This window comes from Triticum aestivum, chromosome 2B, assembly GCF_018294505.1.
Source record: "Triticum aestivum cultivar Chinese Spring chromosome 2B, IWGSC CS RefSeq v2.1, whole genome shotgun sequence".
Classification (NCBI taxonomy): Eukaryota; Viridiplantae; Streptophyta; class Magnoliopsida; order Poales; family Poaceae; genus Triticum; species Triticum aestivum.
In genome coordinates, this window is record NC_057798.1 from 108,260,932 (window position 1) to 108,333,020 (window position 72,089).

The window sequence follows — 72,089 nt, forward strand, 5'->3', positions numbered from 1 at the left end:
AAACGGTCGGTTTGCATAGAAGGGCACGAATGGCATTTGCCCGTGTGAAAGTGCATTGGGGGAACACTACTAGGGAAAAGCCTATACACAAAAAGTTACTAGTAGCAAGGGTTAAAACCCTCGCTACTACTACTTACCAGTAGCGCAGGTTTTTAAACCTCGCTACTACTAAGTTGATAGCAGCAACGCGGGTTTTTAACCCTCGCTACTCCTAAGCGGTCTCTACCGTGCCCCCGAGACATGCCATAGTAGTAGCGCGGGTTTTTAAAACCTCGCTACTACTAAGTTTGATAGCAGTAGCGTTGGTTTTTAGCCCTCGCTACTCCTAAGTGGTGCCATAGCAGCAGCGTGGGGGTAAAAAACCGCGCTGCTACTAAAGGTCCCATTTTCAAACTCTACCCCCCCTGTGGATCGCCTTTTTAGTTTTTAAAAAAATAAATGAAAATGATGAAAATGTCAAAAAAATAAGTTTCCCGTGTGATATGTGATCTCGTAGTTGGGAAAATTTGCAAATATGAATTTCGACTTTATTTGCAAAATCTCTCAAGAATTTGTAAAAATGGGCATAACTTTTGCATACTAACTCGGATGAAAAAGTTTTTTATATGAAAAATCATCTACTCGAAAAGTTACAACCAAATTTAACGGGGGGAACCCCGTTAAACATTTTCAAAATCCTCAAAAACCTAACAGAAAAAAAGTTACGGGGCTTTTAAGATCTAGAGTGGAAAAAAACGAAAAAATTTCAAACTGTGTGGTCAAACTGTGGTCAAACAGTGGTCAAACTAATTATTCTAGAATATTAGTGTTACTAAATAATTATTTTAGTTTTTTTGAATTTTGGTCAAATCTGGTCAAACTATGGCCAAACTGCGGTCAAACTATTGTCAAACTGTGGTCAAACTAATTATTCAAGAAATATTAGTGTTACTAATTTTTTAGAACAATAGTTTCAAACTCAAATAGTGAAATGTGTGACTTCATGCTCAAGCTAAATTCCTGAGGTTAATAGGATTGACTTCTTACTATTGTCAGGAAAACAACAAGCGCAGACTTGGAAACGAGGGAGAATAGAACCCGAAAGTTAAGCGTGCTCAGGCTGGAGTAGTGAGAGGATGGGTGACCGTCCGGGAAGATAGATGATTTGGAATGATGAGGGGTGATTAGAGATTAAATTGAGCAGCGATGAGGGGTGATTAGAGATTTGAGGTTAAAATATTTCAAAATTTTGAAAAATAGGGAAAAAATCGAAATATTTTTTCGAAAAAATTCAAAAAAAAACCGCGCTGGTAGTAGTAGCGCGGGTTTTTACCCACGCTACTACTAAAGGACGTAGTAGTAGCGCGGGTGGCACCCGCGCTACTGCTATAAGTTAGCTGTAGCGCCTTATTAGGAGCGCCGCCCCCTGCGCTGCTAATAGGCCCAAAACCCGCGCTGCTGCTAGGCTTTTCCCTAGTAGTGGAAGCTTGATGCTGTATTTAAGTAATACGTCTATGCATATGAGTATGGTACATGTTATAAAAGAGAGGCATGACGGCATAACCTGTTGCGTTCGGGCAGTGGTTGGCTGTGCGCGAGTCCGGAGGAATATCTGAATTGTATTCAGGTGGGTTGGAGATTCCCCCTGTGTGCGTCCGAGCTGATTCCAAGTCGCCGGTCCACTTATGCGTGAGGGCGAACCTGCAAATAATGCTTAAAAGGAGTGTGTGAGCAGTGGTTGAGCCGTGGATGTGACCCGTCCAGCTTGTGCTGAAGGATCTGTATGAGCTATGATCAGGCTGGGGTATCATGAAGTAGTTCGAACTCCTTTGTCGGTGTCCGGGAGTTCGGCTATCGAATCTAAGTTCGATTGAAAAAACCGTGACTCGCTGCTTTTGTTAATAAAGTAGCCGAATACTCTTCGGCGCCGAGGAGAAGCTCGGTCTTGCCCGCAATTGTGACTACATCACGTGGGTCTTGGGTGATAATGCGTCGAGTCGCAGTGCATCCTGGCGGTGCTGAATAGCTACTGCCTCGAGGTGTAAGACCGAAAGTTGGTATGGTGATTTTTGGCGATCCAAGACCATCTCCAGGGTAGCAGGGCCCAGCTGGCCTTCACGTCTATTTGCGACACTTTAAAATGAGTTTTTTGGTGGGTCTGATCCTCGAGTGGTTGATCCCTAGACTTGATAATCTGGGCTTCTTGCCCTGGGACCTCTTCATGCTCCTTCCGGCATCGGCCTGCCGATTTGTTTAAAGACCCAACATTCTCTATTGGTATGATTGGCTGCCGCTCCTAGGGTACCAAGAATTTGACATGGGCGGTCAAGTATGCGGTTCAGGCTGGAGGGGCCCGAATTAAGATGTTGAAGTCTCTTCTCCCGCTCAGAGGGTTGAGGACTATGGGCTCCTGTGTTGATTGCCGTTTCTTGGGCGCCATTCTTTTTATTGGGACGCTTATATTTGTTGCACCAAGGTTTGCGGACTCTGTTTTTGTCCGTTGACGTGCCCGGGTTGTTTGCTATGTTTCTGTTTGGTATGTAATGCTGGTCTTGAGCGCAGCCCCTTGCCACAGTGTGCTGTCGGCGGGATGTAGGCATGCGTTTGATTTTTAGTGCCTCCTCCTTGAATTGAGGTAGTAGCCCGTGCTTTGGGTAGTATTTCGTTCAGCGCTTGAGTCTGTATTTCTCGGCTGCCCGGGCCTTAGTCCGTCTGTCTGTGAGCAGATTTTAATCAGCTTGAAGCTGCTGCTCTTTCTTTTTCAGGCTTCTTGCAGTGGCTATAAGCCGGGACTTGAAGTGCTCCTGCTCTATGGGATCCTATGGTACGCCGAATTCGTCGTCACCGGGGCTCACCTCGTCTTTGGAGGGAGGCATATAGTTGTTATCCTACACGTATCCGTCCGTCGCCTGTTCGTCTATGCTGGCCTGCCCGTGTTCCTGTTCGGTCTACTCGAAGGTGGGCTGATCAGGATTGTATTCCTCTTCCGCACCATCTGGATTTTCTTCTCCAGTGCCGGTGTTGCTGTGGAGGGGCTTGGAGCGGCGCCGATGCCGCCCATGCTTTGATTTCTTCCCTGAGGGGTTATCTCCTGTTGCCTCATCACCATTAGTTTCTTTGGGAGTATCCACCATATATATATATATATATATATATATATATATATATATATATATATCATATGAAGAGGTGGCAGTCCAGCACCCTGTGGGCGGTGGTTCCTGTTCTCCTCCCGCATCGTCGTCCACACCGTCGATGTCTTCGGAGTCGAAGTTAAGCACGTTGGTCAAATTATCGACTGTGGCTATTAAGTGGGTGGTGGGTGGGTAACAAATTTCTTCATCACCAGCTTCCCATTCAAGCCGGACATAGTTCGGCTAGGAGTCTCCTGGCAGAGAGAGAGATTTTAATGAATCTACCACGTCTCCGAAGGGTGAGTGCTGAAAGATATCCACGGTGGTGAACTCCATAACTGGAGCCTAGTTAGACTCGATGGGCATGGATGCGCGCGGTCCGGAACGTATGGCCGGAGACAAGTCCGGGGGTCCGGAGATGCAGATTTCCTCAGGAGAGGAGTCTGTGTCCGGCTCCAACACCGATGAGTGTGCGGCCTTCGGGGTGGGGTCCAACCACCCGTCCTTGGAGGGCATGACCTGCTTTGGAATGAAGTCCAGAGCTATAGCAGGTGCGATGTTCCGAATACTGTCCGACTGCAGATCTAGGTCATGCACGTCGTGATCGTTCGGCGCTCCAGACACGGGCCCGAATCCGTCGAAGATCAAGTCTCCGTGGATGCCGGCAGTGTAGTTTAGGTTTCCAAACCTGACCTGATGGCCAGGGGCGTAGCTATTGATCTGCTCCAGATGGCCAAGCGAGTTGGCCCGCAGTGCGAAGCCGCCGAACACGAAGATCTGTCTGGGAAGAAAAGTCTCACCCAGGACGGTGTTGTTGACGGTTGGAGAAGCCATCAAGCCTTACAGCGACCACACAGAGGAGCTCTCAATGAAAGCACCATTGTTGGTGTCAAAACCGGCGGATCTCGGGTAGGGGGTCCCGAACTGTGCATCTAAGGCTAATGGTAACTGTAGGCTGGGGACACGATGTTTACCCAGGTTCGGGCCCTCTCGATGGAGGTAATACCCTACTTCCTGCTTGATTGAACTTGATGATATGAGTATTACAAGAGTTGATCTACCACGAGATCAGAGAGTCTAAACCCTAGAAGCTAGCCTATGGTATGATTGTTGTTGTGTCCTACGGACTAACCCGTTCGGTTTATATAGACACCGGAGGGGGCTAGGGTTACACAGAGTCGGTTTACAGAGAAGGAGATCCGCATCCGAATCGCCAAGCTTGCCTTCCATGCCAAGGAGAGTCCCATCCGGAAACATGACGAAGTCTTCTATCTTGTATCTTCATAGTCCAATAGTTCAGCCAAAGCATATAGTCCGGCTGTCCGGATACCCCCTTATCTAGGACTCCCTCACCGGCTTCAAGGTAGCTGCTCCATGGGGGTGCGAGATGGAGCACCGTCGACGCCGGGAGGTCGAGTTAAGGAGAAGGTGCAATGCGATGAGTGTACAACCTCTTTGGTAGCGCCAAGTAGGCCTCGGCTTGGCTCGAGGAGTTGGTGAGGATGTTGTGGTTCCAGTGGTGTTGTGGTGGGTGCACGGCAGATCCCAAGGGATGGCTAAAGAGAGGAGGAGGCTCGAGGTCGCTGGTGGGCTCTAGAGGCGAGGTTGGCATGCGCGGGCACGGGATGCCGGACATACCTAGGTTCAGGGCTCTCCGAAGAGATAACACCCCTAGTCCTGCCGAGTTTGGTTGGATGATTGATAGTACAATGTTGCTCCTGGAGCTGTGTGGAGGAGGAAGGAAGCTGGCTAGGGCTTGGGCTGCTCCTTCTCTCCGATATTGCTGTTGGGTGGCTAGTCCTATTCTTGCTTGTGCTTCTGTTTCTTACTTTCCTTCTCTGCCTGCCCTTGTAGGCGTTGGTTCCTGGGGGGTTTTATAGATCAACCCACCCAGGGCTACAATGGTAATATGCCGAGTCGGTGGGTCCGTATTATCGATGTCCGGGACACCAGGCTGGGTCCTGCTTGTGGGCTTGTGGTTCGCGGGTTCCCCTAGGTATGGGCCCCGCGTGCCTAGGCGGACTGTGCACCGTCTTGTCGATCGTCAAGGCGTGGCCGAGTCGAGTCATGTACAGTGCTCTCCGTCAGGCTGCCGCTTGCTATCATCAGCGGTGAGTGCGGGAGCACTGTTGCCACGCTAGCCTTGGTCAGCGGGTAGGTGAGGGGCACTGTTGCCACGCCTCGGCTGACCACAAGCATGGGTGGAAACACTGTTGTCTTGGTCATCGGTGGTTGAGGTCTCGTCCCATCGTACGGCCTAGATGGGACGGGAGCTGACCCGTGGCTGGGTTGCCGTGGACACCACGGGTGGGGCTGTCTTGCTGGGGAAGCCTTGGTTGCGCCGGGTTGAGTTGTCTTGCTCCAGTTGTTGTGGCCGGGTTGATGTACCTTGCCTGGTCGGAATGTTTGGCCGGGTTGCGTGCCCTGCCGGGTCGAGAGACCCAGCCAGGCGCGTGCCGGTTTGCGGGGCAATGCGGGCCCCGCTGTTTTTGAAAAGGATCCGGGTTCCGTTGCCTGCCCAGGGTTCATCCCCCCGATAGTAATCCCCGAAGCTGTGAAGGTCCGCCATCTTCTGATGAGCGGGCCTTCGCAGTTTCCCCCTTGAGCAAGACGGATTCTGCGAGCGCCGGTTCCGGCAACACCCACTGTGTGCTAGTTTTCTCGGAAACCGGATCGCGACATCCTGGCCGTGGCGAGAAACGAGGAGTTCGTCGAATCTTGAGGCGATCCCTTGGGCTTCGTGCAGGCGCCACGTGGCACCCGGAAGTCGGAGGCGCCTCACAGGCCACGCGCGTGACGGGACCGGGCAACGGGGCCACTGTTGGATCTCGGGTTCCAGCAGACCCTTCAGGTTCGAACTCTAGGGTGCGCGTGAAGATCTCTTCCCTACTGACTCACGTCTCGACGCCTCGCTTGGAATCTAGGCTACACGATGAACAACACAAGGGATGCAAGGTTTATACTAGTTCGGGCCACCGTTGTGGTGTAATACCCTACTCTAGTTTGTGGTGTGGTGGATTGCCTCAGGGGCTGATGATGAACCATACAAGAGAAGAACAGCCTCGTGAGGGATGTTCTTGCGGTGGTGTTGTCCCTTTGGAGAGGTTGATTCCAGATGCCTGTATACTATGGTGGCTAGCCCTATATATAGAGTGAGCGGCCCTGGTCCTCTTCCCAAATATTGATCGGGAAGGGCGCCAACAATTGGCCATTTTGAAGGGGAACATCTAGTACACTTATCCTGACTAAAGTTGGTCTTCGATTGCCAAAGACTCTGACGATGACGCTGTCTTGGGCTCCACGGTGACCTCCATCCTGCCGCCCTGCTGGTCTTGGTCTTGTTGCACCGAAATGGTAGCCTTTGCCTAATGCCTTGGCATGTGCTTGCTCCCTTTGCACCAAAGGGGAAACAAGGACACTGCGCAGGCCGGCGCCCGCCTGGCGCCCGCTTCGCCTCGATCGTCATGGCTTGCGTCATGGGCACCTCGTGAGGTACCCCTGCCTTGATCTCTCTGCCTCCTCGCGAGCCTGCCTGACGAGGCTGTTCCTGAGGAAGCTTCTTGTCGCCCACCCCATGAGGCTTGGCCCCTCGCGAGGGTCTTGAGCTTGAGTTGATGAAGGTGGGCCGCAGTGGGCCACGGCTCGAGCCACGCCGCACGCCGCAGGCATGCAAGTCTGGGGACCCCCATTCCTAGAACGCCGAGAGTAGCCCCTGGGCCCAAGGCGCGTCCGGACTTGGCTTAGCAGAGAAGCGAAGGGGCAAGTGCAAAGCACCACAGGCCCCAATAGCCTGCGGCATTGGGTGCCGCATGGCGGTTGATTGGGCGTGGGCGCCTCCTCTTCCCCACGATGCCTCGACAACCGTCCGACAAGACAAGTCCCTACATGCAAAACGGGTCATGATTACCTGTGCTCGTGGAGGCCGATGGTTGACCTCCTCTGGCTATAAGTACGGATGGCGCGAGCCCTTCCAGCCCGTCTCTCCTTGCACTGCTTCTTCTTCTTCACTCCTCCTCCAACTCGACGACAATGGCGCCGATCTTCCAGTTCTCGGACGAAGAGAAAGGGAAGGCTCCCCGAGAGGGGCCCGTCCCACTCCCGCTGAAGAAGCGGTGGGTCCCCTGCCACCGAGATGAGGGTGCTCGGCAGGAGGCGTCGAGGACTTGGTACGAGCGGCCTCCTCCCTGATTTCATTTACCCTTGTATACCTAGGCCGAGGGCCTTGGGGAGGAGGCCGCCGAGCAGCGCCGCCCGCGCCGCCGGCGTCGCCGACGGACCACGGCGACTCGCGTCATCCCCCCTGGAGTCCACGCTACGAACTCCTCCCGTGAGCTCCTGCTTCACGCCGCCATGTCTCCGAGCTCCTGGATCTGCCTTCCTGCCTCGTTCGCCTTTGAGATACCGCCGAGGGGGCCTTGGGAGCTTTGGCTGCAGCACGCCGACTGCCGCACCCCCGCGACCGAAGCGGAGGTCGAAGTTGTCGCCCCTGGCAAGGTCTTCATGACCCGAGGTGGGGGCGAGCTTTCCAGGGTCTGCCGAATGGGGGGAGCCTTCGTGATCCATCTGGAGGACAATGGCGTTTCCCTGATGTTCTTCAAGGTCTTCGATGAGGAAGGATGCCGGCTGGAGTGCTGCCCCAGAGACAGCGGCAGGAGCCCTGGAGCGGCGAGGACTAGGCCTGCCACTCGCCTTTCCGGCAGCACCTCTGGTAGCAGCGGGCGTGCCGGAGGGTCCAGCGATTCCCCCGAACTCCTTCTGACTTCAGAGATGAGCGACGACAGCTATGAGCCCCCGAGCTCACGTCGCGCTCGGAGCAGAGCCGGTGCGCCTGGCGGTCGGCGCGGCTAATATGGATGGGGTGGGCGCTGACCCCACGCGGCCCACTGTTGATGATGGCGTCTGCTGCTGCGGCTCCTATAGTTAGGGTCTTTAGGATTTGCCTCTTTTGTTTCCTGCGGGGGATCAAGGAAGTACCCCGTTGGGGTATGTAAAGCGTCTGTAATCCCTTTTGTTAATATGATCCTTATCGCAATGCAATGTGAGATACTAGTCCTGTCCCGGCTCGGTTCCTCCTTTCCAACCCCACGAGGACCTGGTGCTCTGCACTGACAGGTCCCGGTCCCCAGGCAAGCTTCAACCATTGCTGGTATGCCAGGTCGCGATGCCGTGGTCAAGGCCAGGAGGTGAGTGGCCCGAGTTCCAGTAAGAGCCCCCGAGGCGCTATGCTCAGGAGGTCCCCCTTGGCGCTCAAGCAGCCATCATTCGGTGAGAAAGGAGCACAACGTCACCATTACATGGCCGCATTAGGTGTATAGTCGGTGTTGCGTTAGCTAGCAATTCCGTAGGGGGCCACTTATCTCAGGAGTTTGAAGCCATTTCTAGGCGCGGCGCCAAGCCCGCGCATCCGTAGCTAGGGGGGTTGCCCGGTGAGGTCCTCGCAAGCTTCCTCCTTCTCCCCCGCACTCTCCTTCATGCTCTACGTCCTCGGGTCCCGGCCCTCAAGCAAGCTCAGCCGTCGCTGGTATGCTAGGTCGCGATGCCGTGTACAAGGCCAGGAGGTGAGGGCTAGAGAGCCAGTAAGAGCCCGTGAGTCGCGATGCTCAGGTGCCCCCCCTTTAACACACAAGCGGATCGTGCGGGTGAGAGAGGAAGAGAGGCCGCAGAGGCCTCGCCCAACGCTGTCCCTCAGAGAGACCCTGTAAACTCATCATGAGAAAAACGAGAATTCCCATCACAATTGCCGGCCAGCCACTGGTTGCTCTGGGGGAGTAGTGAGGGCACTGAGGGCCTAGTGAGGTGGCGCCTTGTAGGGCTGCCGCAGCCAGAGCTCTGCCACCCATATGTGTCAGCGTTGCAGGGACGGACCCATGCACAAGCGTAGTGCCAGGGGAGCAGCTCCACAGGTTCGCGTCAATTGATCGAGCGATTAAGTCAAGCAGGTTAAGCATGGAATAGTAAACCAACTCACACAAATGCGAGAGGGATACATGCCACTGGGTCAGGCACGAGCGGCTTGGGGATAACGCAGCTCGAGGGGCGCCCCCAACAAAGTAACCTAAGACATGAACAAAAGAGATACATGCCACAGGGACGGACCCACGCGGCCTGGGAATGATGCAGCCCTGGGGCGCTCCCAGCTAAAATGGAACTGGAAAGATGTCACCTGATATAGTTGGAGATGAAGGAATGCTGAAGTAGCGGACGACATGCGGTGAGGAAGCCGATCCTCACGATCCCCTAGGACCCAGAGCCTCGGGAGGCTCGGGCGGCGCAGGCGGCTCCTCGAGAACCATCTCCATCTCCGCCAGGACTGCGCAATGCCTGACCTCCTTAGCCTCCAGAATGCTCCTCAGGAGGCGCTGATGAGCAGACACCGTGTTCGGCAGGCCGAGAGGCATGAGAACGTAGCTGTGGGGTGGACCCTCACACCGTCCCACGCGCGAGGGCCAGAGCGCAACTGGGACGCGGCTCGGTTGAGCCCTGGCATGTTGACGCAGACGCGCAGCCCACCATCCTCGCCTGGATGGGGGGCTACGACGGGTAAGCGGCGGCTGCCACGCATGACTCTTGACTCCTGCAGCTCCTGAGTGTTTCTTGCGATGAACTCCTGAGGGTTTGGCCCTCCTTGCCTCACACCTTCCTGAGGGAAACATGCTTTGAAGCACGCCTCCAAGTGGTGCCCGAGCGCCTCCCTCGTGACCTTGGCAAAGTCGATGACCCTCCAGGAGAGAGCCCCCGAGCCTTGCCCGAGGAGGGCGCCAGGCACGCCTTCCTATGCGAAAGAGGGAGGCGCCCCTTGAACGGGCGCGGATCCTGACGCGACGCCCCTGGAGGTGCTTGCCTCCTGATGGCCCGGACCAGGTGATGTCTTCTTCTTCTTAGGGACTGCCTCGGGAAGGCTCCCGCTCTTGTGATCTGGTCTTCGATTGCTGCGGCCTGGAAGGCACGCTCGAGAGATCACACTGCATCCTTCTCCTCACAGGGGACTATGATGACTTCACCGCTCCCTGGCATCTTGAGGACATTGTAGCCATGGTGAGTCACTGCCATGAACTTGGCCAGGGCCGGATACCCGAGGATGGCGTTCTATTGCGGGCGGATGTGGGCGACATTGAAGTCGATGAGTTAGGTACGGTAGTTTTTGCGCTGTCCAAAGGTTACAGGGAGGCAGACCTGCCCTATCGGGGTGGTAGAACCATCAGGGCCAGTTCTTTTGGGCAATTCTCCCAGAATTGACCCCCTCCCTAGATTCTCCCAGAATTACCACTCCAATTTTTTTTACAATTCCTAGCTAATTAGATCTTAACTAGCTAGGAATTGTAAGAAAAAATGGAGTGGCAATTCTGGGAGAAGCTGGGGAGGGGGTCAATTCTGGGAGAATTGCCCAAAAGAACTGGCCCTCAGTGACTCCTGAGAAAGGCTTGGTTGGCTGAAGCTGATCATACAGTACTTGGAGATTGTTGAATGTCTCGACAGACAGAACGTTGAGCCCTACTCAAACATCGATGAGGGTCCTGGTGACCTGCACGTTGCTGATGACTGGGGAACATAGCATTGGGAGAACACCAGTCATTGCTGCACACTTGAGTTGATCCGCTGAACTGAACGTGATGGCACACGTGGACCACCTAAGAGGGCGCGAGGCCTCGGTCTTTGGGAGGACTGCATTCACCTCACGAGCAAACTGCTTGAAGATGCGTTGAGAGGCTGGGGCTTGAGCTCCGCCTAGGATGCAAGCGACTGCGCGTGGCTCCTGGAAGCCCCCAGCCCCCTCGTCCTGATGCTGGTCTTCATTCCTCCTTAGCGGTGGCGGCAGAGGAGGGAGGCCTGCATTGCCTTGCGGACGATCCTCGCGAGGCTGGTCCCTCCAACCCCCCTCGCGAGGCTGGTCCTCCTCAGCGGATGCCACCTGAGGGAGTCCTGGATTAGGAGGTGTTCGACTGGCCGGACACTGACCTTCGGCCGGACTCCCGAACTATGAAGATACAAGATTGAAGACTCCGTCCCGTGTCCGGATGGGACATTCCTTGGCGTGGAAGGCAAGCTTGGCGATACGATATGAAGATCTCCTCCCATTGTAACCGACTCTGTGTAACCCTTGCCCTCTCCGGCGTCTATATAAACCAGAGAGGTTTGGTCCGTAGGACGAACAACAATCATACCATAGGCTAGATTCTAGGGTTTAGCCACTCCGATCTCGTGGTGGATCTACTCTTGTACTACCATTATCATCAATATTAATCAAGGAGGAGTAGGGTTTTACCTCCATCGAGAGGGCCCGAACCTGGGTAAAAACATCGTGTCCCTTGTCTCCTGTTACCATTCACCTAGACGCACAGTTCGGGACCCCCTACCCGAGATCCGCCGGTTTTGATACCAACATTGGTGCTTTCATTGAGAGTTCCTCTGTGTCGTCGCCTTTAGGCCCGATGGCTTCTTCGCTCGTCAATCGTGACGCGATCCAGGATGAGACTTTTCTCCCCGGACAGATCTTCGTATTTGGCGGCTTCGCACTGCAGGCCGACTCGTTCGGCCACCTGGAGCAGATCGAAAGCTACGCCCCTAGCCATCAGGTCAGGTTTGGAAGCTTGAACTACACGGCCGACATCCGCGGGGACTTGATCTTCGACAAATTCGAGCCAGGACCGGGCACGCCGCACTGTCGCGATGGGCACGATTTAGCTCTGTCATCGGACAACGCCCAGAGCGTCGCTCGGGTGTCCGTTCCGACCATTAGCTCGGAGCTCACTACGTGAGTCAAGGACGGACGGTTGGACGCCGCCCCGGAAACTGGAACCTATACGGCGATAGAGCCGAATACCAACCTAGACCCTCACAAAGCCCGTGACTCCAAGGCGCCCGACTCCGATCCGGACTCCGTAAATCCCGCACCTCTTCCGATTAAGCCCGATTGGGCTCCGGTTATGGAGTCCACCGCCACGGACATCTGTCAGCAGTCGCCTTTCGGCAATATCCTGAATACATTAAAATCTCTCTCTCTCTGTCAGGAGAGACCTGGCCGAACTATGTCCAACACGGTTGGGATGCGGACGACGAAGAAATTCGAATCCCACCCACCACCCACTTCGTAGCCGCTGTCGACGATTTAACCGACATGCTAGACTTTGACTCCGAAGACATTGACGGCATGGAGGCCGATGATGGAGACGATCAAGAACCAGCACCTATAGGGCGCCGGAGAGCCACCTCATCATACGATGTATGCATGGCGGACTCAAACAACAAAAACGACAACAAGGACCAAAAGGGTGCGGCCAGGGATCGCTCCCCCGAAAAATAATCAAAGCGGCGGCGTAAGCGCAAGGCCAAGCCCCACCTCGACAAAGACCCGGCCATAGAGTAGGGCGAATCTACAGAGGACGAAAGTGCTGTCGAGCATCCGTCCAAATAGTGCGGGCAATCCGAACAACCAATCCCCGGGAAAGATAATAGCCCGGACAACCTCACGCTAGACAAATTGCTGGAACATCAAAACCTCCACCAAAGGCTCGTCGCCACTGCACGTAGCCTGAAAAAGCAGAAGCGGAGGCTCAAGACAGCGGAAGATGCACTCCGAATCAGATGGGGCAAAGTACTCAATACATCACATAAGTACGGCAGCAGTCGCCACACAAAGAGCTATCTGAAACGGAAACTACTACCGGAATTTGACGAAGAGGCCATAAAGCCCCCACAGTCAAAAAAGAAGGAAGCCACGAGGTCGGATAGACAACCCTACGATCAATCTCACGCATCAAAGGACGCCGCACTCAATATGGCGCGCGATCCGTCCAAGAATTCGCATCAGAAAACTGGCCCAACCAGATCCATCTACAGGACAAGAAAGCAAGCTCCAGTGAGTGATGCAACGCAAAAAATACCCGAACACTGCGGCACGCCTAAATACAGGGGCGCCGCACACCCCCTATGTTTTACTAATGAGGTGCTGGATCAGGAATTCCCAGCCGGATTCAAGCCAGTGAACATAGAACCATACGACGGAACAACAGACCCTGGAGTCTGGATCGAGGATTACATCCTCCACATACACATGGCCAGAGGAGACGACCTCCACGCCATAATATACTTACCACTTAAGCTCAAAGGGCCAACCCAGCATTGGCTTAAAAGCCTTCCTAAAAGCACCATGGGAACTTGGGGAGTGCTTGAGGACGCTTTCCGGGCAAATTTTCAAGGGACCTATGTCCAGCCCCCGGATGCAGATGATCTGAGTCATATAACTCAACAGCCCGTAGAGTCAGCCCGGAAACTCTGGAATAGATTCCTTATAAAAAAGAATCAGATAGTTGACTATCCGGATGCAGAGGCCCTAGCAGCTTTCAAGCACATTGTCCGAGACGAATGGCTCGCCAGACACCTCGGCCAAGAAAAGCCGCGAACAATGGCTGCATTAACAAGCCTCATGACCCGCTTTTGCGCAGGAGAGGATAACTGGTTGGCAAGAAGCAGCACCAGCGACCCAAATACGTCCGAACCCAGAGATGGGAACGGGGAGCCTCACCGTAACAAAGAACCGCGCCGGATAAAAGACAACAGCCTAATGAGCACGGCAGTAAATGCCGAATTCAAAAGCTCTCGGCAAAATCCGAAAAAGCCGCCCCCCACAGACGATAGGGACGAGCTATCCAACCTCAACAAAATCTTGGGCAAAATATGTCAAATCCAAAGCACTCTGGGGAGACCTGCAAACCAAACCCACAGAGATTGTTGGGTCTTTAAGCAGTCCAGCAAGCTCAACGCCGAACACAAGGGGCTCAACACTCCAAGCGAAGATGACGATGCACCCCACGAGCAGAACACCGGAGACCTAAAGAAATTCTCGCAAGAAGTCAAGATAGTCAATCTACTTCATGTGACACAGGGGAAGAGCAGAACGGCACCTACGACATGCGCCGTACAGCTAGCCCCGGAGGAACAACCCCACTGGTTGTTACAACCAATCACTTTCGATCATCAGGGTTACTCCATAGGAGACCAGAACGCAGGCTGGACGGCCTTGGTTGTAAATCCAATTATCAACGGACTCCAACTTACAAACGCCCTTATGGACGGCGGAAGCGACTTGAACCTGTTATATCAGGACACAGTCCGCAAACTCGGAATAAACCCAGTTCTAATCCACCCCGGCAACACTTCCTTTAAAGGAGTAACACCAGGCCCGGATACCCCAAGTCTGGGTTCCCTTACGTTAGAAGTCATGTTCGGATCACCCGACAACTTCCGAAGCGAGAAGCTAACATTCCACATCGCCCCATTCGTAAGTCGCTATCAAGCGCTACTGGGACGTGAAGCTTTCGCCCGCTTTAACGCAATACCGCATTACGCATCCCTTACACTCAAAATGCCCGGCCCAAAGGGCATCATTTCATTACAGGGGAACATAAATTGACCCCCACAGTACGAGCAGAAGTGCGGCTGCCTAGACAGCCGCCCACAAATCCAGCCTTACTACCCCGGATATGGCTTGACGAGTCCGGCGTCAATAGCCGCACACATTCATGCAAGGGGCTCCGTGTGCTCACGCCCGAAGACAATACGGCCCTTGCTCCAACTATATTTTATTCAATTTCCCGCATGCTTATTTTCTTACTAAGTTCTTTTCTTTCGCAGATGAACACCGTGCCACGCCTGTCCAGGATACGGCACAACGGAGACACAGGCACAGACGTGCAGCAGGGACCCGTTCAGGGATTCTTTTCAGATTAAGACCCTGCGTAAACCTTTTTTACTATCTCTTGTTGATAACATCCCCTGGCTTTCTCTATATCCGAGGAGGAGACTGGCGTATTGGCATGTGGCCACGCCAGAATTTTTGCACGTACCTGGACACTAGGGGCTTTTTTACCAAGGGCTCTATTTCGGCCCGTCCTCATAAAGACCGAACACTTTAGGGAGTGTTCGGCGTCGCGAGTTTGGCCCTATATGCATCAGCTCCGAATCATGTATTTGGTCAAATGTTGGGTTTGCCCGGCTCCTGTGTTTTGCTGCCTTATGTTCCGTTATATCGGCTAACGCGGCACCAGGAGAACTACTGCGATTGTGCCCCGGTTCAGCCAGGTGAGCACCTCAGTAGAGAAAGCCGAAAACTGACTGTCATGATATAGCGAGAGACTGGTCAACCACTCGATGACTTTCGGAATCTCTAGGATTCCCCCGCATTAACGAAGGGCCGCTAACCGGCCAGGCACACTCGTGCCCCGAATTCGGGTGAGCGCGGTGCCCCTAGGGGCTACTCAATAGCCCAACTGTCAATCTCCTATGGCTAAGTGAAAGTGATAAAGCATTATAGTCCAGTTGCCTAGTTCGCCGTGCCACCACCTCCTTTGTAGGACCAAGACGTTGGATTAAGTGTGAAAAAGCGCCCTTTTTGGGAACACCCCCGCATTTTTATTCGTGGGGGCTGAAGCCAACGACTGCCATCTTTCAGGTTATATACAAATATATACATTCAACGGCCGCACAGGAGGCATCATAATTCTTGCAAGCACAAGTATAAAAAGCTCGTTTCATAAAAACAAAATGAATTATAAGCTATTCAAACACAACATCCTTCGAGCACTGTGACTCTATTATACGAGCGCCAGGAAGAACTTCCTCAAAATAGTGCTTGGCAGGTACTCGGCTTTCGTCCGAATCCTGGGACACAACAATACTGGCCTTCATATCTGCCCAGTATGTCTTGACACGGGGCAAGAGCCATCTGTGCGCCCTCTATGCATGCCGACCTCTTCATTGCATCAGCATGCGGCACCGAACCAAGACATTGCTGCACCAAGCCAAAATAGCTCTTCGGCTCCGGCTCCTCTGGCCACAGACGACTTGCAACAAATTCCATGGCGAGTCCGGATAATCTGTTCAGCTCCGCCCAGGCGGCTAAACGGTCAGAGACTGACAGTGGGCGCTCTGGATTGTGGTACTGCGACCCAAAAAGTTCTTCCATTTGTGGTTACCTCGGCTGCGGAAGTGTTCGGTCGCGTCTGCCGCACTTGCGGCCAAATCCAGATAAGCATTGTCCGAAATCCATTGCCGGTCTAATGGAGCATACTTGGGGTCTCCGAACTTCATCCGCAGCATATAAGGCTTTCCAGCCGTGATATCTCCGGCCTGACGCAGCTCCTCCTTCATCGCTCTCATGGCAGAGCGAGTGTCCTTGGCTTCGGCAGTAATCTTTTCAAAGTCCTTCCGGGCCGCCATATCTTCTTTTTCAAGAAATTTACAGCGGTCGGTAGCATCCTTCAATTTTATGGCCATCTCGGCTATTTCCCTCTTACTTTGGCAGTGAGCAGCCTGTTCGGCTTTTAGCTCTTCAGCTGCTTTAATGGCAGCCACATCACTTTTCCTTTCTTGCTCCTTGGCTCGGGAAAGTTTCGCCCGTAGGTTCTCCATGGCAGCAACACCATCTACATAAAGTATATACATATAAGGCCCGAGCATCAAGCTCCTCTTTATGGGTGTCTTTTGAACATACCTTGAGCTTAGTCTAGCCGCTTATTCACAAGCGCGATGTCGTGATCCGCTACGTCAAGTTGCCGCCTTAGTTCGGCCGATTCATCAGTCTGGCTAGCCACTGAACGCTTCACCACGTTCATGGAATAGGTGACATATTATACCTGGGGTTATGATCCTCCGTGCACCGTCACTCATGACGACACACCGAGTCTCAGGGGCTACTATTCATACATGGCACATTTAATATGCGGCTCGACCAAAAGGTACACCTTTTTACGTACCTCAAAGCCTGTTAGTAAACTCATATCAGCTTCGTACAATCCGCTTTCCGCGGATGAAATCCTTCCAATCACCGTATCCATCAATGTACGGTGTTCTTCTGACATGGACACCTTACCAAGCAGATCCTTCAGCCCCTCCGATGGCGCACCAGAGGGTGCCAGACTATTCTGATGACCTTTTTCAGGGTCCGGACTCGGAAAATCCTCCGGGACAACACCTCGGGGTCGCCAGCCTCGCGAGACGGTGCAACAGGGGGAGGCATTTCGCTCTCTATCATCTCTGGACGAAGATCCCCTGAGGACGAGCTCTGCTGAGAAGGGCTGAGATCCGAACTGCAAGATAATGTTTCGGTTATTTTTCCTTAGAAATAAAAGAGGAACGTCATTCATGATGGAACCCCTCCCTTCACTTACCTCTCGGAGGAGAGCGGGTCCCCTTTAGGGGGCGATTTGGCCGGGGTGTTCTCCGGTGCCGAACCCTCTAGCGAAGATGTCTTCCCCCGTTTTGAGATTATCACCTCTGGGTCTTCAGAGGCAGTCCTTTTCTTTCCCTTGTCGGGGGAATTCTCAATTCTTCCCTTCCTAACAGCCTCCTTCGTGGAGGTGGTGGCTCCCTAGTTCCTCCCTTCGCCTTCCACTAAGGGCGCGACCTCCAGCATCCTAGTCAGCATGGGATTCGGCACGGTCTCGGGCAGGGGGGCCGGACACCTGATAAGCTTTGCCTTCGCCATCCACTCTTGTTCATAGGACAACTCTGTTAAAGGGTAATTTTGTGATAAAAATACGGATGGTACGTCCAAATACGGGGCTACCTACTTATCATCCCGGCGATTGCAGCTCAAGCCCGCGTCCTCGGACAAATCCGGACACCTCGCTTGTGATCCTAAGAACAATTTGTACATCTCCATGGGCGTCGTTCCCATAAAATGTTGTAGGACTCGTGGTCCCTCCGGATTGAACTCCCACAGGCGGAGAGGTCGACATTTGCAGGGCAGTGTGCGGCGAATCACCATGACTTGCGCCACTACGGTCAAATCGATATCTCTTTCTAGAAGATCTCGAATACGGCCCTGCAGCAAGGGCATGTCTTTGGACGGCCCCCAGATAAGTCCTTCATTAACCCATGACGCCAGCCGTAGTGGGGGACCCGAGCGGAAAGTAGGTGGTGCCACCAATGTGGTACCTCTAGGGGCTGTGATATAAAACTAGTCCCGTTGCCATAAGCCAAGCTCCTCTTGAAAAGAGCCTTCGGGCTATGGAGCGTCATCTATCTTGCTTATTATAGCTCCTCCGCACTCAGCATGTTGCCCCTCGATTATCTTCGGTTCCACTTTGAAGGTTTTTAGCCACAATCTGAAGTGAGGAGTAATATGGAGGAAAGCCTCGCACACGACGATGAATGATGAGATCTGGAGGATTGACTCTGGAGCTAAGTCGTGGAACTCCAGCCCGTAGTAGAACATAAGCCCCCTCACGAAGGGATCGATCGGGAAGCCTAGCCCCCTAAGGAAGTGAGATGCAAATACCATGCTTTCACCAGGCTGGGGAGCGGGAATAGCTTGCCCTTGAGCAGGCAGTCTATGCGAGATTTCGCCGGTTAGATACCTGGCATCTCTCAGCTTTCGTACGTTTTCTTCCGTGACAGAGGAATGCATCCACCGGCCTTGAGGGTCGGAGCCGGACATCTTTGAAGATCCGAAGCGCCTAAAACTAGAGCTTTGGGTGTTGGAACTCGAGGCGAGGGGCGGATTTGATTGGTTTAAGAAGAAGGGAGCTGGGCCTTGGTTCCTTTATAAAGGAGATGAATACCAAGAGCCCTCCTCGTGACCGTTTGGGACTCGCTTTCAATTAGGGAGTCATACCTAAGTCGCGGTTGGGTTACCCACACCCGTATTGATGGGAATCCCGGAATAAGGGGGCACGATCTCTGCTTTGACAAGACGTGCCAAGGAAACCGCCTCGCTAAACGCGCTGAGGTGGAATAATAAAATAAAGAGCCTGGTCGTGGCATGATGTCACGCCGCGGAATACGTCAGCAGATTTGATTAACGCAAATATTATTCTCTCTACGGTGGAATGTGGGACTTATTTTGTAGAGCCGGACAATATCCTGGTGTTCAACATCTTCTATGAAATATTCGGAGGAGGAACCCGCCTTGCAATGCCGAAGACAACTTGCGCGCCGGACTCGTCTTCATTGAAGCCTGGTTCAGGGGCTACTGAGGGAGTCCTGGATTAGGGGGTGTTTGGCTGGCCGGACACTGACCTTCGGCCGGACTCCCGGACTATGAAGATACAAGATTGAAGACTCCGTCCCGTGTCCGGATGGGACATTCCTTGGCGTGGAAGGCAAGCTTGGCGATATGATATGAAGATCTCCTCCCATTGTAACTGACTCTGTGTAACCCTTGCCCTCTCTGGTGTCTATATAAACCAGAGAGGTTTGGTCCATAGGACGAACAACAATCATACCATAGGCTAGATTCTAGGGTTTAGGCACTCCGATCTCGTGGTAGATCTACTCTTGTACTACCCATATCATCAATATTAATCAAGCAGGAGTAGGGTTTTACCTCCATCGAGAGGGCCCGAACCTGGGTAAAAACATCGTGTCCCTTGTCTCCTGTTACCATCCGCCTAGACGCATAGTTCAGGACCCCCTACCCGAGATCGGTCGGTTTTGACAACGACACCACCCTTGGCGTGGGCCACGGTCTTCCCATCGTCCTCCACCTCTTCCTCCTCCTCGGCCATAGCCCCGATAGTTGCGCTTTGGCCGTCGGCCGATACGTTCATCTCGCACATCCCTGAGCTCCTGGCATTCATTGGTGTTGTGGGTGTGGAGGTCGTGGTACATGCCGTACCGGCTGCCCTTGGATGACTCCGGCTGATCCCTACCTAGCTTGGTATCTGGCTCAGCTGCGAGCACAACTGCTCCTTTGCTCTTCACGTCCTTGACCTTGGGCTTCTTCTCTTCCGGATCAGCAGCGGGAAGCTCAAGGAGGGAGAGGCGTCCTTCCTCAGCCCTGGCGCACTTGGTCGCCCAGTTAAACAGCTCCAGAGAGGTGCACAGATCCTCATGGATCGCTAGCTCTTCCTTCATCTTGATGTCACGAACGCCATCGGAGAAGGCTGAGATGATGGCTTCCTCAGTCACCATGGGGATCTTGAGGCGGGCGTTGTTGAAGTGCTGGATGTACTTTTGCAGAGTCTCTCCGAGCTGTTGTTTGATGCGGCGCAAGTCACTCATGGCCGGGGGCCAGTCACGAGTGCCCTGGAAGTTGGTGATGAAGCGAGTGCGCATCTCGTCCCAAGAGGAGATCGTGCTGGGTAGCAGGTTGAGGAGCCAAGTGTGGGCCCCATCCTTGAGCGCCATGGGAAACCAGTTCGCCATGACCTTTTTGTCCCCATTGTCCGCCTTGATGCCCAGCTCATAGAGATGGAGGAACTCCGTGGGGTTGACAGTGTCGTCATAGCATGGAGGCAGATCTGGCTTGAACATGCCTAGCCAGGCCACACTGCGCAGCTCAGCGGTGAAGGCGCGGTAGCCTGCAGTGGCCACAGGGGGCCTTTGGTGACGAAGGGCTTGATCTTGGAGGTCTCCGCGCGCTGCCGCCAGGAGCAGTGTGGGGTCTTGGCGCACTGGAGCAGGAACGCGGTCATGACGTGCTGCCGCAGGGAGCACGCGAGCGCCTTCTTGAGGGTGAGGGATCTCTTGGCAGCTCATTTCTTGCTGCGCGGGCGCTGGACGCGGCGGGTATCGTCCAGGCCGCGCTCCTTTGGGCCAGAGCGCCTTCTTGAGGAGGAGGCGGCGGAGGCGCCTCCAGGGCCGCGTTGCCCGCACAGGACGGAGGGCGATGGAGCGAGAGGGACGGTGCAGGGGAGCCCCCTGCGGCGCTGACGAGCTCGGTGATGCGAGCAAGCCACTCATCGTAGAGGTCGTCGACGGGGCGGTAGTGCAGGAGCTCACGTGCCAGGAGCAGCGCGGCGTGCGCGTCCGCGGGAGCACGACAAGCGTGCGACGACGATCCTGCTGGAGTCAGCGACAAGGTAGCGGTGTGGCCTTCTTGCTGCACCGAGGGATATAGCAACAACGCCTGCTGCTCAATCCCCACCGAGCCGGTGGCGGCGTGGGCGGCAGGCGACGGGGAACGACGGGGAGGCCCGCCGACGGGGGCCGTCTAGGTGACATGGGCCGCGAGGGCAGCCCGGCGCTCGGCGCGGGCTCGATGAGCGTCACACATGGATGCGACAGACGGCGAAAAACAAGACGGTGGAAGACACGATTCTGGCGCACCCATACCTGGCGCGCCAAATTCGGATTTCGGGTTCCTGTAGACCCTTGAGGTGCGCGCGAAGATCTCTCCCCTACCGACTCACGTCTCGAAGCCTCGCTCAGAATCTAGGCTACACGATGAACTACACAAGGGACACAAGGTTTATAGTAGTTCGGGCCACTGTTGTGGTGTAATATCCTACTCTAGTTTGTGGTGTGGTGGATTGCCTCAGGGGCTGATGATGAACCATACAAGAGAAGAATAGCCTCGCGAGGGATGTTCTTGCGGTGGTGTTGTCCCTTTGGAGAGGTCGATTCCAGATGCCTCTATACTATGGTGGCTAGCCCTATATAAAGAGTGAGAGGCCCTGGTCCTCTTCCCAAATATTGAGCGGGAAGGGCGCCAACAATTTGCCATTTTGAAGGGGAACATCTAGTACACTTATCCTGACTAAAGTTGGTCTTCGACTACCAAAGACTCTGACGATGACGCTGTCTTGGGCTCCACGGTGACCTCCATCCTGCCGCCCTGCTGGTCTTTGTCTTGTTGCACCGAAATGGTAGCCTTTGCCTAATGCCTTGGCATGCGCTTGCTCCCTTTGCACCAAAGGGGAAACAAGGACACTGCGCAGGCAAGCGCCCGCCTGGCGCCCGGTTGGCCTCGATCGTCATGGCTTGATTCATGGGCACCTCGCGAGGTACCCCTGTGCCACGACCAGTTTTTCCGGGTAATAAATTTCTAGAAAAGACCGTCGTGCTCATCAGCCCCAGGATTACTGTTAGCTGATGAGGCTCCAACTGGATACAGAAATTCCAAGCAGAATACAACATATGTAGTACAAGACCATTCTGGCCTGAGAGTACAACAAATGGTTTCTAGTGGTTGATGGCGGAAGCGGTTTGTGAGACATCAGTGTCTATGGGACTCCATTTCCCACGGGAACAGCTGACCAGGTTAACTCCTATCTTCGCGCGGTACTATCTCCATTGTGCGGGTTCCGGGGCTGACATCGCGTCGCTCCTCTCCGAGCAAGAAAATCTGGCCAAGACAATAGCCAGGGACAAGCCAGTGAGTACTTTGAATGTACTTTGAATGTACGTCAGTCACAAATGATAAATGAAACTCTGATGGGTGCAAACAAGTTATTTAATAAAAAGAAATAACATGGTAGTATTAAAATTTATGAAAACAAATAACAAGCAATGCCACAGTCGGGCGTCTGAGCGACACCACATAAAGGGCTTTAAAAGAAATGCCACAGTCGGGCGTCTGAGCGACACCACATAAAGGGCTTTAAAAGAAATGCCACGGTCGGGCGTCTGGGCGACACCACATAAAGGGCTTTAAAAGAAATGCCACCGTCGGGCGTGTGAGCGACACCACATAAAGGGCTTTAAAAGAAATGCCACCGTCGGGCGTCTGAGCGACACCACATAAAGGGCTTTAAAAGAAATGCCACAGTCGGGCGTCTGAGCGACACCACATAAAGGGCTTTAAAAGAAATGCCACGGTCGGGCGTCTGAGCGACACCACATAAAGGGCTTTAAAAGAAATGCCACAATCGGGCGTTTGAGCGACACCACATAAAGGGCTTTAAAAGAAATGCCACGGTCGGGCGTCTAAGCGACACCACATAAAGGGCTTTAAAAGAAATGCCACAGTCGGGCGTCTGAGCGACACCACACAAAGGGCTTTAAAAGAAATGCCACGGTCGGGCGTCTGAGCGACACCACATAAAGGGCTTTAAAAGAAATGCCACCGTCGGGCGTCTGAGCGACACCACATAAAGGGCTTTAAAAGAAATGCCACAGTCGGGCGTCTGAGCGACACTACATAAAGGGCTTTAAAAGAAATGCCACAGTCGGGTGTCTGAGCGACACCACATAAAGGGCTTTAAAAGAAATGCCACGGTCGGGCGTCTGAGCGACACCACATAAAGGGCTTTAAAAGAAATGCCACAGTCGGGCGTCTGAGCGACACCACATAAAGGGCTTTAAAAGAAATGCCACGGTCGGGCGTCTGAGCGACACCACATAAAGGGCTTTAAAAGAAATGCCACAGTCGGGCGTCTGAGCGACATCACAAAAGGGCTTTAAAAGAAATGCCACAGTCAGGCGTCTGAGCGACACCACATAAAGGGCTTTAAAATAAACAATCATAGTGAATATCCCGGAGGTAGAACCATCCCTGAGATATTCGATAAATAACAATAATATCACGGGTTAGTCAACAATAATAATAATCATACTTATCACAAGTCACGAGTAGTAATTCCATTTCTGGTTAACCGTTTCACCTCCGAAGACCGACACTAAGACCGACACCTGACCCATCCCAGACTGTAATCCTTAACCATGGACACGGCTATTCAAATAGATTTAATCTCTGCAGAGGGTGTACTCTTTACCCACGAGTAACGGATTTCTTTAGTCCATCGGGACTAATTCCGTCTATGGTCTTTTTGTTGGAAACACACCTAACTTGCACACACCAGCTTAACTCACACATGTCTGGAATCACCCACGACACCTGTTAAGCAACTCTAAGTGGGGAGGCTACAACCTCGCGTAGCATGGGATCAAATTTATATCGCGCGCTCTAAGGGGTGGCCTCCCCTCTCGGTCCGAATCGGAAATACCCATGCCCCCGGACCAGGTGGCTTGCCTACCAGCTACAACCGGTACCTTCCACCATGGCCTCTCTGTACGGTGTGTGCTAGAAAGAGGTTGACAACTTACTGAACCGTACTCTACTTGCTGTAGAGACGAGTGGTAGCACGAAACAAGTATGGGGGTTACTGGCACAAGACTCGATCTACGGTCGACTCAGGAGGTTTAAGTATTCCCTGCATGATTAATATAACGAATATATTTCAACCAACAGGGTCACTGCTCATATCACTATTCCATGCCATACCAGACATAACCGTCCTGACAGAGACCGGCGACAAACTCATGCCTACCCAAGGCTGAGGTTTTCCCGGGTTCCTGCCGGTATGCATGCAAGGCACATGAGGGTGAATATTATCACAAGTGTGTTCATTTCCAACAGCCTAGAAATCACTAATATGCACTCATGCATATGATCATACCACATGAAATAACGAGTCCTTCGAAATGCGGTGGTGTTATAATGTATCCACGATCACACCAAAAATATTATGCCGGGATTCAGAATGCTTGCCTTCAATGTGTGGAAAGGCAGTGTGCACTCCAAAACTTGAAATATTTCTCCTCCCTTCAAAAATCCTATTTAAAAATATATTTGAATTAACACACATTTCAAAAACAGTACAAAAAAAGTTGTTTAAATTTTTTTTTCAAATAAATCTTAAAATAAACTAGACCAAATTTGAGGAAGGTGGGAAAAAGAATCAACTCATTTGGAGTTATATTTAAAAAGTTATAGCTGGTCAAAGTTGTGGTCAAAATCTGTTATTTAAAATAAAACAGAAAATAAAACGTTTCAGATAGAAATACGCTTTCGGTGCAGAGGAGGCGTACTTGGGGCTTTACGCCTCCACTTAACCACGTGGACAGACACGGGGTCGCTGACAGTGGGTCCAGAGGGCCCACTGGTCAGGTTTGACCAGTCTCCTCCCTCCTCTTTCTCTGTCCCGAGCGGAGGCGGGACTCCGGCGATCGCCGTCGGTGATTGGCGGTTCCGTTCGAGAAACCGAAGTCATCCACGGGTTCAGGGGGTCGAGGCGGTCCCGCCGGTGGGTGTTACGGCCTCGGAAGTGGTGGGGTCGTCGGCGGTGAGCTTCGAGGCGGACGGAGAGCTCTGGGAGCAGAGTGGTTTTGGGGCTACGGTGGTCCTCGATCAAAATCGAGTAGTGGGAATGGTTTACGGGAGGATGAGGGTGCTCTTGGTGGAGAGAATGGAGAGTGGGAGGCCCTGGTGGTGCCGAATTGGCCGGGGCAGTGGTGGCGGCTGCAGTTGCCGGAGGTGGGGAAGAAGACCTCCCCCGGGTCGATTGGCTATCATGGGAGGACTAGGGGTGCATTCTAAGGCTTCCTGTGTGCTCGGGGAGGCTCGGGGGCCTCCTTTTATAGCTCGTCGAGGTCGGTTCCGCGGCAGCCGGATAAGCTCTCCGGCGAACCGCCTCTCTGTAGCTTGCAGGGCAACGTGGCGTGGCTGGGGATGACGGCAGGAGCTAGCGGACGATTGGGCACTGCTCCAGGGGCGAGCTGGCGAGCGGAGGTGGCTTTGGCGGCGCCCACATGGGCAGAGGCTGTCGGGCGGAGGCGGCTGCTAGCTCTTGGCTTGCCGGGCGTGGCGAGGGGCGGCTTGGCGCGTAACGGTGAGAAAGGGAGTGTGTGGCGAGGCTCTGCAGTGTGGGCCAAAACCATGGGGGCCAGCGTGTCGGCTCGTGTGCGCGGCTGCAATATGCGCGCTCTGGGCGTGCCCAGCGCACGCACACCAGATGCTCGTCGAAATGCCATGGCACTCCAGAGCGCTTGGTTGAGGCTGGGAGTTAGCAGATCTAGGTTTGGGCTCGCAAGGGGATCAGTGGACAAGCTGGTTTGGTCAGGAGATCAGGTTTACAGTGCAATGCCAAAACTCATGTCAAAACAGATCATGCCCATAGGGTGTTTGACAAAATGCTAAGGGCATTTAGGCAAGTCTTGGAGTGGTCAAAAACTCCAGATGGAAGTCTCTTCAGATATACAAGAGGGTGGTGTGGTTAGTTGGCCAAAGGCAGAAACTTGCTAGAGTAAGTTTAACAAAACTTCAATTCTGGACAGAAAACAAATGGCATTGTTGCAAGCACTTAGAATCATCCAATGGGTTCACTCTCCTGGACTTAAGGGTTTGGCAAGGGGGACTACCAGTAGGAGAAATAATCAAGGGTTAAAGAGCAAGTAAAATGGTGGTTGCTGTACAAATCATCAAGTTGGTCCAGAATGGAAATGAGGTTGATTCACTCAATATTTTCAAAGAACAACCCTGGATTTTTGCACAAAGTGGAATAATATGCTCCTACTGACCTCCCCTAATTTTGGTAGATGTTTTAAAGAAATATTTAAAAGGGTTGTAGTGCAAAAATGCACTCTGGACCAGAGAAGAAAAATTGAGTGTAGGGCTCAAAATATTTCATGAATGAAATATATTTTTGCATAATAGTGATTTAAAAACATCACATGACATCTCCAAATTTTTGTGGAAATTTTAAGTGAATCTATCAAATGGTTGTAGTTCAAATATGGCCATTTAACCTTGAAATACAATTTTCAAGAAAGTAAAAATCAAGCAATTAAATTATTTAATTAGTTATATTGATAAAAGGAAAGTTTTTCTTGAGAGGTTAAACAAGTCCAATAACACATTTGAAAAGTTTTTCTTTTCTTTGGGAAAAACTCATCAAAACAGGGAAGGAAATGATTTAAAAGAAATCAAAAAGGAGCTCAGATATCCAAAGTTTTAATTCCTGGCAAAATTTTAATTTATTAAAACAAGGCCAAATTTTTGGGGTGTCACAACACTATCCCCCTTAGAAAAAATCTCGTCCTCGAGATTTGCTAAAAGCCGTGTTAAGAAAATAATTATGCAATAAAGATGTGGCTACAGTGAGAGGGCAATAAGTGGTGAAAAACCACAGTGTGAAAACTGGGGCTGTGTGGAAGAGTCTACGGTTCGGGACAAAAACGGGTGATTTCTACGCTGGATAAAAATTTAGAATAACTCCTAAATTTAGATATACGCTGGTCGTACCTGAGAGCAGAGTGCTCCCTCTGGCTGACAGGTGGACCCGGGGTCCACTGTCAGTCTCCTCTTCTCCCTCTGGTTCTTTCTTCTACCTCTTCTCTCCCGCGCGCTTTCTCGCGCTTTCTCCACCGGCGATGCCTAACGCGTAGGGTAGCTAGGCCGTACCGTGGTAGTGCGCGGCGTGCTAGCTGCCGGTGCAGCGTGCACTCACCTCACGGACCAGCGCGCTGTCGGCACTGCTCGCGGGTTCGACTCCGAACACCGGTGATCGGCGACGAGCGGCGTTGGTGGACTTTGCCCACCGTACACCGAGCTCGAACTATAAAACGGCCGGGGTGCCTCTCTCTTCTTCCTCGCACCTGGCCTCACTTCTCCTCCTCCTCCCTCCATTACTGCTTACCAAAGCTCGGGCGAGGCTCTAATGGCGGAGGCGATGCCAGACTGGTTTGTGATCCTGATATGCGGAGGGCTGGCGACACTGCTTGGGCTCTCTGTGCTCCTGTGCGCGATGATCTTCGACGAGTATCACGACGCTGCGGCTCGGGTGTTGGCTCTCCGCGGTGGTGGTGATCATGAGGAGTAGATGGAGGTGTGCCGGGTGCTAACTATTGTTATGGGGGTGATTAGCTGGATGTAACGCCGTTGCAAAGTTTTGCAAACAGTGTATGTGTCCGAATGATTATGGTTGTGAGTCTGCTGCGTGGTGCTGTGTGAAATTAATTAATCCACGTCGTGAGAAGGGGCAGGTGTAGCAACTCAGGGAAAAGAAATCTCACTCCCGAATTTTGCGAGGAAAAACTGTTAATTTAAAAGGAGCATAATCCACAACAAAAACTACAGACATTAGTAGAAGCCAAATAATTGACTCGTCGTACAAACTCAGAGTATCACACACACAAATATAAATGCTTCAAAAAACAAATACAGCAGTGACGTCTAAAATAAAAACGGTAACTGGGTGGGGTCCTGGTAAAATGTCTCTGGTAAAGGGATACACTCTTCTTCTATCGGAGGCAGTGGATTGACCAGTCGATGTATGCGTCTCTCCGGGTCGGGTCTCAGTGGTCTGCCGATGGCAATCTGAGGATTTAAATCTGCGAGGCTCTGAAGATAATCCATCACTCGCTGGTTCAATTGATCTTGAGCAATGATGTACTGGATAAGGTTGGCCAGAACTGGGTCTTTCTCAATACGCCCACCGGGAAAAGATGTTACTTCTCCGGGTGCTGCACGGCTCAGAAAGTAATAATATCCTCGTTCATGGGCATAGGGTACTATGGATCGAAGACGAGCAATCGCTTCTTTTGCAGCAGCTTCTATGGCCAGGTGTGGGGTTGGCATAGATTTCCCCATGAAAGAAACTTCCGTTGGATCTTGGTTGGGGTCTACAGGAGGAATGTGTACTGCTGCCCAATATTCCGAGGTGGATGGGGTGATCCTTGATTTGAACAGCTCGTACTGAGGTGGCTGGGTAGAACCCATGGTACTGCGGGTAAAATCACACAATATTTTGACAAAGCTACCTGGGGTTGCATCTGGGGTTCTCAGATGAATGCTGGGGCTCGGCATGACAAGAAAGGCTGTGAGTGTGGTGCACAAGGTGAGGGTTGCTGGGTAAGGTCACAAGGTGGCCTTTATATAGCAATGGAGCCGGATCGTTTTACCGTGGTGAAAGGTAATAAATTTGCCAGCTTAGCTCCAAAGGTCGGGTCAGTGTCAGAGATACACATATCTCATAAGGAGACGTGTTACTGTGGTTGTCGTCGGGTTGGTTTTGGTAGTTGTGCCCGGAAAATGTGCAACTATGCGCTGACCAAATATGCAAGGCTACTATTAAAACAGAGGCACAACGACAGGCTGCGTTAATATACACTGTCGCATGATTACAAAGCGAGGATTACACTGAAACTCGGTGCTACTCATATGGCTTTGTCTACCTCGTTTATGTCTAAACGGGCGTGCCTGGTGGATGTCGAGGCTTCTCCACGTGTCTCTGTGTCGGGATTAGTCGGAGATGGTGGAGGAACTGCAGGGTCGGGGTAGTGATGATGACCATCGCGGGGATTGTTGGCCACAACCCCGTTGGAGTGTGTTCCCAATATGCGACGAAACACCTCTGGGGTTATCGCAGCACCTTGGCTGATGGCTGGGGCAGATCTCAGGGTCTCGATCGGTTGTCCAAACAGCACGACTGGGTTGTCGGCGTTGGGCTCGTTTTCTCCTCTCGCCGGGGCTCGACGAACCAGCTCTCCACGAGCTGCGATTAGATCAATAGTGATCTGGTCGAATAGTGCCTCTTGTGCACTTACATAGCGCACTAGGTGCAACAATGCGGGGTCTGTCTCGTGATCTCCGTTGGCAACTTGGGGTGGTCTACCATACCCTTCACGTCTGGGGTAGTAGTGGAACGAGCGACAGTTAACTCTGGGCGACAAGTGCCTGAGATGAACTATAGCCTCTCGAGCGGCTAGCTGGATGGCTTGTGGCTCAAAGGAAGTAGTCCTTCCGGTGAACCTGTAGGGGCGCTCGGGTGCTAGACCCCTACCGTAGATGTGCACAGCGGCCCAGAATTGACGGTCTTCACCACTCATGGGTCCTTGATACACAACATACTCTGGTGGCTCCTCTAACGCGTAGGCACGACGGGTGAGGTTTTGCGAGGGTGGTCACAAAACCTCCAAGGTTGGTTGCTGTGGTTTCGCTGTGCACTATAGGTCCAGGCATTGTGGCTCGGTTTGGGGTAGCGGCTGTGCGGTGCTGTGTTGGGACTAGCGTGCCCTTTTTTATAGGGAAAAGTGGGCGGAGTCTTCCTTCACACGCATGCGAGAAAGGACTATTTAGGGGCCGGTCACTGGCGCATGAGTGACAGGTTAGGTTGATAGGTTGGGCACCGACTGCCAAAAGGTGTTGGGTCACTGTGTGGCTATCTTGCACGAGAAGCTTGGCTGGGGTTTGGTTAAGGTCTCATGGGTTGGTTTGCCTAAGTTTTTCGACCTGGCTAAGATAGGATTAGCCAATGGTCAGCCTGGCTCTGATACCAAGTCTGCCACGACCGGTTTTTCTGGGTAATAAATTTCTAGAAAAGACCGTCGTGCTCATCAGCCCCAGGATTACTGTTAGCTGATGAGGCTCCAACTGGATACAGAAATTCCGAGCAGAATACAACATATGTAGCACAAGACCATTCTGGCCTGAGAGTACAACAAATGGTTTCTAGTGGTTGATGGCGGAAGCGGTTTGTGAGACATCAGTGTCTATGGGACACCATTTCCCACGGGAACAACTGACCAGGTTAACTCCTATCTTCGCGAGGTACTATCTCCATTGTGCGGATTCCGGGGCTGACATCGCGTCGCTCCTCTCCGAGCAAGAAAATCTGGCCAATACAATAGCCAGGGACAAGCCAGTGAGTACTTTGAATGTACTCACAAACATTATGAACACAGGTATAATATAACAATGATGTGCTAAAATATTTTATGCTCATGACGTCAGTCACAAACGATAAATGAAACTCTGATGCATGCAAGCAAGTTATTTAATAAAAAGCAATAACATGGTAGTATTAAAATTTATGAAAACAAATAACAAGCAATGCCACAGTCGGGCGTCTGAGCGACACCACATAAAGGGCTTTAAAAGAAATGCCACAGTCGGGCGTCTGAGCGACACCACATAAAGGGCTTTAAAAGAAATGCCACGGTCGGGCGTCTGGGCGACACCACATAAAGGGCTTTAAAAGAAATGCCACCGTCGGGCATGTGACCGACACCACATAAAGGGCTTTAAAAGAAATGCCACTGTCGGGCGTCTGAGCGACACCACATAAAGGGCTTTAAAAGAAATGCCACAGTCGGGCGTCTGAGCGACACCACATAAAGGGCTTTAAAAGAAATGCCACGGTCGGGCGTCTGAGCGACACCACATAAAGGGCTTTAAAAGAAATGCCACAGTCGGGCGTCTGAGCGACACCACATAAAGGGCTTTAAAAGAAATGCCACAGTCGGGCGTCTGAGCGACACCACATAAAGGGCTTTAAAAGAAATGCCACAGTCGGGCGTCTGAGCGACACCACATAAAGGGCTTTAAAAGAAATGCCACAGTCGGGCGTCTGAGCGACACCACATAAAGGGCTTTAAAATAAACAATCATAGTGAATATCCCGGAGGTAGAACGATCCCTGAGATACTCGATAAATAACAATAATATCACGGGTTAGTCAACAATAATAATAATCATAGTTATCACAAGTCACGAGTAGTAATTCCATTTCTGGTTAACCGTTTCACCTCCGAAGACCGACACTAAGACCGACACCTGACCCATCCCAGACTGTAATCCTTAACCATGGACACGGCTATTCGAATAGATTTAATCTCTGCAGAGGGTGTACTCTTTACCCACGAGTAACAGATTTCTTTAGTCCATCGGGACTAATTCCGTCTACGGTCTTTTTGTTGGAAACACACCTAACTTGCACACACCAGCTTAACTTACACGTGTCTGGAATCACCCACGACACCTGTTAAGCAACTCTAAGTGGGGAGGCTACAACCTCGCGTAGCATGGGATCAAATTTATATCGCGCGCTCTAAGGGGTGGCCTCCCCTCTCGGTCCCAACCGGAAACACCCATGCCCCCGGACCAGGTGGCTTGCCTACCAGCTACAACCGGTACCTTCCACCATGGCCTCTCTGTACGGTGTGTGCTAGAAAGAGGTTGACAACTTACTGAACCGTACTCTACTTGCTGTAGAGACGAGTGGTAGCACGAAACAAGTATGGGGGTTACTGGCACAAGACTCGATCTACGGTCGACTCAGGAGGTTTAAGTATTCCCTGCATGATTAGTATAACGAATATATTTCAACCAACAGGGTCACTGCTCATATCACTTACCATGCCATACCAGACATAACCGTCCCGACGGAGACCGGCGACAAACTCATGCCTACCCAAGGCTGAGGTTTTCCCGGGTTCCTGCCGGTATGCATGCAAGGCACATGAGGGTGAATATTATCACAAGTGTGTTCATTTCCAACAGCCTGGAAATCACTAATATGCACTCATGCATATGATCATACCACATGAAATAACGAGTCCTTCGAAATGCGGTGGTGTTATAATGTATCCACGATCACACCAAAAATATTATGCCGGGATTCAGAATGCTTGCCTTCAATGTTGTGGAGGGGTGGGTGCTCTCCAAAACTTTGAAAGTTTCTTCTCTCTCCCCAAAATCCTATTTAAAAATATATTTGAATTAACACACATTTCAAAAACAGTACAAAAAAGTTGTTTGAAAATTTTTCAAATAAATCTTAAAATAAACTAGACCAAATTTGAGGAAGGTGGGAAAAAGAATCAACTCATTTGGAGTTATATTTAAAAAGTTATAGCCAGTCAAAGTTGTGGTCAAAATCTGTTATTTAAAATAAAACAGAAAAGAAAACGTTTCAGATAGAAATACGCTTTCGGTGCAGAGGAGGCGTACTTGGGGCTTTACGCCTCCACTTAACCACGTGGACAGACACGGGGTCGCTGACAGTGGGTCCAGAGGGCCCACTGGTCAGGTTTGACCAGTCTCCTCCCTCCTCTTTCTCTGTCCCGAGCGGAGGCGGGACTCCGGCGATCGCCGCCGGCGATTGGCGGTTCCGTTCGAGAAACCGAAGTCATCCACGGGTTCAGGGGGTCGAGGCGGTCCCGCCGGTGGGTGTTACGGCCTCGGAAGTGGACGGGGTCGTCGGCGGTGAGCTTCGCGGCGGACGGAGAGCTTCGGGAGCAGAGTGGTTTTGGGGCTACGGTGGTCCTCGATCAAAATCGAGTAGTGGGAATGGTTTACGGGAGGATGAGGGTGCTCTTGGTGGAGAGAACGGAGAGTGGGAGGCCCTGGTGGTGCCGAATTGGCCGGGGCAGTGGTGGCGGCTGCAGTTGCCGGAGGTGGGGAAGAAGACCTCCCCCGGGTCGATTGGCTGTCATGGGAGGACTAGGGGTGCATTCTAAGGCTTCCTGTGTGCTCGGGGAGGCTCGGGGGCCTCCTTTTATAGCTCGTCGAGGTCGGTTCCGCGGCGGCCGGATAAGCTCTCCGGCGAACCGCCTCTCTGTAGCTTGCAGGGCAACGTGGCGTGGCTGGGGATGACGGCAGGAGCTAGCGGACGATTGGGCACTGCTCCAGGGGCGAGCTGGCGAGCGGAGGTGGCTTTGGCGGCGCCGACATGGGCAGAGGCTGTCGGGCGGCGACGGCGGCTAGCTCTTGGCTTGCCGGGCGTGGCGAGGGGCGGCTTGGCGCGTAGCGGTGAGAAAGGGAGTGCGTGGCGAGGCTCTGCAGTGTGGGCCAAAACCGTGGGGGGCAGCGTGTCGGCTCGTGTGCGCGGCTGCAATATGTGCGCTCTGGGCGCGCCCAGCACACGCACACCAGATGCTCGGTGAAATGCCATGGCACTCCAGAGCGCTTGGTTGAGGCTGGGAGTTAGCAGGTCTAGGTTTGGGCTCGCAAGGGGATCAGTGGACAAGCTGGTTTGGTCAGGAGATCAGGTTTACAGTGTAATGCCAAAACTCATGTCAAAACAGATCATGCCCGTACGGTGTTTGACAAAATGCTAAGGGCATTTAGGCAAGTCTTGGAGTGGTCAAAAACTCCAGATGGAAGTCTCTTCAGATATACAAGAGGGTGGTGTGGTTAGTTAGCCAAAGGCAGAAACTTGCTAGAGTAAGTTTAACAAAACTTCAATTCTGGACAGAAAACAAATGGCATTGTTGCAAGCACTTAGAATCATCCAATGGGTCCACTCTCCTGGACTTAAGGGTTTGGCAAGGGGGACTACCAGTAGGAGAAATAATCAAGGGTTAAAGAGCAAGTAAAATGGTGGTTGCTGTACAAATCATCAAGTTGGTCCAGAATGGAAATGAGGTTGATTCACTCAATATTTTCAAAGAACAACCCTGGATTTTTGCACAAAGTGGAATAATATGCTCCTACTGACCTCCCCTAATTTTGGTAGAAGTTTTAAAGAAATATTTAAAAGGGTTGTAGTGCAAAAATGCACTCTGGACCAGAGAAGAAAAATTGAGTGTAGGGCTCAAAATATTTCATGAATGAAATATATTTTTGCATAATAGTGATTTAAAAACAGCACATGACATCTCCAAATTTTTGTGGAAATTTTAAGTAAATCTATCAAATGGTTGTAGTTCAAATATGGCCATTTAACCTTGAAATACCATTTTCAAGAAAGTAAAAATCAAGCAATTAAATTAGTTAATTAGTTATATTGATAAAAGGAAAGTTTTTCTTGAGAGGTTAAACAAGTCCAATAACACATTTGAAAAGTTTTTTTTTCTTTGGGAAAAACTCATCAAAACAGGGAAGGAAATGATTTAAAAGAAATCAAAAAGGAGCTCAGATATCCAAAGTTTTAATTCCTGGCAAAATTTTAATTTATTAAAACAAGGCCAAATTTTTGGGGTGTCACACCCTGCCTTGATCTCTCCGCTTCCTCGCGAGCCTGCCTGACAAGGCTCTTCCTGAGGAAGCTTCTTGTCGCCCGCCCCGCGAGGCTTGGCCCCTCGCGAGGGTCTTGAGCTTGAGTTGATGAAGGTTGGACGCACTGGGCCATGGCTCGAGCCACGCCGCAGGCCGCAGGCAGGCAAGTCTGGGGACCCCCATTCCTAGAACGCCGACACCCGCCGCCACACGCCCTTGGGCCACATGCGCGGATTTATTGTGGCGTCTGGGGGGCGGTTGCACTTCCCCGAGTAGTTAGTGCGCGCGTATGTGCGCACTTACTGCGTGGTAGTGGAACAGGCGCGTGCAGACGATCCCACTTTCCCACGTTTGAGCCAGGGGTTATAAATTGAGGGCGGCAAGGGGGCGGCGGACACCATTCTCGCTCACGCCCTCCTGTCCTCCTGCTCCTGTGTAACACCCACGATGCGGCTATATCTCCCACGTGTCGAAGCACGACTTAGAGGCATAACCACATTGTGGTTTTGTCGCAAGAAGGGTCATCTTCACACAATCCCATGTAGTGAACAAGAATGGGATAAAGAGTTGGCTTACAATCGCCACTTCACACAATGAACATATAATAAATCATACATCATTCAGAGTACACACATATAGTCCGACTACGGATGAAGCCAAAAGAAAAGAAGATAACCCAACTGCTAGATCCCCGATCGTCCCAACTAGGCTCCACTACTGATCAACAAGAAACAACACATAGCAACGACTAAGATCTTCATTGAGCTCCCATCTGAGCTCGGTTGCATCATTTGCACTGGTTTCATTAGCACCTGCAACTGTTGTGATAGTATCTGGTGAGTCACGAGGACTCAGCAATCTCAAAACCCACGAGATCAAGACTATTTAAGCTTATGGGTAGGAAATGGTAATGAGGTGGAGGTGCAGCAAGCACTAAGCAAATATGGTGGCTAACATACGCAAATAAGAGCGAGAAGAGAGCAAACGGAACGGTCATGAATTAGCAATGATCAAGAAGTGATCCTGAACTCCTACTTACGTGAAACATAACCTAAAACCATGTTCACTTCACGGACTCCGCCGAGAAGAGACCATCACGGCTACACACGCGGTTGATGCGTTTTAATTAAGTCAAGTGTCAAGTTCTCTACAACCGGACATTACCAAATTCCCATCTGCCTATAACCGCAGGCACGACTTTCGAAAGATTATACCCTGCAGGGGTGTCCCAACTTAGCCCATCACAAGCTCTCACGGTCAACGAAGGATATACCTTCTCCCAGGAAGACCTTATCAGACTCGGAATCCCGGTTTACAAGACATTTCGACAATGGTAAAACAAGACCAGCAAAGCCGCCCAATGTGCCGACAAATCCCGATAGGAGCTGCACATATCTTGTTCTCAGGGCACACCTGATGAGACATCCTACGAGTAAAACCAGCCCTCATGTTTCCCCGAGGTGGCCCCGCAGTCTATTCAGTTCGGACCAACACTCGAAGGAGCACTGGCCCGGGGGGGGGGGGGTTAAAATAAAGATGACCCTTGAGTCTGCAGAACCCAAGGGAAAAAGGCTTATGTGGCAAATGGTAAAACCAAGGTTGGGCCTTGCTGGAGGAGTTTTATTCAAAGCGAACTGTCAAGGGGGTCCCATAAATCACCCAACCGCGTAAGGAACGCAAAATCCGGGAACATAACACCGGTATGACAGAAACTAGGGTGGCAAGAGTGGAACAAAACACCAGGCATAAGGCCGAGTCTTCCACCCTTTACCAAGTATATAGATGCATTAATTAAATAAGAGATACTGTGATATCCCAACATAATCCTGTCCACCATGGAGCAATCTTCAACTTCACCTGCAACTAACAATGCTATAAGAGGGGTTGAGCAAAGCGGGTAACATAGCCAAACAACGGTTTGCTAGGAAGGGTGAAAAGGTTAGAGGCTGACATGGCAATATGGGAGGCATAGTAAACAAGTGATAGGTAACGCAGCATAGTGATAGAACGAAGCAACTAGCAAGCAAAGATAGAAGTGATATCGAGGGTAATGGTCATCTTGCATGAAATCCCGATAGGAAGAAGAACGAGTCCATGAAGAAGACAAACGGACGTAGTCGAACAAATCCTCACAACTCCGGAACGAAACCGAAGCTAACGAGAGAAGCAAACCGGAAAGAAGCAAACAACATGGTAAACACACAAGCATAATCATGGCCTGATGCAAAAACAAGTATGATGCATTTCTGGATTAATGAGGCATGGCATGGAAAAGTGCAAGAAACAATACTACAAGTAAAGTGGAGCTCAATATGCAACGAGTTGCATATTGACGGAACACCACATCAATTATTTAGTTCTCTCTCGTTTAGGCTAACAAACAATATTTAATGTTGTTATACATGGCAAGAGGTGAAACATAATTAAACTACCTATCTAGGCAAGTTTAAATGAGGCCGGAAACAACAAACCACAATTCCGAAAAAACCTCATGTCATTTAGCAATTTAACAAAAACAACAATTTTAAGCATTTAAATGGTTTATCATGATGCGGATGACATATACAAGTTTTACGCAATTTTCATGAAAACGTTGACATGAGCATGTTATGAAGCATTTGGTCACCATGGCGGAACGAAAAGGGTGCCACGGTGGCGAAACGAAAATGGTGCCACGGCAACATATCCGAAAATGATGCCACGGCAACATATCCGAAAATGATGCCACGACAACATATCGGTTCCGATAGCTCATGGAGATACCGGTGCAAAAGGAAGTGAGCGTGAGCGAGTCATGCAAGATGGTGGGGTGATACCGGATTCCGGGCTCCCACGGGACGGCGGCATGTCAAACGAGGTACGTGCAAAGACCTCTCGGACATAGTGGAAACATATGGTACATCTCATACAACAAAGCATTCGTTCACGGGTGTCGTCTCGGCGGTTATACCTTCGAAGCGTGCGTTTTGGGGCAGATCGAGTTCTGATCGGTGTAGAGGAAGTAGTCATTCACGGGACGGTCGTAGTGCAAGTAGTGGTTCACGTGGCGATGGTAGTGGTACACTTGACGGTCTTCGGCGGTGGTAGAGGTACACACATTGTCGGGGTACCTGTCGGTCCGGTCTTGGTGTAGATGTACATGGCAAACATAGTGGTACTAAGCGCCGGTCATCGAGGGACTTGAATAATCCACGGAGACAGTACTTGACGATCCAGGTGACACCAGGCACACGTCCACGGAATCTTCAGACTTGGTTTTCTCGTGCATGACTCCACGGGTCCTGGGGAAACTTGGCGATGGCCAGCAGGAATAGTGATGGGGTCGCAGCACCATGGGGACCGGGCGGAGCTCGGCTCCGCTCGGGCGTTGCAGGCTGATGGTGGAGGAGATGCGCGGGCGAGGTGGCTCCTGGTCACCGAAGAGGAAGCAGAGGACGGCGCGGGTCTGGCGACGATGAAGAACGACAAGAGGGCGGCACAGGAACATGGCAGCAGCTTGGCCAGGGGAACAACGGAGGTAGCGGCAGTTGCTGGAGAGGGGCTTGGCGCGGTGGGGACGATGGATCCGGGCGGCGGCTGCGGCTCGGAAGCCTCTTCCGATCGGGACGAGGACGGAGAGGGACGAGCGAGTAGGCTGTAGCACGAGGGACGCTGGCGGCAGGGCTTGGCGCGGGGGAGGTCGATGAGCGACGGGGAGGAGGCCGCAGGGCGCGGGCGAACCATGGAGGCCGGCGGAGTTGGCTGCCCCGATGGGGTCACCGGCATGGTGGAGCAAGGGGGGTTCGAGGGCTGCGCGCGGAGGGAGATGGGGGTCGGGCTCCTGGGGTTGCGGCGCTGTGTTCTGGCGGCGCTCAAAGGGAGCGAGAGGGAGAGAACGAGAGGACGAGGGGATCGAGCGGAGGGGAGTTGCGGCGCAAGGGGAGGGGGTCGAGCGAGGAGGTGTGGCGACGGGCACGGGAATGAGAGGGAGAGATGGGATCGAGCTGAGCTCTCATCTTCCTCCTCTTCTTTAACTCTTTAACTCTTTAGCAGAAAAGAAATTAGAGAGAAGAAAAGAAGAGAGGGTTAGGGAAAGATTATGCGCAAGTGGACAATTTTCCCGGACACACAAAAATGAGTTTGATCAAGGAAAATAGGAATGGCCAAGATTGCAAGATGTAAATTCAAACTCATTTGAATTTAATTCAAATGGGTTTGAAATAGGACTTGATAAAAGGAAGGTCCAAAAATGTTCGGATTTTTGATGGAGCTCCGGAAAATGATGAAAGAAATTATGGGCAAGGTTGGAGACCAAGAATTGAGATAACAACCGCATGGGATATTTTGCAAGTGGGTTATGGTTAATTCCAAATAAATGGAATAATTTTATTATAGCTCCCTAATAATAGTAGGAGACTTTGAATATGTTTTAAAGAGAAATCACCATGTGAATATCCCTCGATTTAAATGGATTGAAAAATCCATACAATTTATTTAGAAGAGTTATAAAAATTAATGACATGATGGCATGATGACATGATGCAATGCAAAAATAAAAGAGCAAGCACAAAAGAAACACACGGCGAAACTCGGAGTAACTGGAAGTCTTCTAGAGCGTCGGTCTTGGGGCGTTACATCCTGCTCTGCTCTTTGCCATCGACGCACAGCTGCGCCCCGCAGCCCCGAGCAGAGCTTTGTCATTCGTTCATCTTCTTCTTCCTGCTTCTGTCCATGGCACTACCGTCAGGCTCCTGGATGGGCTCCAACATCACCAGCGAGGACATCACACAGCTTCGAGCTTCACGGCGCCTGCCATGGGAGACGGACGTCGGCATCCGCCTGTCGCGCGGCAAGCAAAGGCCCCGGCCTGAGGGGTAGGAGCGCTTCGTCTTCCTTATGCATTTCGAGCACGGGTTCGGGCTGCCGGTGAGCACCTTCTTCCGTGAGTTCTTGGAGTTCTTCGGGCTTCAACCGCACCATCTTGGCGCCGGCGCCATCGTCCAGCTCTCCGGCTTCATGACCCTGTGCGAGGGGTACCTGGGGGTCGAGCCTATGATCAACCACTGGGCGCGCTTCTTCTCCTTGAAGCAGCAGGGCCCGTCGGCCGGGGAGTTCGCCGACTACGGCGCCGCCGTCATCTCGAAGCGGTCGGGGGCGGATTTCCCCAAGATCCTGCTCGAGGATTCTGCCCAGAAGTGGCAGAATTCCTTATTCTACATCCGCAACCATGGCGCGGACCATATCAATCTTCTGCCCTTCGTCATCGCGCCGCCGCGGGCGAAGACGAATTGGGGCTACTCGCTCCGGCACCCGTCGCAGGAGATCGTCAACCTCTGCGAGCGGGTGACGGTGATGAGGACGCAGGAGGGGCTCACGGGCACGGACCTCCTCGCCGCGTTCGTCACCCGCCGGGTCCTTCTGCTTCAGAGGCGCTCCTGCCTGAACATCGAGATGATGTGCCCGCAGGACCCCAACCGAATGGGGTCGACGCGGCTGTGTGCGGAGCAGGTCGCGCGTAGCGTCAACGACATCTCCAAGGCCAACCTTGGAGAGGACTGGTGATTCGGCAAGGCGCCGTATAACCAGTCGAACCCGGTGCTGCAGGTGACCGTCTGGTCCTCTTACTTCACTACCGCGCATCTTCTTATTCATCCCAACGCGACGCGGGAGATTCTCTTGAACGCAATCTGGCATCCTTACGCCCGGACTCCGTCGCATGTGGCGCCGGTGGCACCAGGGGATCCCGCGGCCCAAGGTGGCGAGGAGGTGGCGGAGTCCGACGCTGGCGTTGGGCCTTGTGCTGGTAAGTCTTGCATATTTCCTTCTTCATTTTGCCTTGAATTGTTGATCATGTCATAGTGTAGGTGACGCTAACGCCGGTTGTTGGTGTAGCGGCGTTGGGCGGGGGAGGCGGTGACGCAGGCTGAGCTGGGTCCTCGCATGGTGCGGCGCCGAGCCACCTGCATGGAAAGGATAGCATCGCGCCGCGACCCTGGGCCTCGAAGCGCACGGCGGACACGGCCGAGCCTGGGAGGCTGGCCAAGAAGAAACGTGGGAGGCCGACCCCAGTCCCGGTCTTAAAGGGGTAAGTTTCATTTCCTGTTAGCGCCTGGATTTCTTGTGCCAGTCTTGTCTCTTTTTTGCTTATTCTGCCTTCTTCTTTAGGTCGCCCATCGCGCTGGCGAGGGCGGCGGCGGAGACTGCGGCCGTCGAAGGGGCCGCGTTCCGCAGGAGCCGGTCCGACCTCGCCGGCATGGCCGGGGAGGAGGGACGGGGCGACTCAGACCTCGGCCTGGACCCGAATGACTCTGAGTCCTTAGCCTGGCGGGACAGGAACCGGGCCGAGGCGGAGCTGGAGGCGGCATCGGTCCAGGCTTGGACCGACGTGGCGACAGCATGGGCGCGATCCTGTGTGGATCCAGCCTGACGCAAGATGCCGGAGGGCACGATGGTGGCGGTGGCGGTTTTTGAGCCATCGTCGATGAGGGAGCGCGGCCGTGGGGGCCGGGCTGAGGTGGTGATCCTCCACCAGGAGGTCGTGAAGGTGGGGGCGACACCCCACCGCGAGCCAATGTGGTCGAGCGCGCGGGGGTTCATGGTGGTGGAGGCGGCATCGTCCTGGAGGAGGCACCACGGGCGGCGGTGCCTGAGGTTGCGACGCAGAGCCTACCGGCGTCCGGGTCGCCATCGGCGCCGGGAGGGGCGTCGGAGGAGGTGCTGACCACGTCGCAAGCGGCCAGCAGGGGGCATGCCTTGGTGCCCCGGCTGGGTGTGCGTCGAGCTGCCGTACCGTAGCCTACACGGAGCGGGGGCGTGGCCGTCTTCGGGCCTGAGACCTAGGAGGAGGCGGCGCTAGATGCCGTCAGCCGCCGCCTGCGAGGCCAGACGGAGCGGCTTGAGGCCTTCGCCCAGGCCGAGGTGGAGCGGACGCGCGACCTGGAGCGCGCCGTTCTGGTAAGTCTTCCTTCTTTTGTTTCCTTGTAATTTCTTCTTTGTGGGGGCGCGCCAGCGCACTCACTAGGTGTACCCCCGAGGTTCGGGCCAACTACGTAGTAGTTGGGTCGAATCTTCAGATCTCTGGGCCTTGTTCTGACTTCCGTCTTTTTTCAGCATCTTGATGCCTTCCGGGTGGCCTCCTTCAACCGTCTCCTAGGCAAGCACCGGGAGCTCAAGGAGCAACTTGCTGCCAAGGAGGAGGAGCTTCGCATCGCCGCAGGTACGTTCGTGCTCTTTTCTAGTGGGGTCGTGCTAGCGCACCCACTAGGTGTAGCCCCCGAGATTCGGGCCAACTATGCAGCAGTTGGGGCAAATCTTAGGTCTTGCCATTTTTTCTTCTTCTAAACCTTTCTTCTTTGCAGTCGAGGTACTGTCTTGGTGGACCCAGCTGCTCCGGGCTCGTCATCATTACGACCGGCTTGTTGCTGATGCCGGCCGTCTTGGCGTCGAGGCGGCGTAGGCGAGGGCGGAGGCGGCCGCGGCCCGATGGTCTCTTGATGAGGCCAACCAGTTGTATGAGCAGCTGGCGGGTCACAAGAGCCGCCTCGAGGCTGAGGTGGAGCTCCTTAAGGCGGAGGCCGCCAAGGTGGTGGAGACGTAGCAGGCCCTGGTCGAGGGGGACCAGCAGCGCGGCCAGCTGGCCGACGACAAGGGCCAGCTCCAGGCCGAGGTGGATCGCCTGCGGGAGCAGGCCGCCGCGGCCGAGGAGGCTCGTTAGGACGAGACTCGTCGCCGCGAGGCGGCCGAGAAGGCGGCCGAAGACAAGGACGCCGAGATGAAGGCGGCCCTTGCTAAGGCGGCCGAACTGGAGAAGGCACTCGGGGAACGCGACCGTGTCATGGAGCAGGAGCGGTGTGGTATGTTGCTCGAGGCGCAGCACCTGGAAGAGTCCTTCTCCAGTAAGTGTTGCTTCTTGTAGTTTGCTGGGTCGGGACCTGGCTTCTCTTCCTTGTTGTTCTTCTAACTTGCTTCTTCTTTTGCAGCAGGGGCCTTCCCGGAGACGCAGCGGCTGGCGGAGGAAGCCGTCTGCTATCAGCGCAAACCGGCCGGCGTTGTTGAGTCTGGTACGGATCCGCGGATGGCCTGGACCTTCCCGGAGATCATTGCCGCTACCGAGGCTCACCTCCGGATCCTGTGGATGCAGATGGAGCGGCTGTCCAAGGCTGGCCCCGCGATGACGACGACCCTGTGTCCGGACTCCGTCCATCCGCACACCTTCTCGCGCCTGGCGCGTTGGTTGGAGATGGGCCCGGACCGCCTTGGCGAGTGGCGTGTCTCCGCTGCCCGTGTCGGTGCTGAGATGGTGCTTCGGTTCATGCTGTCTTGGCATCCGGATCTTCAGCTGGACGCGCTGATGGGCCAGTGCACCGATTCGGAGCAGTTGCTGCAGGATCAAGCCGGCCAGATCACCTCCCGGGCCAGCTACATCGCCGAGTTCGCCTTCCACGACGAGTTCCATCCGGAGCGGACGGAAGACGCCAGGGTCGTGGACGGCGACGACTACGGCTTGCTTCTTCGTGATCCAGAGGGGAGCTCGGAGGAGACGGGCGTCTACGGTGATGCGGACGCCGGAGAGGACATTGGTGCCTCGCCGGACCCGGAGGCCGCCAGGGGAGAGCCGTCGACGTCGCGACGCGGTGCTGGAGATGCGTGAGATACTTTAAGTAGAATTTTGTTAAGTAGCAGGTCCACCCACCCACTGGGGGTTTGTTAGGGTGCAATGAACTCGGGCCGTGGGCCTTTAAGTATTTATGCGTGAATGTCGTGAGTGCTCTTTTACGCTTTGCCTTCTTCTTTTCTAAACCGATTTCATGCATTTTTTTCCTCTCTCAAACCTCCCCCCCCCCCGTGCGAGTCAGACGGCCGAGGCTCCGGTCCGTGACAAGGAGTTCGATTCTTTGAGAGGAGCGCGCAGGATTTGGGTCCTTAGAAGCGTTGAGCGCGAGCGAAACACCCACTGGGCCGGCTGGCGGCAATCCGGCTTAGCCGATTGGCGAGCAGCCGGTCGTGCGGCTACTTATCTGATGAGCGACGGGCCGGGTTGATCAACCCGGCGGCCTTTGGCTTATTGTATGAAGCGTAAAGGAGCTTTGGCCCGTTGTGCTTGCCCGCCGACTGCCAAAGCTGGATCTGCGGTTTTAGGGCGAAGTGGGGGGCCGTGGCGTCCCAACTTTATCAGGAATCACTAAGTGAGGCGGTGGGGTGGTGACCGAGCCAGCCTGCCCCCGAGCCCCCAGGTCGAGCGAGTTAGACCGGTGGCCAGGTTCAGTGGTGAAGTGATGCAGAAAAAATAAGGACGCAATAAATTGGTCGACCACAGGCATCCCCCGAGTCTCGTTCGGGGACCCCGTAGTTTCATGCGTTTACAAAAGGCGACGATACATACACTCGTGCGACTAACTATAAAACGGACGGAGGAGTTCCGTGTTCCACGGCCAGGTCGTTTCTTTGCCGGCGGTATCCTTCTTGCGCTTCTTTGATTTGCGCGCGTCGATGAGGTAGTAGGCGCTGCAATCGCGCAAGGCCCTGCTAACGATGAATGGGCCCTCCCATTGGGGGGACAGCTTGTGCTGGCCTGCCTGCTCTTGGACGAGTCGGAGGACGAGGTCGCCCTTGCGGAATGCGAGGGGCTTGATCTTCTTGATGTGGTAGTGCCTCAGGCCTTGCTGGTAGATAGCCGAACAGCTAAGTGCCAGAAGGCGCGCTTCTTCGAGCAAGTCGACGCTGTATTCGCGTGCCTCTCTAGCTTCGGCTTAGGTGTACATCGCGACGCGCTGCAAGTTGAACTCGACGTCAGTCGGGATGACGGCTTCTGCTCCATAAACGAGGAAGAACGGGGTGAACCCGGTCGACCGGTTCGGCGTGGTGCATAGACTGCAGAGCACTGCTAGCAACTCGTCAATCCAGCTGTCGGGTGAGCGGATAAGTGGCTCGACGAGTCGCGGCTTGATGCCTGACAGGATGAGTCCATTGGCCCGCTCGACCTGCCCGTTGGACTGTGGATGTGCCACAGAGGCCAGGTCGAGGCGGATGCCGGAGACCGAGCAGTATTGCTTGAGCGCGCACTTGGCGAAGCTAGTGCCGTTGTCGGTGCTGATGCTATTTGGCATGCCGTAGCACACCGCTATGTCCTTGATGAACTGGACGGCTGTTGGCCCATCCAGTTTCTTGATAGGTCTTGCCTCGATCCACTTGGTAAATTTGTCCACTGCCACCAGTAAGTGCGTCTTGCCGCCTCGCACGGTTTTGAAGGGTCCCACCATGTCGAGTCCCCATACCACGAAGGGTCGGGCGATCGGTATGATGCGGAGTGCTGACGCCGGCTGGTGGCTGCGTTTGCTGAAGTGTTGGCACCCTTCACATTTGAGAACGAGCAACTCGGCGTCTTCGAGGGCCGTGGGCCAATAGAAATCATGGCGGAACACCTTGGACACTAAGGATCGTGATGCGGCGTGGTTCCTGCACTCGCCCTGGTGAATGTCGAGGAGGATGTCGATGCCACGATCCTGCTCGACGCAGCACTGGAATACGCCAGTGGAGCTGCGTTTGATGAGCTCGTTGTTGATGATGCTGTAGGCGGACGCCCTACGCTGAATTTGCCGAGCTTCGGTCTCGTCCATGGGAGAACCCCGTTCTACAGAAATTCTGATATTGGGAGGGACCAAGATGGAGCTGCAACCACTGCGAAGACTGCCACCAGGGTGGGTTCCGGGTCGGCAGCCCTCGAGCCGGGTTGAGCAGCCCCCGGGTCGGGGATGGCGACGGCCGGGTCCGGGATGATGTTGGCCGGGTTGAGCTGAGCAGCCCCCGAGCCGGGTTCAGCAGTCCACGGGCCGGCTTGGGGTGCGTCCGGGTCGTCTGGAACATGAATAGACTCGGAGTCCGGCGATGGCTTGATGGATGGATTGCATAGGTGCTCGAGGGAGACGCCGGACGGGATGGCTTGTCATGACAAGGCGATCTTGGCAAGCGTGTCGGCTGCTTCGTTCTCCGCGCGCGGGACATGGAGGAACTCGCAGCCCTCGGAGGATCCGGATAGTTTCTGGACGAGGAAGCGGTAGCACAGGAGTCGTGGGCGTCCCATTCACCAGAGCACTGCTGCACCACCAGGTCCGAGTCGCCGTAGCACATGATGCGCCGGATGCCGAGTTCCTTGGCAAGCCGGAGGCCATGCACAAGGGCTTCATATTCGGTGACGTTGTTGGAGGCGGCGAAGTGGATCTGGAGCCTGTAGCAGATCTGGTCGCCCTTCAGAGATGACAGTACGATGCCGGCCCACAAGCCGAGTTGCATCTTGGACCCGTCGAAGTTCATGCGCCAGTGCGAAGAGTTGGGAGGCGGTGGGAAGTACTGGGTCTCGGTCCAGTCGACGAGGAAATCGGCTAGGGCTTGAGACTTGATCATGGTGCGGGGCTCATAGAAGATGGTCTGGCCGGCTAGCTGGATCGCGCAATTGGCGACCCGGCCAGAGGCGTCCCGGAACCTGATGATTTCTTTGATAGGCGTCGTGCTGACGAGGGTGACGACATGCTCTTGGAAGTACAGCTTCAGCTTCTTGGCGGTGAGGTACACACGGTAGCACATCTTCTGGTAATGCGGGTAGTTCTGCTTGGAAATGGAGAGTACCTCGCTCAAGTAGTAGACTGGTCGCTGGAAGGCTTGGATCTTTCCCTTCTCTGGTTGCTCGACCACCAGCATCGTGCTTACCGCCGGCGAGGTCGCGGCTATGTAGAGCAACAGCGGCTCCTTATCGGTTGGCGCGGCCAGGACTGGTGTGGTGGAGAGCATGCGCTTGAGGTCTTGGAAGGCCTCGTCCACCTTGCCGTTCCACTCGAACGGGTATGTCTTCTTCATCAGTTGGTACAGGGGGAGCGCCCTCTCGCCCAGCCGGCTTAGGAACCGGCTGACCTAGGCCAAGCACCTGGTGAACTTCTGAACGTCGCGCAGCCGAGTCGGCTTGCGCATGCGCTTGATGGCCTTGATCTTCTCTAGGTTCGCCTCGATGCCGCGTTCCGAGATGAGTAAGCCGAGCAGCTTTCCGGCGGGGACGCCGAAGACGCACTTTTTCGGGTTGAGCTTGACCTTGTATTCATGGAGGTTGGCGACTGTTTCCTTCAAATCGTCGAGGAGCATGAGGTGATGCTTGGTCTTCACCACGATGTCGTCCACGTACACGTGGATGTTGCGACCGAGTTACGGCAGCAGGCATTTCTGCATGCAGCATTGGAAGGTGGCGCTAGTGTTCTTCAATCCGAACAACATGGTGATGTAGCAATACGCCCCAAAGGGCGTGATGAAGGACGTCTTCAGGGCATCGGCCCGGTCCAGCTTGATCTGGTGATAGCCGGAGTAAGCGTCCAGGAAGGACAGGAGCTCGCACCCGGCGGTCGAGTTGATGACTTGGTCGATCCGCAGGAGAGCGAACGGATCCTTGGGACAGGCCTTGTTGAGGCTGGTGTAGTCGATACACATGCGCCAGGTCTTGTTCTTCTTCAGGACGAGGACTGGATTGGCCAGCCACTCGGGGTGAAACACTTCCATTATGAAGCCGGCCGCCAAAAGCTTGGCGATCTCTTCACGAATGGTTCTTCTCTTCTCTCAAGAAAATCGACGGAGGGGTTGACGGACAGGCTTGGCATCCTTGCGGACGTGAAGTTTTTGCTCGGCGTACTTCCTCGGGATACCCGGCATGTCCTTGGGGGTCCATGCAAAGATATCCCGATTCTCACGGAGGAAGTCGACGAGCTCGCCTTCCTATTTGTTGTCGAGGCGGGTGCCTACGACAACGTATTTGCTGCAGCTGGGGTCTTCAGGGTTGAGCTTGAATTTCTTGGTCTCCTTGGAGGGCTTGAAGGCGGCTTCGTCGGCCGGGTCCGGGGTCGGAATCGACGCTGCCGAGGCCTCGCCTGCCAAGGCGACGATTCAGTCAAGCTGGCGCCGCTCCTCGGCAATGAATAGCGACTCGGCCAACTTGGCACCGTCTCGGGCGCACTCCAGAGACTTGCGGTAGTCACCGGTGACGATAATGAGGCCCTTGGGACCCAACATCTTCATCTTCAGGTACGCGTAGTGGGGAACCGCCATGAACTTGCCGAGCGCGGGCCGGCCCAGCAATGCGTAATATGCGTTGGATAGGTCCACCACCTCGAACCTGATTGGTTCGCGTCGGAAGTGGATGTTGTCGCCGAACAGGACATCGAGCCGGACCCGGCCAATGGGCGAGCAGGAAAGTTCGGGTACGATGCCATGGAAGACTGTCCGGGTTGGCTCCAGGTCCTCGGCCTTGAGGCCGAGCTTGGTCATCGTGTCGCGGTAGAGGATGTTGATGCTGCTGCCGCCGTCGATGAGGACTTGAGAGAACTTGCATGTGCGCCGCGCCACGATGGTGGGGTTGAGGATGAGGGCGTATCGACCCGGACTCGGCATGACTGCCGGGTGATCCTCCCGGGTCCAGGTGATCGGGCAATCCGACCAGTGCATGAAATCCGGCTTGGCCGGGACGACGGTGTTCACCTCCTACCGAAGAAGGAGCTCGCTGCGCTTGTCGTCGCCGAGGCTGGTGAAGACGACGTAGGCCGCATTCTGGTCTGGGTAGGCATCGTTCCGCATCGCGCCACCGGCGGGAGGCGGCGGTGGAGGTGGAGGCGGCTGCCCTGCGCCTGGAGCTGGAGCCGGAGCCGGAGGAAGCGGAACGTCTCCCCTCATGATGCGCTTGGTGATGGCGCACTGCCGAAGCATGTGCGTGGAGGGTCTTGCGCCGCTGTGGTGCTTGCATGGGGCGTCGAGCATCTCTTCGAAACTCATGGTGGGCTGCCATGCCATCTTGCCGGTCTGCCAGCGCTTCGCTATGGGGTCCGCCATGGGCTCGGCGGCTGCGATGAGCCGGTTGTCGTGACGCTGCGCCGGCAGGTCGGCCTTGCGCTTGTTGTTCTGATGATGCTGCTGCCGGCTGCTTTCGTCAGCCGGCTTCAGGGGAGGAACCGGCTTTGCCTTGCCGCCTTTGTCCAGCGCCACCTGGATCTTCATGGCGGAGTCGGCGTTGGCGTACTTGTCCGCTGTCACCATGAGCGCGGCCATGGTGGCCGGCTCAGAGCGTAAGAGCTTGTGCTTGACGAGGGTGTCGTCTCGGCACCAGCTGGTGAAGTACTGAATCTCCTGGACTTCATGGACGCCCTCGCAGCTGTTTCGGAGCTTGGTCCAGCGTGCGAGGTACTCGTGACCCGTCTGCGTCGGCCCCTGCACGCACATGGTGAGCTGGCTAGGGCGACCAGGTCGCTTGTAGGTCCCCGTGACGTTGAGGACAAATGCCTCCTCAAAGTCGACCCACGCGTTAACGCTGCCCATCGGTAGGCTGTTCAACCACGTGCGGGCCGACCCCTGGAGCACGAGCGGTGCATAGCGCACGGTTAGACGACAATTTGCACCGGTGATGCCAATGGACGTGGTGTAGTCGGTGAGCCAGTCTTCTGGCTTCACGGTATCGTTGTACTTGGGGGTGTGGCGGGGGAGCACGAACCCTTTTGGAAAGGGCTCCTCCTAGACGTGTGGACTGAAGCACGCCAGCCCGATAGCGCCGCTCTCCTCCACCTCCAGGGAGCAAGCGAGCTGATCGAGGCGGTGGCGCGTGTCGGCTTCTTCGATGGCGCGCGGGCCGAGTCAACTGGCAGCCAGGCCCCGAGGGGCCGGGTTGGTTGGAGCCGGTCGCAGGCTATGCTGGCCGGGTCCGCACTGGGTCTCCGGGGCGGGCTCGTTGCCCAGAGCGTCAGTGGCGGTGGTGGCCGGGTTGCGTCGACTCCGGGCTTGGCCGGAGTGCGCCTCGCCGGGTGGCGAGGAAGCCATGTGCAGAAGTTCACCGGGTCCGCCAAGACGGGCAGAGCCGGACCCTGCCGGCTTGGCGAGCTAGTTGAGGCGATCCTGCTAGGTGTTGGCAGCACGGAGGAGCTTGCGCATCCGCCCGATGCGCTCCTTGAGCACCTCGCCAGCGGGTTGGTCGAGGCCGACCGCGGCTGCCTCTGCAGCACGCATGTTCTTCACTGGGGTCTCGTAGACGGTCCGGACGGTGCCGAAGGCTCGGCCGATCACTCTTCCCCGGCCGCGAGCGTCGGCGACCCGGCTCAGCTCGACCGTGGCGGGCGTAACTCCGTGGGCGGCATCATGCTCCATCTGAGCAGCCTCCAGGCGACACCTGGTGATGGCCAGCGTCTCGGACAGGTCTAGCATCTGCTGGCGTCTATCCTCGAGCTGGGTTCGGGCTTCGGCGATGTTGGTGGCCTCGACGTCGGTGTCGATGGGGATGCGAAGGCTCTGCATCACAACGAGCAGCTGATCGGACGGCTCGGTCCGATCCGCGATGGCCCTGGCCTCCGCGGCCTTCCTCGTCTTGCTCGACGAGGAAGAGGCGCCATCGCCTATGACGTAAACCTCCACATGGACATCCATTGCCCCGGCGGCAATGCCACCGCTGAGGGAAAGGGGAGAGTCGGAGTAGCTAAGCACCTCGCTGGGGTACTCATCGGCCGCGAGTGCATCAAAGATGCGGAGCGTGGCGAAGGAGGCAGCGAGCGCACCGACGACGTTGTCTGCCAGTGTGACGGACTCGTTGGTGTAGGAGAAGGGCCCCGTCTGAAGCATGCTTCCAACCAGCTACTCGAGCTGCCCCATGGTGGGCGCCAACTATTGTGGTGGGCGCACGGCAGATGCCAAGGGATGGCTAAAGAGAGGGGGAGTCTCGAGGGTGCTTGCGGGCTCCAAAGGCGAGGTTGGCATGCGCGGGCGCGGAACGCCGGACATACCCAGGTTTGGGGCTCTCCGAAGAGATAACACCCCTAGTCCTGTCGAGGTTGGTTGGATGATTGATAGTACAATGTTGCTCCTGGAGCTGTGTGGAGGAGGAAGGAAGCTGGCCAGGGCTTGGGCTACTCCTTCTCTCTGATATTGTTGTTGGGTGGCTAGTCCTATGCTTGCTTGTGCTTCTGTTTCTTACTTTATGTCTCTGCCTACCCCTGTAGGCGTGGCTTCCTGGGGGGTTTTATAGATCAACCCACCTAGGATTACAATGGTAATATGCCGAGTCGGTGGGTCCGTATAGTTGGTGTCCGGGACACCGGGCTGGGTCCCGCTTGTGGGCTTGTGGTTCGCCGGGTTCCCCTAGGTGCGGGCCCCGCGTGCCTAGGGGACTATGTGCCGTCCTGTCGATCGTCAGGGCATGGCCGAGTCGAGTCGTGTGTAGTGCTCTCCGTCAGGCTGCCCTTGCTGTTGTCAGCGGTGAGGGTGGGAGTACTATTTCCACGCAAGCCTTGGTCAGCGGGTAGGTGAGGGGCACTGTTGCCACGCCCCGGCTGACCACAAGCATGGGTGGAAACACTGTTGTCTTGGTTGAGGTCTCGTACCATCGTACGGCCTGTAAGGGATGGGAGCTGACCCATGGATGGGTTACCGTGGATGCCACGGGTGGGGCTGGCTTGCTGGGGAAGCCTTGGTTGCGCCAGGTTGAGTTTTCTTGCACCAATTGCTGTGGCCGGGCTGACGTACCTTGCCGGGTCGGAGAGTTTGGCCGGGTTGCAGGCCCTGCAGGGTCGAGCGACCCGGCCAGGCGCGTGCCGGTTTGCGGGGCGATGCGGGCCCTGCTGTTTTTGAAAAGGATCCGGGTTCCGTTGCCTGCCTGGGGTTAATCTCCCATATAGGTGGAGCAGGTTAAGTCGGTGCTGTGGGGATGGAGCAGACGCGATAGATGAGGCGATTGTCGGAGCAGCTCCTTGGAGGTGGACGACGGGGCGGCTGAACCGGCGGGACGACGGATCCTCATCCGGGGAGGTGGACGAGAGACGTCGAGCTGTTGTGGTGGACGACGTCGTCAGGGAAGCGGCTCCGGCTTGGCAGCAGTGAGGTGGCAGACGGAGGAAGGTGGGGTTTCGCGACTGGAGCGGAGAGGTTGTGGCGGCCTAGGATTTCGAATAGCGAAAAGGAGGCGATGGGAGGGGGTGAACCATGACTTAGGGACGCGCTTGTCCAAAATGTAGGGTGTGTTACAAAAGTACCCCCCACCGATTTGAACCAGCGGCCCTTTCGGCTCAGGGTTTAGAAGGAGGATTTCGCATGTCGGGATTTGGCAGCTAGAGGGAGTTTTCGCGCGCGTTGTAATTTCGGGATAGCAAGGCGCGGGTTGTGAAGGTGCCAGTTTTGGGAGCATGATATCTGAATTTTCGAGGGTTGAATTTTAAGGACAAGCCTAACTTGTAATATTGTACTTGTACGTACCAAATCAATTCGCACTTCCCACAACCAAAAAGAAAACGAAAAAAATAAAACATTCACACCACACAAAGAGAGAGTCTTGCCTCGTTTTACTATACAAATGCTATCCAAAGCTACTCCCTCCTTCCATCTAAATAGGGCCTAATGCGTTTTTTGATGCTAACTTTGACAAATTTTAGAGCAATAATATATGACGTGCAACTTACACAAAGCACACCGTTAAATTCGTGTGTGAAAGAAGCTTTCAATGATATAATTTTCACATTGTGCATGTCATGTACTATTAATCTTGCCAATAGTCAAATGCGATCTTAAAAAACGCATTGCGCCCTATATAGATGGAAGGAGGGAGTATGAATCCATGTTATGTCCAATTAATTTTTTTTGCTTGCTGTATAATGCATGTAACCTACTCATACCAACATTTTAGTGCATTCCAAATGTCTATACTACCATTGCAATTCGAACTGAATTTGAATTCGTTTCTCTATTTCAATAAGAATCTACAATCATGAGTGTTGCCAACTTCAACCATCATTCGTGTATTACCTTAATAACACACCACATGATTACTATAGAGATAGATATGAACTATGTGTACTACATGAACTCGAATTCTATTTTTTCTTGATGTTGATTCCAAATAATAGTACATTTGATGTACTAACTATATATTCATAATCTAAACCATGTTCCATACGTACATCGTGTTTGTCACCCAAAGTATAGTGCCCCACTGCCTACATTATGACAAGTATTTAGACCTGAGCTACAAAAGCCATACATTACCCCAAATTATAATCAATGTTCTACATTATGGTATCTTCTTCAAGTATCCGTATCCAATTTTTTATAATGAACTATGATCTTTGTTCATCTTTTACACCTTCACGGTCCTCTTCTTTTTGTAGCTACCTAGCGCTAACTTTCTATCATGCATGCACACGCCCGCCCTCCTCTCACCCACCCTTAGCGTCCCCTCCATTGAGAAAGTTCGTTATTTTTCTTTAGGTTGTCCACCCGCGGTGTGTGTAGGCCCCCGACTCCTTCTTTCCGGCACACACCGGTCGATATACTTCTCTAGCCAAGTGTGCCTGCCACAAGCACATATATACTTCCCCTCTTCTCTTCTCACCATCCATGCCCCCTATATCCAATACGTTTCCACGCAGGTGCACACTCCCGCCCCTCTTGTCATTGATCTCATACTCGCACGCTCCTCCCCCTCGACATGGTAGGCCTCTCGCACCACCTCCTAGCCGCACCCCTCTCCCCCTGTCTGTCTCTCTGGACCTTATTTGCTTCTAACACATGCAGGTGTGTATACGTACTGATCTCCCTACATATAGCCAGGTCGACTATAATTCGTTTTCCCCACGCATCGATACACTTACCTTGCTAGTTATGTCTCTCCCTTTCTTGTACACACGACGGTTGATCTTCCTATGTAGTTACGTATTCTTACCACAACCATATCGTCTCCCCTCATCATCCTTGCATACCTCCGGACCCATCTCTCACACGCACGTGCATAGACAGATAGTCACCCGCCACCCTCTCTTATTGATATTGCACTCGTACCCTCCGTTTGTCTAGAAGGCCTCTCCCACCATTTGTGAGACGCCACTCCACCACTGTCACGCCCAATATGCGACCCTATCCAAAAGGAACTCGAAGGTCCCACCAAGGATAGACCCGCATATTGAAACGCTTTTGCAAGGTGGATATCATTACATCAACATTACATAATAGATGGGGATACATACATAAGACATATAATGCCACACGATTACAACAATATATCATACACAATAGCATCATCCGACTACGGAAGAATCACAAACAGAAACTCAAACGACATCCACCCTGCTAGCCCAGGCTGCCGACCTGGAACCTATCCCCTGATTGAAGAAGCAGAAGAAGAACTCAACGCAAGCAAGCATCACTCTCGCGTCATGATCATCGCACAACCTGTACCTGCAACTGTTGTTGTAGTAATCTGTGAGCCACGAGGACTCAGCAATCCCATTACCATGGGTATCAAGACTAGCAAAGCTTAATAGGAAAGGAAGGGGTAAAGTGGTGAGGCTGTAGTAGCGACTAAGCATGATATGGTGGCTAACATACGCAAACAAGAGCGAGAAGAGAGCAAAAGGAACGGTCGTCAACTAGTAATGATCAAGAAGTGATCCTGAACTCCTACTTACGTCAAACATAAACCAGAAACCGTGTTCACTTCCCGAACTCCACCGAGAAGTGACCATCACGGCTACACACGCGGTTGATGCGTTTTAATTCGGATCTGGTGTCAAGTTGTCTACAACCGGACATTAACAAATTCCCATCTGCCTATAACCGCAGGCACGGCTTTCGAAAGATTATACCCTGCAGGGGTGTCCCAACTTAGCCCATGACAAGCTCTCGCGATCAACGAAGGAATAGACCTTCTCCCAGGAAGACCCGATCAGACTCGGAATCCCGGTTTACAAGACATTTCGATAATGGTAAAACAAGACCAGCAAAGCCGCCCGATGCGTCGACAATCCCGATAGGAGCTGCACATATCTCGTTCTCAGGGAAACACAAGATAAGTCAAGCTACGAGTAAAACCAGCCCTCGAGTTGCCCCGAGGTGGCCCCGCAGGCTGCTCGGTTCAGACCAACACTTAGACAAGCACTGGCCCGGGGGGGCTAAAATAAAGATGACCCTTGCGTTGGCCGACCCAAGGGAAAGGATAGGTGGTGGTGAGGCAAATGGTAAAACCAAGGTTGGGCCTTGCTGGAGGAGTTTTATTCAAAGCGAACTGTCAAGGGGGTCCCATAAATCACCCGACCGCGTAAGGAACGCAAAATCCGGGAACATAACACTGGTATGAAGGAAACTAGGGCGGCAAGAGTGCAACAAAGCACCAGGCAAAAGGCCAAGCCTTCCACCCTTTACCAACTATATAGATGCATTAATAATATAAGAGATATTGTGATATCCCAACCAAAATCCTGTCCACCATGGAGAAATCTTCAACTTCACCTGCATCTAGCAGCGCTATAAGAGGGGCTGAGCAAAAGCGATAACATAGCCAAACAATGGTTTGCATAGGAAAGGTGTCAAAGGTTAGAGGTTCATGGCAATATGGGATGGCTTGATAAACAGGTGATAGGTAGCGCAGCAAAGCGATAGAACGAAACAACTAGCATAGCAATGATAGTAATGAGATCCAGGGTAGCGGTCATCTTGCCTGAAATCCCGCAAGGAAGAAGAACGAGTCCATGAAGAAGATGAACGGATGAAGCCGAACCAAGCGTAGACGAACGAATCCTCACGATCGCAATGAAACAGGAACTATCGAAAAGAAGCACACAACATGGTAAACACACCACACATGAACAAAGGCATGATGCACAACAAGCATGATGCATGACAAGACTACATGAAGCTACTCATGGCAAGAGATGATGCAAACAAGAGCAACACATCAAGGCAAATTTAAATGAGGCCGGGAACAACATATAACAATTCCGGTAAGTCCTCATATGCATATTTAGAAATTGGTCCAGGTCTGAATAAACCTTATGTTCAAGTAGTTAAACATCAAGTTAAGATGCACAAAGATGATCTACACGAGATTCTAGTCAAGTTACATATAAAGTTCATTTAGTTCGGAACTACGGCCTAGAAGATATGAGCAAGACAAGTTAAACATGGCATTGATGCAAAATGCACACAAACATCAAGCAAACACCTCAACACAAGGATGCAACATGATAATATGAAGCTACATGCAAAACTAAGCAAGTTCATATATAGCACACTCAAAACGGAGCAACGGTTCAACACACACACATGAAACTAGTTTAAAGGACAAGCTGTCCAAAACAGCAACTAGGCATATTGCAAGCATCAAAACAACATGCTACAGCACCCCAACATAATAACAAAAGGCATGGGCGTGAAGTACAGGTAAAGCACGACAAATATGAACACTGAGCTATCTCCAGAAATAACTAGAACATGCTCAAACACACATGGTAAGATTGCAAGTTATAACAATTTCAGACTTTGCATAAAATAACATTACGATGCAATGTTCAGAGCTATCAAACAACATGTTATAGGAACTTATAATGGCAAACAAAGGCATGGCATGATTCTACTCAAAGCATAGATCAAAAGTCCCTTACTGACCATAAGAAAAAAAGGATCAGAAAATATGATGGCACCCACGTAAACATAGCAAGTTATTATACAGATTCAAACATGGCAGAAACATAATTATGAAGGCATGTAGATGAGCTTGTGCAACTCACTACAGAGCAATACATGGCATGGCAAGGCAACCAACAGTAAGAAGGCATGTTTTTGAAGCTAAGCATGGCAATAGCAAGCTCATAGGATGCATGGATCACTAGCAAAACACATGGGAACAAGTGAACTTAATGTTAACAAGCTGACAGCAACATTCTGAAGCAACTTTGGGGCAAGATATGAACAAGGTACAGCAATATATAAATGCTACCAGGGGCATGTATGGATAGAGCATGATATGTAGATCAAAACATGTTTATAGAACATCTCCAGATTATGCATAGAATGATTAGTAGCAACATGTTTATATAGCATCACGAAATAACAGATTCAGCCTAGCAAAACAGCAACATCATGTACCCTACTTAACAAGCTCAATACACTCACCACAAGTCATTGCATGACAAGATAAGCATAGAATCATCAAAAAGACATGTTTATGTAACAAACCAAGTCAAGAACAAGTCTATAGCATGCAAGGATCAACTATAGCAAGCTTGGCCAAATTGAATAACATGTAAACAATCTGCCAGGAAACATTTTGAAGCAAAAGTAGAGCACTCAAATGACATGATAGACTACTCCATAATTGCAACCAAGGGCATTAATGGATAGACAAAAACCACATGTTCAAAACACCCTTACTGAAGTATCTCAAAATATGCACGGATCTCTCTGTAGCATCAAGTTTACATGGCATCAAAATAACAGCAGAACAGGGACTAAAATCAGCAACATCACGATGCCTAGTTTGCATACTTGTGCTAGTCACCACATTGATCACAAAAATACATGGTAAGCACCTCTGTAAAGAAGACATGGCATAGTTCAAAACACCTGAAGACATCAACCTCATAGGATGCACACATCAATCATGGCAAAAATGACAAAAGAGCTCATTCTGATGACACACAGCAGAAAACATTATGGAGCACTCTTGCAGCGATGATTGGGAATCAAGATGACCTCAAATGAATATGATGCAATGGAACGAAATGATGTACTCGTCGAGGCGAACAATTTGACATATTACACGCACGAAACGGAGCTACGGATTAGGAGATACGGCATGATGAACATGGCATGAAAATTACTGTAGGCACGGGGACTTAGCAAAAATATCACCTCCGGATCTGGGTTCCGAGCACGCGGATCGAGACGGCGGCGGCTCCGGTCACCGGCGACAAGGGAGATGGCCGGGGAAGTCGGGGAAGAGCGGATCCGGCCGTGTGGCACCGGATCATGCCGGAGGAGGCCGGGGGCGGCGAGGTCCGGCCCGCATCGGAGCTCGGCGAGCTCGGCCATGGCGGGCGGCGCGCCTGGCGAGCGAAGGTGGCGGCGGAGCTTAGCCGCGCAGGGAGAGGCGCCGGAGCCTCGGCTCAGGATGGCGGAGGGCGCCAGGAGGCGGAGGCCTCGGGCAAGGGCGGCGGCGGCGCTCCACCCGGGCGACGGGGAAGGGAGGCGACGGCGGATCGGCGCCGGAGGCGCGCCGGCGAGGCAATGCGGGGAGGCGGCAGAGGGCCACGACGCCGGTGGCAGGGCACGGGCAGCGGGGCGCGGGGAGCGGGAGGCGGGCCCGGGGCGGGCTCCCCGCGGGCCCGGCGGGCCTGCGGCGGAGGACGGCGGCGCTGGGACACGTGGCATCTCCTGGTTGGGCGAGGGGTCGGCGGCGGACGTGTCCGGCCCGGATGGACATGTCCGGCGTGGCGCGAAGGGGAAAAGCTAGGGTTTCGGGGGTTTGGACTGCGAAATTCGGGGGAGGGGCTAGTTTTATAGGTAGAGGGAGCTAGGAGAGTCCAAATGAGGAGCGGTTTTCGGCCACGCGATCGTGATCGAACGACCAAGATCATGGAGGGGAGTTAGATAGGTTTTGGGCCACTTTGGAGGGGGTGTTGGGATGCAAAGAGAAAGGTGCTTTACGGTTACCCGGTTAACCGTTGGAGTACCAAACGACCTCCAAATGGCACGAAACTTGACAGGTGGTCTACCGGTGGTATACCAAGGCCACTTGGCAAGACTCAGGCCATTCTGAGAAAGTTTAACACCCGCTCACAACGAGAGACAAAAGCAGAACGCTGGAAGGCATAGGAGCGCCGGATTGCAAAATGGACAACGGGGAAAAGGCTCGGATGCATGAGACGAACACGTATGCGAAATGAAATGCACATGATGACATGATAAAATGCAACACGCAAGCAAATGACATGGCCATGACGACGAATAACTGGCAGACACCTGGCGCAACGAAACCGGGGCGTTACAACACTCCTCCACTAACAAGAGATCTCGTCCCGAGATCTTAGGACCGAGACGGAAGGGAAAAAGGATGAGGTGAAACAAGAACTCACGAGAAGAAACAAAGAATGGAGAGCCCTCGAAAAGAAGAGAGGAACGACGAGAATGACGAGAATCGGAAGCTCACGGAATCAGATAGACTATGAAGTCACTCGTTCTAACCGGAGTGGTTAGAATGAGAAAAGAAACGAATAAGACTAAAAGGATTTAGGTAGCACTCCGGTTATAACATGGAGGAATAGAACAAGAACTTCACAAGATGGGATGGCACTTGACGACATAGGCAACGCAATACCTCCGGAAGCATTGAAAGAATTGAATGAAAAGAACTTAGAAGGAAGGATTGAATGGAGTTGTTGAGAAAATCAACAACGAATGAATAAGCTTGTTCTGGACTTATGGGTAACATCTCAAAATTATGAGGTGATAACCAACCGCAAACGGAAAAGATAGAATAGCTGAGAGGAACGAAGGAATGCAAAACTCCACTTCAAAAGAATACGGAGAATTACTTGCACATCGCGATGCGAGAAGAAAAGATACTTGAACTCTAGCAACAAGAATCTTGGTGAACACCTGAGAGAATGAATTAAATCATGAAGAACCACCATGAAGAACTCCGGTAACAAAAGAAGATGAGATAGGAATGAAGGATGAAAGAATAAGATGAGCCTTGCGATGATTTAGATGGAGGTTCCGACGAGATGACCGAGGAAATTTGAACTCCGGAAAAGAAAAGATGAAACACTTGGAACTAGAATTTATTCATCAAGAACAAACTTCGAAGGAAAGGATTACTCGCTTGGATGAAATAAGAATAAGATTTATTGTATGCTTATCCTTCATCAAATTAAATTGATGACCACTAATGGATTTTGCATATTACCTATTCTTCTTGAAAAGGATTGAGGGGTGACATGTCGCAAACTTGAGAAGGTCTTCAAGAACCACCGGTATGATTGAAAAGAACGAAAGGATTAAAATGATACTCAAGGAAAAAGAATCTTGAACGAACCGCCGTTCGAATTCAGAAATGACTGATGAAAGAGGATGAATCACCGGGAAGAATTAGAAAGAACAAATATGCTCGAGGGGATTTAGATGCAAAAGAACAAAGAGATCATGAGCTGATTAAAGAACACTTGAATGGAGCACCGGGATAAATAGAGAATGATAACTGGAATGATGGCCTCCGGTGAAAAGAAATGGAAAAACAACTTCTGACATACTCCAGATGGATGAAAAGAATATCTGGCAAATGGAATAATTGGAGACTGATAACATGAAGCTAGAACCATGAATCTTCAAGAGAACCGACAAGATTTAGAGGAAAAACTCTTCTTCGGTCTTCAAATGACGACGAGAAACACCACCAAAATTACTGAGATACTCCGGGAGAATGAAAAGCAGAGAGGTTGAGCCAACAATGAAAATGATTTGAAATCGAACTTGGAAAAGCATCTGACTGATGAAATTCATTCTTACGTCAGACTCCGAAAAGAATTTGAGAATAACTCCGGGGAATTAGAAGAGTCAGGTAAGATCCTTGGAAAATACCTGTGGGTTAGGGCCCACTGAAGAGATAACACCGTTGAAAAGGATGATGAACTGATAGGTGAAGCACCGGAACAATTGAAATATTTGAATGAGATGACAACCTCGAATTAATTGGAACACAGACGAATCTTCTGAGATGTCTTGAGCACTCCGGAAGGATAAATTGGCAAGAGGCACACGAGCAAGGAGAACACTTCGAGGAAAAGAATATGATCAACCCGAAAAACTTGAATTGAATCCACCGGGGAAAGAAAGGGATGAAGCATGACGAACAAGACGAGAATTCACCGGTTGAAACAATTGACGAAAACTGAAGAGGCTCCGCACAAATGAGATAGATGGTCGAGACATACTCAGGCTCCGGAAAGAAAAAGGGTGGGAGGGGGGTAAAACAAAGACAACTTGGAAGGGGAACCGACGAATATCTTGAAGAGAAAACATCGGTTGAAATCATTGAGGAAAGAAAGCAAGACTTCGCACGAGTAGGATGGATACTCGATTACGTTCTCCGGTTCCAAGATGAAAAGGGGAGGGCGGGTGGGAAAAGAAAACAACTGAGGATTGAACTCAAAGATGAAGGGACTCGAGTCGACTTGACGAGAAATGCACCGGATGAAAAAAAGTGAGGAACAACTATCGGAAAACCAACTGCGTGATCCTAAAGAAAAATTTGAAGGGCAAGCGAAGTAATTGAAAACACCTACGTCAAAATTCCTTACTAGAGCGACGAAGGGGCTGAGGAGTAAAAAGAATTCCTACTCTCCGATATAACTAGACTCTGAAAACAGTTTTCTTCTAGACTCAACAACGGCCAAACTACACGATCAATCAAGGGGGCTCCTAGGGTCGGTCGAGGCTCTGATACCAACTTGTCACGCCCAATATGCGACCCTATCCAAAAGGAACTCGAAGGTCCCACCAAGGATAGACCCGCATATTGAAACGCTTTTGCAAGGTGGATATCATTACATCAACATTACATAATAGATGGGGATACATACATAAGGCATACAATGCCACACGAATACAACATCACAATACATAAGAGCATCATCCGACTACGGATGAAACACAAACAGAAACTCAAACGACATCCACCCTGCTAGCCCAGGCTGCCGACCTGGAACCTATCCCCTGATCGAAGAAGCAGAAGAAGAACTCAACGCAAGCAAGCATCGCTCTCACGTCATGATCATCGCACAACCTGTACCTGCAACTGTTGTTGTAGTAATCTGTGAGCCACGAGGACTCAGCAATCCCATTACCATGGGTATCAAGACTAGCAAAGCTTAAAGGGAAAGGAAGGGGTAAAGTGGTGAGGCTGCAGCAGCGACTAAGCATATATGGTGGCTAACATACGCAAATAAGAGCGAGAAGAGAGCAAGCAGAACGGTCGTCAACTAGTAATGATCAAGAAGTGATCCTGAACTCCTACTTACGTCAAACATAACCCAGAAACCGTGTTCACTTCCCGGACTCCGCCGAGAAGAGACCATCACGGCTACAGATGCAGTTGATGCGTTTTAATTCGGATCTGGTGTCAAGTTATCTACAACCGGACATTAACAAATTCCCATCTGCCTATAACCGCAGGCACGGCTTTCGAAAGATTATACCCTGCAGGGGTGTCCCAACTTAGCCCATGACAAGCTCTCGCGATCAACGAAGGAATAGACCTTCTCCCAGGAAGACCCGATCAGACTCGGAATCCCGGTTTACAAGACATTTCGACAATGGTAAAACAAGACCTGCAAAGCCGCCTGATGCGCCGACAATCCCGATAGGAGCTACACATATCTCGTTCTCAGGGCAACACCGGATAAGTCAAGCTACGAGTAAAACCAGCCCTCGAGTTGCCCCGAGGTGGCCCCGCAGGCTGCTCGGTTCGGACCAACACTTAGACAAGCACTGGCCCGGGGGGGGGCTAAAATAAAGATGACCCTTGGGTTGGCCGACCCAAGGGAAAGGATAGGTGGTGGTGAGGCAAATGGTAAAACCAAGGTTGGGCCTTGCTGGAGGAGTTTTATTCAAAGCGAACTGTCAAGGGGGTCCCATAAATCACCCGACCGCGTAAGGAACGCAAAATCCGGGAACATAACACCGGTATGACGGAAACTAGGGCGGCAAGAGTGGAACAAAACACCAGGCAAAAGGCCGAGTCTTCCACCCTTTACCAAGTATATAGATGCATTAATAATATAAGAGATATTGTGATATCCCAACCAAAATCCTGTCCACCATGGAGAAATCTTCAACTTCACCTGCAACTAGCAGCGCTATAAGAGGGGCTGAGAAAAGCGGTAACATAGCCAAACAATGGTTTGCGTAGGAAAGGTGTCAAAGGTTAGAGGTTCATGGCAATATGGGATGGCTTGATAAACAGGTGATAGGTAGCGCAGCAAAGCGATAGAACGAAGCAACTAGCATAGCAATGATAGTAGTGAGATCCAGGGTAGCGGTCATCTTGCCTGAAATCCCGCAAGGAAGAAGAACGAGTCCATGAAGAAGATGAACGGATGAAGCCGAACCAAGCGTAGACGAACGAATCCTCACGATCGCAACGAAACAGGAACTATCGAAAAGAAGCACACAACATGGTAAACACACCACACATGAACAAGGCATGATGCACAACAAGCATGATGCATGACAAGACTACATGAAGCTACTCATGGCAAGAGATGATGCAAACAAGAGCAACACATCAAGGCAAATTTAAATGAGGACGGGAACAACATATAACAATTCCGGTAAGTCCTCATATGCATATTTCGAAATAAGTAGTTAAACATCAAGTTAAGATGCACAAAGATGATCTACACGAGATTCCAGTCAAGTTACATATAAAGTTCATTTAGTTCGGAGCTACGGCCTAGAAGATATGAGCAAGACAAGTTAAACATGGCATTGATGCAAAATGCACCCAAACATCAAGCAAACACCTCAACACAAGGATGCAACATGATAATATGAAGCTACATGCAAAACTAAGCAAGTTCATCTATAGCACACTCAAAACGGAGCAACGGTTCAACACAAACACATGAAACAAGTTTAAAGGACAAGCTGTCCAAAACAGCAACTAGGCATATTGCAAGCATCAAAACAACATGCTACAGCACACCAACATAATAACAAAAGGCATGGGCATGAAGTACAGGTAAATCACAACAAAACATGAACACTGAGCTATCTCCAGAAATCACTAGAACATGCTCAAACACACATGGTAAGATTGCAAGTTATAACAATTTCAGACTTTGCAGAAAATAACATCACGATGCAATGTTCAGAGCTATCAAACAACATGTTACAGGAACTTATAATGGCAAACAAAGGCATGGCATGATTCTACTCAAAGCATAGATCAAAAGTCCCTTACTGACCATCAGCCAAAAAGGATCAGAAAATATGATGGCACCCACGTAAACATAGCAAGTTATTATACAGATTCAAACATGGCAGAAACATAATTATGAAGGCATGTAGATGAGCTTGTGCAACTCACTACAGAGCAATACATGGCATGGAAAGGCAACCAACAGTAAGAAGGCATGTTTGTGAAGCTAAGCATGGCAATAGCAAGCTCATAGGATGGATGGATCACTAGCAAAACACATGGGAACAAGTGAACTTAATGTTAACAGGCTGACAACAACATTATGATGCAACTTTCGAGCAAGATATGAACAAGGTACAACAATCTATAAATGCTACCAGGGGAATGTATGGATAGATCATGATATGTAGATCAAAACATGTTTATAGAACATCTCCAGATTATGCATAGAATGATTAGTAGCAACATGTTTATATAGCATCACGAAATAACAGATTCAGCCTAGCAAAACAGCAACATCATGTACCCTACTTAACAAGCTCGATACACTCACCACAAGTCATTGCATGACAAGATAAGCATAGCATCATCAAGAAGACATGTTTGTGGAACAAACCAAGTCAAGAACAAGTCCATAGCATGCAAGGATCAACTATAGCAAGCTTGGCCAAATTGAATAACATGTAAACAATCTGCCAGGAAACATTTTGAAGCAAAAGTAGAGCACTCAAATGACATGCTAGACTACTCCATAATTTCAACCAAGGGCATGAATGGATAGAAAAAAACCATATGTTCAAAACACCCTTACTGAAGTATCTCAAAATATGCACGGATCTCTCTGTAGCATCAAGTTTACATGGCATCAAAATAACAGCAGAACAGGGACTAAAATCAGCAACATCATGATGCCTAGTTTGCATTCTTGTGCTAGTCACCACATTGATCACAAAAATACATGGTAAGCACCTCTGTAAAGAAGACATGGCATAGTTCAAAACACCTGAAGACATCAACCTCATAGGATGCACACACCAATCATGGCAAAAATGACAAAAGAGCTCATTCTGATAACAGACAGCAGAAAACATTATGGAGCACACCTACAATGATGATTCAGGCATCAAGATGAACTCAAATGAATATGATGCAATGGACTGAAATGATGTACTCGTCGAGGCGAACAATTTGACATATTACACGCACGAAACGGAGGTACGGATGCGGAGATACGGCATGACGAACATGGCATGAAAATTACTGCAGGCATGGGGACTTAGCAAAAAATATCACCTCCAGATCTGGGTTCCGGGCACGCGGATCAAGACGGCGGCGGCTCCGGTCACCGGCGACGAGGGAGATGGCCGAGGAAGTCGGGGAAGAGCGGATCCGGCCGTGGGGCACCGGATCTGGCCGGAGGAGGCCGGGGGCGGCGAGGTCCGGCCCGCATCGGAGCTCGGCGAGCTCGGCCATGGCGGGCGGCGCGCCTGGCGAGCGAAGGCGGCGGCGGAGCTTAGCCGCGCAGGGAGAGGCGCCGGAGCCTCGGCTTGGGACGGCGGAGGGCGCCGGGAGGCGGAGGCCTCGGGCAAGGGCGGCGGCGGCGCTCCGCCCGGGCGACGGGGAAGGCAGGCGACGGCGGATCGGCACCGGAGGCGCGCCGGCGAGGCAATGCGCGGAGGCGGCGGAGGGCCACGATGCCGGCGGTAGCGCACGGGCAGCGGGACGCGGGGAGCGGGAGGCGGGCCCAGGGCGGGCTCCCCGCGGGCCCGGCGGGCCTGCGGCAGAGGACGGCGGCGCTGGGACACGTGGCATCTCCTGGTTGGGCGAGGGGTTGTCGGCGGATGTGTCCGGCCCGGACGGACATGTCCGGCGCGGCGCGGAGGGGAAAAGCTAGGGTTTCGGGGGTTTGGACTGCGAAATTCGGGGGAGGGGCTAGTTTTATAGCTAGAGGGAGCTAGGAGAGTCCAAATGAGGAGCGGTTTTCGGCCACGCGATCGTGATCGAACGACCGAGAGCATGGAGGGGAGTTAGATGGGTTTTGGGCCACTTTGGAGGGGGTGTTGGGCTGCAAAGAGAAAGGGGCTTTACGGTTATCCGGTTAACCGTTGGAGTACCAAACGACCTCCAAATGGCACAAAACTTGACAGGCGGTCTACCGGTGGTATATCAAGGCCGCTTGGCAAGACTCGGGCCATTCCGAGAAAGTTTAACACCCGCTCACAACGAGAGACAAAAGGGGAACGCCAGAGGGCATAGGAGCGCCGGATTGCAAAACGGACAACGGGGAAAAGGCTCGGATGCATGAGACGAACACGTATGCGAAATGAAATGCACATGATGACATGATAAAATGCAACACGCAAGCAAATGACATGGCCATGACGACGAATAACTGGCAGACACCTGGCGCATCGAAACCGGGGCGTTACAACCACCAACCCTCCGATGCTCTACCTTTGTCTTTCTCCCAACCTTATTCCTCTACTACACATATCCATGGATGCCGATCGATCTCCCGCAATACATAGCTAGGTCTCTCTCCTTCCCCACACATATACTAGTCGATCGGTCTCTGCCCCCTCCCCCCCCCACACACACCGATAGTCGAATGTTGTAGGTAGGTATCCATGCCACGGAGAAAAACTGCACCTCTACCCTCTCAAATTCCAGTAGGCCAGCCGCCCTATATCTTTGACATGGGAAACAAAAATTCGATGGCGCTCTTTATCGATCCCGCAGCCACACACTTCATCCCTGTTTTCAATTCTATCGATATCTCACGTCCATGACTCCATTCACACATATTGCATATGTTACGTTTTTCTGTTTGAGATATCATCAACACATTGCCTCTGTTTCGCACAAACCATCTCTCTAACACCCACCCACATATGTACCTGCACCTAAAGAAGAGGTGCACGCAGGACGCACGTACTCACGTCTCGTTCCCGGTCACACCCACGCGGGTACACAGTGGAGTTCGTTTCTATACGAAAAGGCAGCTCACGTGATAATTTGATGCGTGTAGCGGTTGTTTACTCGAAGGAGGGTCGGGAACCACGCCTAGACGGAACAAAGTTCGACTTGACGCGTTAGTATTAAAAAAAGTTATACATTCCTCAATGTCACGTACAGAATATAAAACGGTTGCCATGGGAAAAATGGAAAAAAGGGTTTGTCTCTCATCACACCATCTCACACAAGGCGTCGGTGGCCTCTCTCTCTCAGTGTTGGTCAGTGATCCAGCCGAATCCCGTCCGCTGGCGGAAAGGGAGGATGTGCATCGTCTCTCCGTTCGACGGCATTGGGGCAGCACTTCCCGATATGTGGTACCCGCCATTCTCTCTAACCAAACTCCGACACGGTAGGGCCTTTGCCACTTGCTAGCTACTGCAATATGGGCAGATCCCGGCCGCCGGTGCCCTCCTAGTAACATCCGAACGACCCTCAGGTACAACTTCCTCTGGCCTTGCTCCACTGCCCATCTTCCCACCTTGCTGCATGTGGATCTTCTTTAGTTGTTTGCTTAAATCGTATCTCGGCCGGCGTACTTTCCATCTTGCAATCTCGTCCTCAAGCCATTTTTGATAAACCATCATGTGTTATCTTTCCCTTACTACACGCAATATGCTTCTTTTTGTCGGCGTATGTGTCTTCAACTCGTGTTATTGGGTAGTAATTGTTTCCTTTCTACCTCCTTTTGCAAACAGGGCTATCCATTTTCACTTCGTTGCTATTGCGACCTTTTGGTGAACTGCTCAAATCACTTTTGTCTTAAGAGTGTTTTCTGCAGTTCCGCCAAAATGTCACACGGGCAACGTTTTCACATTTCCGTGGGACTGCAGAAAGGGAGATTGGTTTTGCTATCCTCCTCATCCAACTCCGTGCCTAATCTTCTCCAACAAGAAGTTAGTCCTAAAGAGGGATTGTAGAGGTGATCGGCTTCTATTTGTGTGTGTTATGTTTCATCATATAGTTCCACTGTTATTGTAATCACACTGACTGGATATCTTTGCAAAGAGGGATGGTCCGCTCGATTTTAGTGGAGCTGCACAAAATGATCGGATTGTGGTGTCCTCCATACACCTCTTTTTTGGCTACAGAGCTGGGTGAAACTAGCTGCCAAGCAATGAACACTGTGCCAAGGAAATGGAGCCATGCCTACGAACAACATCGATCAATTATATATTTTTCTTTATTTGTACACCTTCTCACAACTTTGTCTTCAGTTGTGATGTGAATATTGGCGCTGATCTGCAAACCATTGAGATGCATTAGGAGCCATGGTAGTTTCATTTGTATTTGATGGAATGTTGTAACGAGATAATCTTGAGGCAAGACATATGAATCCTAAGTTGAAACCTTTTCATTTCCTGCGTGAACCAAAGTTGAAACCTTCATAGCAACATAGTACAATTTCATTAAAATTATGCGTACATATAAACAAATCCTGAAGGATTGATAGCAATGCCAGAAACAATTCAACTTCGTTTTGCCGACATGTTGGACATCCTTCATCCGGCTCCACCTGCCATGCAGCAATATTGAGTGCACAACACAACTGCAGGGAAAGATTCACCCCGGTCATTGAGCCGCAGTAGTAATGACTAGTGAGCAGTCAAATCATAGAGCCCCACCTTCGCCACAGTAAGTTGCTTGGACGAAGCAACCATCATTTCTCTGTTCTTTGAATCCGCTGGTACTCCCATATTCCCACAGTATAATAAGTTGCTCGGGCGAATCAACCATCAGTTCACCTTTCCCACAGTAAGTACTAGTACCTCCTTTTTTACTCTAGAAACAACCACATGTGAATATTGGACGGTAGCAGCACAAGAATTGAATAAAAAATTCTATAGTATGAGAATAACTTTGAATGTAAGCCATTGATTCACTCTATCCAATGGTCATAGTTGGAAAATCCAAACAAAACCAAGCATTGGATCAACTCTTTTAGCACTCAAATTGTTGCCGCCTGCTCAACCGCCTACCCACCTAGCCCACCTATATTTCCGCTCACGTGTGATGACCACAGGAGCTATCCCATCCAGATTGTATGTTAAAAAAATAAAGGTCGATAAGTAATGTGGCACCTCGGGCCAACGTGGCTAGATCGCATTTTGCACGAGAAATTACACACCATATTTCATTGACATGTGGTCTCGTTCCAACATGTCAGTGAGACAACGGCAAGTCCTTTTCAACTAGTATTTCCGAACGGACGTGTAGGCCGGGCCGCCTCTTCGTGTATCGTGCAAACTGGCAACAGTCCACTAACTCTTCGCCTTCCCCTCACGATTTGAAACTGCTGTCGCATGCTCTTCCTCCCTCCTCCATTTTCCTTCACCCTTCGTTCTGCCATTGTTGGATCGTCTTCTCCATGGATGGAACAGGCCGGAAATGGCCCCGTTATTCTTTCCCCGATCTGAAAGATGACGTGGTGGAGGAATTCATTGATCGGTGCGACGTGATCACCTCGGCTAGCATGGCAGGTTCGTTCAAGACCATTCTCGACTCAACTAATAAAATCATTACAAGGAACGCAAAGGTCCAGGAGCGGTTTGATCTCCCCTATCTTCTTCGCCGTGACCCTGATGACTGGCACGGGGACGACGAAGGGCTCGCCTTGTGCATTTTGATGACGCTTGATAATGATACGTGTGATGTTAAGATGCCATTGCTTGAGGGGAAGGCTTGGGCAGGCGCAAATGGAGATTGGGTTGTTTATATTGGGTACAACTACGAGTGGGGACTTGTGAATGTGTACACTCGTCACCGGGTTCCACTTCCAAAAATCTCAGCAGACTACCCAGAGGTTGAGCACACCAGTATTCTATGCACGTTCAAATACGATCATGGTGACTGTCTTCTACGGAAGATAGCAATTTATCGAGTTCCCAACCGCTCTTGGAATTACAAGAACTATGAAGTTGTTGTTATCTTCGACAAGCTTGTTGTCGTCCTTCGTGGTTCGACTCGATGGATATTTCTCAAAAATCAATTTCTATACACAGATGTGTATTGTGATGCAATTCAATACGAGGGTCTTGTGTTTGCTTCCACCACTCATGGTTCTGTTTTTGCATGGGATCCTCGTAGTTTCGGTACATTTGTCTTCCACCATAATTTTAATTGTTTCATCCACATGCATGCGGGTTAGCAAGTTTCCCTTTACTAATTCAACCTTCTTCTTGTGTTTCCAAGGTCCTGTGAACATTCCACCACCTATACTTGAAAAAATTTATAACCAAGGGGGAGATGATGATGGTGATGATCACAAGCATGAGGACGAGCAGGGCCCATATACTCAATGGCGCCTGGCAACTTATTCCGATGGATCACCCCTTCTTGTCTGTATACAACCCACTACTAATGTTACTACTAAGGAAGCAGGTGTTGTCTCCCATGGTCGCACTCTCCGAACCTATTCCAACACCCATTGCATGGTATCTGGGATCTATACTAGTGTGTTGGCGCTAACACCTTCTCCCTGGTACGGTATTGATAGTCTTGGAGAAAACTCGCTCTTCCTTGTACAAAACTATCCAATGATGGTGAGAGGCGATCCAACTGTTGTTGACACAACGTTACTAGTACCATTTATGAGAAGCAATTGTATCTATACCTCGGACATTTCGGTGGTTCCCTACCCTGGTACTGATATAGTAGGCCGCTTCAGCCTGGATGATCAGCCCTACGTTGGTCTCGAGATTGACAATAGATGGCCCTTCCAAGAGAAACACTTGTGGTTCAAAGCAAGCATTTCCAACGTCGAGGATTGGTTGAGTTCAAGTTCATTGCATTGCTTGTTATTTGTTGTGTGATGAAAACTTTAGTATTCATAATGTATCCTCATAGTCGTTGTGGGTTGATGACCTGTTGTATGTAATAAAATGATATGCCTGTGATAAACATACTAAATTTATGAATGGATTTTGAGTCAGTTCTGTGAGTGAGTGCTGCGACGAGGCAAAAAACAATTCTGAATACATAATTGTACGTGCATTGCAACAGGTTATCGGATGAGGCCAATCAACAATAGTAGTACACTATTTGTACTAGCTTCACATGCTTCACGCGTTGGGCGGGTGATTTTACTGTAGTTGTGAATCCCATCATCCTAGGTTCTCGGATGAGTCTAGTAGAAATTGCATTCTGATGTTTGGGTTCAAACTTTCAGAACTGTTGCACTATCTCTACGTCTACGTATACGTAATACAACAAGTTTTAAACTTGAGACTAGCCACCCACCCTCACAAAGAACACTTTTTAACCTAGCACAGACTCCAGGAAATTTGGTCACAGTGTGAGGTGGGCCATATGTTAATGTGTTCGATGTACGTAACCAACACCTCGAATCCTGGATATTACTAATATATAAGTAGTAGGAGTAGTAGGGTGGCATGGGCCAGAACAAGCATTCACGTCCAGGAGTACGACACATGCCACCAGCATGACTACCATCTGACACCATATTTCTTGGAGTCCGTGCTACAACAATCTCTTCAACCTCGTTGTTTCTCTAACTCAGCCATCGCGCAGCGGGTGAGGTGGCGGTTTGCCGATAGTCAGTTTTCTCAACTGCGGTCCCACTTGTAAGGCCAACTCCAACGCACGACCCCAAAAGGACCTCCATTTTGCCTGGATTCTGTCCGTTTGGGTAGGGCAATGGGGTCATGTCCGGGCCATTTCTTGGATGCGGTGGCCGTACTCTTCTTCCCAATACCAAAACTTGCATAATTCTACACAATAAAATTATAAGTTAGCACAACTACTCTAATCCGAGAGCACAACCCAAGATGTGGTCGGGTTCTTCCTTTTGCTGACATGTGGGACATCCAGCATCCAGGTCGTGTCATGCAAGAAAATAGAGTGGTAGTTGAAGCCACGTGATGTGCATCTTGGGTTAAACTGTAAATAGAATCTTACTACTCTTGAGTAACTCCAAAAGCGGCCACCGAAGATCTTTATTGGATTTGTTTTTCATCACCAGCACGTCGAGGTGAAAGATGTGCAGGTTCAGTGGGTCCTCTTGCATTTTCACTGACATGTGGGACCACATATGAGCAAACAAACAATGGGCTCCACGCGTCTGTTGGCTGGCTGAGAAGAGAGATAGAGGAGGGCTAAGCACGGACTCCAGGAAATTTGTTATACGTAACTAGCACCTCGATATTCGCGTGTGGTTGTTTCTAGAATAAAAAATGAGGTACCCCTACTTATGTTACTCCCACTATGCCTAGTCTAAGGTTAGTAGGTGACCTTGCGCTTGGCTCTTCGCCTCTTCCGGAAGTCGATGGTTCTACAGTAGTACTTCTGGCAATCTGACACCAAATGAACTGTTGCACGTCCACCGCTGGAAGAAAAAGTTTCTCCTCGTGATGCGAGCCACCGCACACGCGCTGGCGAGGGAGAAGGCATAATCAAGCTTCTCTCCGTTCTGCGAGTTGATGGGACACATTAAAGTTATTTAGTATGTACTCTCTCCAAAAAAGGGCTGACCATGTCATGGCTACCATCCCATGCTCCGTCGTTGAGTACGTGCACTATTCACGTGCCCTCGAGGAGAAAAATATTGTGTAGTAGTAGGTGCCATCGAAGTGCACGACTCACTTACGCACTGCTTATCTGATTATCTCCATTCTCTTGCATGTCATGTGCACCTTGATGCTAGATGTCTCGCGTGTTGGCAAAAGGATGAACAAAGCTCACGTAAAAGAAAAGAGTTGAAGAACATAGATTCCAGACGACCGAGAAGGAGCAAGGAACCTCACGGTGGAGCGTCTGCAAGGAACCTTGCGTGTTTCCCCTATTTTTTGCGCCTGCCCACCTATAAACAAATAAAAGAAGATGAACTCTTCGGTAACCACTAGAAACGATATATCATGATGCTAAGTTGAAGATGTTTTATAGCTTATATTGATAACCACGCAACAAGCCACACATGTACATGACGCATGCAGCCACGCATGTACACAAGCCAACACACTAACTCCATCCGATCCAACTCATGCACATACGCGCACAGCATGGA